The 72,089-nt window shown below is 41.7% G+C and overlaps 1 protein-coding gene across 2 annotated transcripts; it reads right to left on the bottom strand.

The window, feature by feature from the left end:
• Positions 1-13,629: 13,629 nt before the first annotated feature.
• LOC126237108 (glutathione S-transferase D5-like) lies at positions 13,630-63,792 on the bottom strand. Of its 2 annotated transcripts, XM_049946920.1 has the most exons (7): positions 63,721-63,772; positions 53,024-53,138; positions 24,181-24,333; positions 23,666-23,724; positions 22,543-22,681; positions 15,966-16,127; positions 13,630-13,879 (listed from the first exon to the last, which is right to left on the bottom strand). In XM_049946920.1, exons 3-7 carry the CDS (start codon positions 24,322-24,324, stop codon positions 13,715-13,717), a joined length of 669 nt encoding a protein of 222 aa, XP_049802877.1. In that variant the 5' UTR covers positions 24,325-24,333; positions 53,024-53,138; positions 63,721-63,772; the 3' UTR covers positions 13,630-13,714. The 2 variants fall into 2 exon arrangements, with proteins under 2 accessions (XP_049802877.1, XP_049802878.1); XM_049946921.1 differs by lacking the exon at positions 53,024-53,138 and having other exon boundaries at positions 63,721-63,792.
• Positions 63,793-72,089: the final 8,297 nt, after the last annotated feature.

The raw sequence follows: 72,089 nt of genomic DNA, 5'->3' as shown, positions 1-72,089 counted from the left end.
ACAGACAAAATCCTAGTGCAAACTTCAATTCATCATCCAATACAATCCGAAGACACAGTGTCCACACACAACCTCTGTGTAATCCATCTGACCCAAATTTTCTACTCATTATAAATTATAAGATACATTTTGGTTCCTTGTCCATCATTAAATAAAAGAAATGCATACATGACCTCTAACAGACTTAGTTCGAATAACTCTCAGTAATTAAGTACGATTACGGAGTGTGAATAATCATAATATTTCACAGTGTGTACAGCACTTCAAGAATTATGGCAAACAGAAGCAAACATGTGGATAATTTTTGTGTCAAGTGTCACTTCCTATTTCAAGTGCTCACGAAAAATGCAGTGTAATGACTGTCAACAGTCTATACCTAGTTTCGGTATGTCATGTCGTTAGCTTCCTTCCTAGTAACATAAATTTATACAGCTTCCATAAAACCTCCAGCTCATGTGACTTCTATGAAGTTTCTTGTACCAATGTCGTTCGTAGAATTATAGCAGTTCATTTTCTTATCTTAAAAATATAAGGCACTGAGCGTAAGCAAAACATGCAATAGCGAGTAAATATACCAGTAGAGAACAGAATGTCAACAAGTGGATGCAGCACAATCCCTATAACGAGGCTCTGCCAAGCGAACAATCTACAATTAATACCATAGTGTGACCTAAACTCTATGTTTGTACACAGTATATCAGCATTTCTATATACCAACTTATAGTTATGACAACAAAACAGAAGTGTGTAAATATGCAATCCATACGCACAGCAGTAAACATATATCTTACGTAATAAACAAGTCATTAGCATCATTCGGCATAAGCAAATAAATGTTCATATGTAATCTTAATAAGTAAACATGAAGGCGCAAGCAGATAAATCACAAAGTGTAACCTACATACCTAACTACAGTCAGCACAATTAATCAGGTGACAATTATAATTTAAATAAATAAGCACAGCAGGCACATAATAGAAAAATGTGACATCAGTGAAAAAGCAGTGCAGCCAAGCGATGCGTAATATATACAAATAACAAGCCTGTTCATTAATCAATCATCGTCAAAATCAGTTAATGTGCGTAAGCACGTCGCTTCACAAGTAAATTCATAGAACATGAAATTTAGCACAAAGTATGAGTCACGTAATCGCAAGCAGCAAATTACGTCTAAAGTACGTACCTAAGTGGAAATATGTTACCTGAAAAATAAACTCAATTAATCGTTACCTTTTTTGTTTATTACTTTCTTCTTCGAAATGACATTCTTCCTGAAATTTTCTCAATAGCAAGTCGTCTTAACGTCGGACACGCACAGAATTTACCTAAAGGTCTTAAATATTTTACACAACCGTATCCTGAAAAATACTGAACGTTAATAACATAATTTATAAAGTCACCATAGCTTTATACAGAATTTAGTCGGAAAAATTAGACTGTGTATTTGTTTACGGCTGTCAGTGCATTCACACTGTGCGCTCGATCAGCTGTAGGCGCGTGACGTATTAAGTAATTGTTTGCGGTCAACGACTGCCTTTTGCGGCGCGCAGACTTCACTGTTGCTTTGAGTATCTGCCGCCGCCGGAACACGGCGCGGTATCCTTGCATTCTCCACCTGTTTACGTATAACTGTTGGTTTCTCAAAAGTATGTCATTCCACAGAAATTTTTACGTTCGATATATGATGTATTCCCTTAGAGCGCCGAGATTTAAGAGTTTCTACTTCCACAGTATTATCATGTATAATTTTGCGAATCCTATATGGACCGTTATAAAGCAGAAAAAATTTGCGACACAAGCCTTTTCCTTTGTGAGACAAACGATGAGACTTAATTAACACCTTTTGGCCAACTGACAAGATTTTTTAAACGACCAGGATGTTTAGCTGATTTCTCTCTTCTAGCAGCCGCAGATGCAATATTTTGTAGAGCCAGGTTGACAACTTCAGAATGCCGCAGTTTCCGTGAAGGCGGAAAAGGAACGATTTCAGAAATGCGATTTGTTGGTACTTTATTTTTTAATATCAATAGAGGCGGTAATGAAGTTGAGTCATTAGGAAGTTCATTCAGAATGTTTTGAAAAATATGAAGATACTGATCCCACGTTCTGTGATTCTGATGACAATAAAGACGACACAGTTTATTGATTTCCTTCATCCATCTCTCTGAAGCATTAGATTAAGGGTGAAAAAGTGAAATAAAAATTGGTTTGATCTTACGACGCCGTAGAGTATGAAGCCAAATTTTAGAGTGAAACTGTGATCCATTATCTGATATAACCTTATCAACATGACCAACTTCTTTAAGAAAATGTTTGATGAAAGCATTAGATACTGAACGAGCTGTTGCTTTGCGTAAAGGTATAAAACACACATATTTTGATGTTAATTCCACTGCTACGAAAATGTACGCAAAACCATTAGTAGAACGAACCACTGGACCAAACAAATCGACTGCAGCCATGTCCTTTAATTTCGCTGGAATGATAGGAAACAACGGTGCTCTGTGAGAAACAGTTGGCGGCTTAGCCTGTTGACATAATTTGCATTTGGCAAGAACAGAACGAATACGTTTTTCCATATTACTGAAGTAGCAATTTTCTCGTAATTTATGAAAGCATTTTCTGGGACCAAAGTGTGCATAACTGAAATGTGTAAACGAGGTGTGGCCAAATCATCCAATCTAACAAAGCGTCTAAGAAAACTACAGACACCAAGGAAACTACAAATATCACGTTTTGTGGTAGGAACAGCACAATTACGAATAGCGTCTAGTTTCTCTGGATCAGGAAGAATACCTTCTGTAGAAATAATATGACCGAGAAATTTCACCTGAGAACGACCAAATTCAGATTTTTCCAAGTTCACTGTAATGCCAACTCTTGCAAAAATACGTAATAATGAATCCAAAATTTTGTTATGCTCACTCCAAGAACGTTTAGCAATAAGAATGTCGTCAACATATGAAGTAATATTGTCACGAAGATAAACAGGTAAAATTTCATTTAAGCTACGAATGAATGCTGCTGAAGATACAGTAAGTCCAAACGCTAATTTCCGAAATCACTTTTGGGTAAAATCGTCATATCCGGTTAATTTTTTACCTACTGTCTAGATAGATGGATAGTAGAAGAATTGTTTTTTATAGATGCAAAGAATAGTGAAAGAGTAGGCAGCGGTGCTGAAAACTAAAAGGGAAATAGCACCACTACAGCTCGGGGCCCTGTGAGCGCTACGGCACATATTCACTTAGTGTAGTGAATCCCCTGAGGACTTTAATAGCTGCACATAATTTCCAGTTTGTGACACTGTGGCAAATCTGGCGGAAGTGCGCACGTAAATCGATCCAACCATGAACATGGACGTATGTCATTCCTAGAATTGCAAAAGATCTTAAATTTCCGAACAATCAAGAAGTGTTTACAGTCAAAGCCTCCGCCTCGCGGCGACAAAGACCTACCGCGTCTGTCCCAGTCCCAATGTCGATTATTGTCAAGTTCCCGCGCCTGGTGCTCTCTTGTTACATCCCGTAAATGAAACAAATTACTTTCTTCAAAGCCCTCTGCTATCTGTGATACTAAATTTCGTCTGCTGTCTTTTCCTGCGATTTCGCTTTCAATATATTTGTCTTGCTTTTGTAATGCCTCAGATTCCCTTTTGACGCGTTCATTAACTTTTCCCTGATTTTCAACATGCTTATTTATGTTCTGGTACTCTTCGGTTTCTGCAAATGGCAATGGTGCTGTATCATCTGAGTCTCTGTCCCCATTTAAGTTAAGACTTGTCAATTTATCTGGAATCTCCTCAACTCTTTCCGATAAGTTTACGTCTTCCGTCAGTGTCGCAACTCGGGTTTCGGTATTGTCACATTTAGTAGTTGACTGTTCACACTGTTGCGTTAAGTCATTTGTTACGGATTCCTCGATTCTCTCAAATATTTCTTCCTTATCGTGTGCACGTTGTAAATTTAACTCTGAAAATTTTTGTACTATCACGCGATCTCTTTCTTCCTGTTCTCTATCCTGTTCCCTTTGTCTAACCTCTACTGCAATTAATCTATTATTGTGAGAATTCAAAATCGGTTGTACTTCTTCTCTGATTTCTTTCTTTAACTCATCTTTCATATTTTTGAAACATGTCCCTATTCGTGAGTCTAACCGTGTTTCCATTGTTTCCAACTCTGTTTCTAAACGTGTTGCCACTGTTTTTAATTCAGATCCTAACAGAGTTTCCATTGTTCCCATCCGTGTTTCCATTTGTGAGTCTAACCGTGTTGCCAAAGTTCCCATCTCTGTTTTTAATTCAGATCGTAACTGTGATCCCAAATTTAATATTGCACTCATCAACTGTTCCGTATGATCTGGTTCGAAATTCTTTTCGCCCCTAACATTTCTCGCAAAACCAGTTTCCTTCGTCATAGCTGTAAAGCTATCTGTGTTCGATACTATTACAGAATCTTCTGTCGTTAATCTCTTATTCTGTGAATTTTCTGACTGAGAAAAATTTTGAAATGGTTCCGGACTATTTTCCCGACTTATTACATTGTTTTCCACTTCATTATCCATCATACTGTTTTCCTCTGTTGGCGAGTTCGCCATGTTAACAATTTCGTCATTCTCACTATCCATCATTTTTGCCTTTTTCATTGATCGCGTGATCATTTACAAAATATACAAAACTCGTCACTATAAAAAAAATTACACACAATGACACTTTATCATCAACAATATCATACACACGAGATGTTTCCCTCAAACACGATCATCGAACAATTGAAATAATTGCACTAATTGTCAAACCCGTAGACAAGACAACAGAAATGAAATTTTGCAAAAAACAAAAAAAATACCATTAGAAGAATGACAATTACCAAATCTACACATGCAATATAGACTACAATTACTAAACTACAAATTACTACAACAATCCTACTGTCTACTATTTCTACAATCAGAAGATTCCAAGGGACGATCCTGGCAGGGTCGCCACGTGCATGGGGGCTTAATTAAATGAAATGAAAATAATTTTAATTTCTGCTTTAGTAGCTGTTTGTCCGATTACGAAGTCTCGTAAACGGTTGGCCCTGACTGTTATTATTACGCAATCTGACTGCTTAGAACAATAACAAAGAATGAAATGGAAATTTTCATTAACACAATTAATTAATTAAGTCCCCAGCAACTATGAAAACCTACGAAACCAAAGCACAAGTGTAACTGTTCTGTGTGTGGAAGTATGACTCAACGTACGCATCTGTCACGGTTCTTCTTCAATAACACAAGAAATTTTAAATATCATTTATACTGAATTAATTAAAGAAAATAAAAATACCATAATTACTCAAGAAAACCAGAATTACACTCTAATACAAGAACACAAGCCAGATGCTTTGTTGACTGAACCTGTAATGACGCATTATTTAAAACATGGAAATAATGAAAAATAAATCAAGTTTCGTTACCTTCATATATTGACCAAAATCACTCTAATCATTACAATATATCTCCACACCTACTCGCTATTACCACATCTCAACAAGAACTTTTCAGTATCACATCTCAGCAAGCACTCCCTACTAGCACATCTGAACACGAACTGACTACTACGAGTCCTCGACAAGCACTGCCCACTACGACATCTCAATAATCACTGCCAGTGGAGGCGGCGGAACAATGCTCTCTAGCGATCTCTGGCGCTGTGGCTCAGTGTAGCCACCTTTCAACCGTTACTGTGGTCTAAAGGGTCAGAAGGTAGTCTGCCTCTGTAATAAAAACAATGCGTGAAGTAATCAACGATGAACTTGAAAGGGTGTGAAGAATGGAAATAGGTGTGGTAGTGTCTTTGGCTGCTAGTCGAGACATCCTAGGACCCGGGTTCTAACCACACCACAGCTTAAATTTTGAATAAAAAAATCATCAGCAATGGAAGCCGAGGAACTCCGGTAAAATAAGTCACCCTCGTTCTACCAACGGCCTTATCTATGAGGGCGGAGGAGCGGACAGACGTTCAGTGCACTCTTTAGTCCTTGCGGTGAGAAACTGCCCATAAAAGGCCCAAGAATCAGCAAATGTCAATGGCATAAGGATCCAGAAAGCATGGGAAGTTACTGCATCAAAGAGGCATAAGGTGCATCTACTGGACATGCGGCTTGTAACTGATAAATTGTCATGATGGTCTCTGCATTGCCCCCATTCAGATCTCCGGGAAGGGAAGGGACTGGCAATAGGGAGGTGAAAATTAGAAACAGACTGAATAATCAACTAAATGGTGACGTTGTACGAGTCGCATGCAATGTCAGGTGTTTCAACTTGGCAGGAAAGATAGATAATCTGTAAAGGCAAATGCTGAGATTCAGTCTAGATATAGTGGGGGCCAGTGAAGTGAAACGGAAAGAAGATAAGGATCTCTGGTGAGAAGAATATAGGATAATATCAATAGCAGCAGCAAATGATATAACTAGAGGATGATTCTTTATGAATGGGAAAGTAGGGTAGAGAACGTGTTACTGTAAACTCTTCAACAATAGAGCTGTTCTCACAGGAATGACGGCAAACCAACACCGTCAACAGTAGTTCATGTGTTCACGCCGACATCGCAAGCAAACAAAGAGGAGATAGAGGAACTACTCGTAAATGAGCGTACTAGACGGGTAATTCAGTTTTAAAGGGAGATGGAAATCTGACAGTCATGGAGGATTGCAATGTTGTTCAGGAGGACAGAATAGCAGAAAGGACTTGCTGATGGGAGTGAGAGAGGAAAAAGGATAATTGAGTTCTGCAAATTATATTTCAAGTAATAATACCAAATACTCTGTTTAAGAATCACAAGAGGAGGGGGTATACGTGGTAAAGGCTGGGAGATACGGAAGATTCCAGTTAGATTACATCACACTGAGGCAGAGATGCCGAAACCAGATATTGCATTGTACGTCTTACCTACGAGAAGACATAAACTCACATCACGATTAAGCGATGATGAAGTGATGCTGAAGTTAAAAAGATTGAGACACTAGTCAAATGGTTCAGATGGCTCTGAGCACTATGGGACTTAACTTCTAAGGTCATCAGTCCCCTAGAACTTAGAACTACTTAAACCTAACTAACCTAATGACATCACACACATCCACCCCTGAGGCAGGATTCGAACCTGCGACCGTAGCGGTCACGTGGTTCCAGACTGTAGCGACTAGAACCGCTCGGCCACCCCGGCCGGCAGACACTAGTCAGTAAGAATCAATTCCATAGAAGTGGGATACAGAATTACTAAGGAATGAAGAGATACGATTGAAGCTCTGTGAGACTGTAGATACTTCGTTAACGAATCGAGAAAGAAATGAGTGTTGAAGGACCGAATTAGCATATAGAAAAGTCAAAACAACGTTCGGTGAAACTAAAAGCAAGTACGGTAACATTAAGAGTCTAATGGAAATTCAACTGTTAAATGCAGACGAGAAACAAGATACGTGAAACGCAAGGCCTCTACGAGGGGGAGGACTTCTCTGATGACGTGACAGAAGAAGAAACAGGAGGTAACAGGAAAAAGTTAGAGGATAAAATATTACAATCAGAAATTAAAAAAGCCCTGGAAGACTTAAGATAAGGCATAATGGATACATCAGGTTCCATTAGGATTCATAGAATCATTGGGGAAGTGTCAACAAATCGACTATTCACATTAGTGTGTGTAGAATAAATGACAGCGGCGATATACCATCATTCTTTCGGAAGACATCATTCTCACAATTCCTGAGAAAGCAAGAGCTGACTAGTGCGAGAATTATCCCGCAATAAGCTCAAAAGCTCACGCATCCAACTTGCTGGTAAGATAAACATAAGAAGATTGGAAAATAAAATTGATAATTTTGGAATTAGGAAAGGTAAGGCCACAAGAGAGGCAGTTCTGCCGTTGCAGTTGAAAATGGGAGTAAGTCTGAAGAAAAATCACGACATGTTCATATGATTTATCGACCTAGAAAAAGCGTTCGACAATGTCAAATGGCGCAAGAAGCTACAAATTCTGGAGAAAATAGGGTTAAGTTCTAGGAAAAGATGGGTATGCACAATATGTAGCACAACCAAGAGGGAACAAGAAGACTGGAAGACCAAGAACGGAGTGCTTGATTTAAAAATGGCGTAAAATACTTACGTAGTCTTTCGCCCCAACTGTTCAAGCTGTACATGGCGACATTGCTATCCTCAGTGAAAGTGAGGACGGTTTGTAGGCTATGTTGAACATAGTTAACAGTCTAATGAGAACAGAGTATGGATTGAAAGTAAACCTAAGAAAGACGGAATGAGAGGTAGCAGAAGAGGGAACAGCGAGAGACTTAACATCAGAGTTGGGGATCACGAAGTAGACGATTCTGTCACATATGAAGCAAAATAACCCACGAGGACGGAGCAAGGAAGATAATAAGAACAGACTAGCACTGGGAATTCCTGTCCAAAAAAAATCTACTAGTACGAAACATAAATCTTCACTTGAAATAGAAATTTGTGAGAATGTACGTTTTAGAACACAGCATTCTATGGCAGTGAAGCAAGGACTGTGGGGAACCGAAACAGACGAGAATCGAAGCTTTTCAGATGTGGTGCTATAGAAGAATGTTGAAAATGAGATGAGCAGAAAAGCAATGAGGAGTTTGAAACTTCCTGGCAGATTAAAACTGTGTGCCGGACCGACACTCGAACTCACGACCTTTACCTTTCGCGGGCAAATGCTCTGCTGAATGAGCTGCCCAAGCATGACTCACGGTCCGTCCTCACAGCTTTAATTCCGCCAGTACCTCGTCTCCTACCTTCAAACCTTCACAGAAGCCTTCCTGCGTACCTTTCAGAACTAGCACTCCTGGAAGAAAGGATAATGCGGTGACATGGCTCAGCCACAGCCCGGGGGATGATTCCAGAATGAGATTTCCACTACGCAGCGGAGTGTGCGCTGATATGAAACTTCCTGGCAGATTAAAACTGTGTGCCGGACCGAGACTCGAACTCGGGACCTTTGCCTTTTGCGGGCAAGTGCTCTACCAACTGAACTACCCAAGCATGACTCACGTCCCGTCCTCACAGCTTTAATTCCGCCAGTACCTCGTCTCCCGGTCCCGAGTTCGAGTATCGGTCCGGCACACAGTTTTAATCTGCCAGGAAATTTCATATCAGCGCACACTCCGCTGTAAAGTGAAAATATCATTCTGGAACAAGGAGGTTCTCCGCACAATCGGCGACAAAGGGAATACTTGGAAAGCACTGACAAGAAGGATAGAAATGATATTGGAATATCTGTTAAGGCATCAGGGAACAACTTCCATTGTAGTAGAGGGAGCTGTAGAGGAAAACAACTGTAGAGAAAAACAGAGATTGGAATACAACCAGCAAATAATGGAAGGCATAGTTTGGAATTGCTACTCTGAGATGAAAGGTCTGCAAAAGAGAGGAATTCGTGGATGGCCGCATCAAACCAGTTAGATGCCTGGTGACTCAAAAAAAAAAAAAGGGTCAGAAACTTCCACGTAACATTAACTCTGTACAAGATCTCCTCGTGGTACCAAACCTACGTAAAACTTTCTCAGTCACTCGAGTCCGTAGAAGATGGTATAGATTATGTACTGTATAGTATAACCGTTCAGACTGCGAGAGTGAGGAAACCCCTTCATTGATTATCTTACTGAATCGGTGCTTAGGAGTTACTGCTACTTGTTTCTGTGAATCTGTCGTTGATGTTGGCTCTCGAAGCAGTTCTTGCAACGCATGGGATTCTTCAGAAGATGAAGGCAGGCTACCGGTGATTGTAAGTGGATTTTTACGTAACTAATTTACTTGAAAGGCGTCCCGGGATGCCATTACGATGTATTTATGAGCGAACACTGTAAATCAGTTACAATTGAATAGTATGAAAGCGAATCATGTCAAAAAGTTAATGTCATGGTAACCCCGACTACTACGGACTCCCTCCTATCGCCGACTGTCAAACAGCCGAAATCTCTTGCATACGTCGTTAAACCACGTAGTTCTTTGTACATCTTTGGTAGTTTAACTAATTCAATTGTTTATTGATTTAACTGATTTACTGCATAGTAGTATTGTCATATTAAAGCTCTGAAGACTCACAGGCTCTTCGCAGGATTTACTATGCCAATAGTGGACTTTAATAACCATTATTTAATAAAGAATATTCTCAGCTTCAGGCCAGAATGACTGTACTTCCTTAGTCTGGATCGCCAAGAAAGATTCTGCGTGTTTCTCCCAGCTCCAATGATTCACTACATCACCATATGGTCCATCCGATACCGATGCCTGCGCATGGAACAGCACCTCTCTTGTTGCTGTTGTATTCTGCAGTGCAGTTAAAGGCAGCAAAGCGTCTTCATAAAATTTAAAATCTGAAAAATAAAATCCTGTCCAAAACGGGAGCAACCTCAAGTTTGGACTCAACAGTTAACATTTGATTAAATTCTCCAGCAAGTTTATCCACTGTTCTAGTATGTTTGAATGAATGACTGAGTTTATAAATGTACGTAGTCTACGCAGCGTAAAGAGAGGTTACTAAGACAGCAGCTTATTTGTGTGTAACAGTATACAAAAGAGAAGGCAGCCGTCTCAATAGTAGTAACAGCAGTGAATATTTAGCACAATACACACCACTTATACCTGTTATAGCAATGAGAATGGGTTTAAATGTCCAACGGAGAGTACACTTCTACATTTTATCTGCAAGTGCGGTTCAACGCACTGCTCATATCTCAACAGTATCAGTTGTTTTAGACCACTTTGACAGTCTTCGGATGTGAAATAGTGGCTGAAGTACAGTTTGTGATTATAAGACACAAGCTAAATTAGTAGAAAGCATGATGTCATTAGTAGAAGAGATAACAGAGGGTGTAAATAGGAGCAGTGCGGTTTATGAGGAAACGGGCGGAGGTGGTCAATCTGACAGTCAGACATAAGCGTCTGTAACAAATACAACAACAGAAGCAAGCCTAGCAGGACAGATGAACATTAATGTCGTGTTTAGTCAATTATTGAATGAAATGAAAAATGAAACGAAAATGGGCAAAGGAAAATAGGTCAGAGAAAGCTAGAAGACGAAACGGAAGCAGGTCGAAACAAAGTCGAGCATAAAACTGTAATCAATCAGAGCAGATTTTAGGCAGTAAATACAGAAGTGGAAGATGGATTAAAACATGAACTGAAAAATCTCAGGCAGGAAGCAGATATCAAAAGTCATGCCAGGAAAGAAGAAACGGAACAGCCTATCAGAAAAGGACTTCAGGTGTCATACATGAAGTGGAAGCCAAAATATCTGAGCGGTTTGAGGACACAAAAGATAAGATAAAGGAAGCTATTGAAAAAGAAAAGACTCCCGTTAAAGTAGAAGCGTACAGGAACGATCTACTGCTGTTGAAAGAGTGATCAGTGAGATGGAACAGGGAACTTCAAGGAATGTTCTTATGTGTGAGGTACCACATGAAAACTTTGAATAGCACTTGGAAAAGGCCAAATTTAGCGATCAGGAATGTAAAAGAGGAGGATCAGTGTACCCTATGGATTTTGTACAAGGGCTTCGAAGGAACAATGAAGTGACCTTAATAAAACAGAAGCAGCTTGCAGTTTAACGATGCAAAATAACCGCCAATGGCCACATAAAGTTCAAAATTAGTGTCGAGCCGTTGGTCAGTTTATACAGAAGTCCATTCAACAGTTTTGGTCCCATTAAATACAGGCAAATGTATAGAGAGAATTTATGCAGGGACCAGGCGATTGGGCAGCGTTTCGGCGTATTGTCAAAGAATGATAAACAACTTTCGCTACACAGAGTTCAAGATCTCTAAATTGAGGAGGAAACTGCCGAATGCTTTCAAGGATCAGTTGCAAGAAGACTAGGAAATAAGTTAGATTACCTGATCAAGTGAGTGAAATGGGCGGAAGCTGACTTCAGAAATAACAGAGTACCTGAATCAGATATGAATTATATGAATGATTCACAAAGAAACACTGGGCATAATGGACGTGGAGGACAAGACAGAGGAGGCCCTAGGAGACAAAACGATAGAGGAAACAACAGAAGAATGGAGGGGAGGACGATAGAAGAAGGAAAAATGAACATTATAATGCTAAATACAAAGGCGAGCGTCGGTGACGGTCTGCACATAAGCAGATCGAGTCAGGACTATTAAATTGGTAACTGCTAAGCAAGAAGATAGCAACAAAATAGGAAATTAGTTAGTATTATGAAGACTGTTTTAAGGAATTGTCGGAAGTAATCTTGCGAAGTTAAACCAGCAGTGGTCACGCATACAGGGGTGAAGTTATTATTAACAATGTGGAGCAACGGGAGAATATTCTAGAATATGATGGTCATACAAACCAGGGTGACATCAGGTGCACATTTGTGACATGAGTAGAGGTCTTCATACAAATCTGTCATGCAGACAGAACTGACGTCAAACGCAACAAAATTTCGCGAGAGATTGACTATATGGAACACGGCTGTTGTAGCAACTCACATATAAATCCTTTGGAGTGGGGAGGAGGGGAGGGATGATTCGCTGAGTGCCAGTGTTTAATTACAATCGTTTTAAACTGCTTGCAAACGCACTAGTTTACACGCATGTCAAAATAACGTAACATATCGTGTAATAAATAGAGTAACCCCTGCTGATTTTAATAACTGCTTCTTCACACTAGTGAACAAAAAAGTCTATCAGATTTTGGCCGATGACCTTGTAGCGTAGAACGGTATTCTATTATATTTCGGTACCCTTTAACGTAAAACGTCACCTTTCTTTGTTACCGGGCGAGGTGGCGCTTTGGTTAGCACACTGGACTCCCATTTGGGAGGACGACGGTTCAAACCTGCGTCCGGCCATCTTGATTTAGGTTTTCCGTGATTTCCATATATCGCTTCAGGCAAATGCCGGGATGGTTCCTTCGAAGGGGCACGTCTGACTTCCTTCCCCATGCTTCCCTAATCCGATGGGACCGATTACCTTGCTGTTTGGCCCCCTCCCCCAAATAAACCAACCTTCTTTGTTGTAATGTTTTGACTTTGTCCTTGGCGCCAAAAATGTGCCATGACTGTGAAATGTGACATCCGTGTACTCATAGTAGAAGTTTGTGAACCCAGGTGAACAGCCGGCCGCGGTGGTCTCGCGGTTCTAGGTGCGCAGTCCGGAACCGCGCGACTGCTACGGTCGCAGGTTCGAATCCTGCTTAGGGCATGGATGTGTGTGATGTCCTTAGGTTACTTAGGTTTGAGTAGTTCTAAGTTCTAGGGGACTGATGACGAAAGATGTTAAGTCCCATAGTGCTCAGAGCCATTTGAACCATTTTGAACCAGGTGTACACTGGTTGCCAACAGTTTTGGCAATACTTAACATGCATTAGTTACATAATATCATTGTACACTTGGATTTGCCTATGACTATGTGGAACTGTAACTTTATGTACAGTTTGAATTTAGCATAAGGACATTAAATGGTCTGATGATCATAAGACATCAAGAAATATGCAACACGTAGTCAATAACTGACGCTGTTATAGTGTGTTTGCACTAGTGTAATGTAATTTTTTAAGTAATTAATATGAGCAGGTACATCTCAGTAAGGGAAAAAGGCAGTCCAAAAGTCAACATAATTTTGTCAGTCAAAGGCACATTTATTATCAATTTCTATTTACACGTAGTGAAATGTAAGTTTTACTGCATACACTAATATTCATTTTATTTTTGCGACATTTGCTTCTTAAAATATTCTATGTACATTTTTATTGCCTCACGGAATACTTTCATGTTCTCTGTAACTTTGGCACTTGAGCCTTCAACACGAGAAATCCACTGAGCAATGTTTGCATGTTTAGCAGGGTTTATTCCACATTTTGTATTGAACTGAAAAGAAAAATGAAAAACATATTCTTAATACATTCTAGCCTGCATTCTATAGATAAAAGAAATTCTAGAGTCTATTTCTTATAGTGTTGAATTAAGGCATAAATTCATCGAGAATGCAAAGTTAGTAATTTCGTGTGAAGAAAAATTGTTTGCCTAAGCAGGTTGACCGGAATACAGAGTTGCTTTAACACTTCATTGTTTTCACAACGTCGTAAGTGAGTGAAGAAAATTGTGTAGGAAAATTTAGGAAAAATGTAGTATAAAAAGTGTAACAGCCATTGCTATAACATCTTTTTTGCTAAACATGGTAGGTGAAAACGAAGAAAAATTTTGTAGCACAATATTTCCAGTTACTTAAGAAACCCTCCTCAACCCCCCCCCCCTCCCACACACACACACACACAAACAAATAAAACACAGACAAAATTTATCACACCCTGTTGACATTGCAGTACATACATGGGTGATCACAGAGCCGGAATGTCATATGCCGATCTTACAGTGTTCCTCGACAGAAAGCGACCTTGAGGACTTTAGATCCAGTTCACACGGATACCTCACTGCTGAAGGTTCTTCTGCAGTTCATCCCCCCATCATTTCCTGCGTCTTCCAATTGGACGCGTTCCATCAGGTTTTCCCGCAAACACAGGTTTAATCCGGCATGTTTCTTTCCCCCAGCCGTGCGCCCTGCCCAGGCTTATTGTCTACACTTTCATTTTTTGTGCAGTTGTTTCATTAGGTCATTCGACTGCTGCTTCTTTCTACGTCTCCACACTGTTCTCTTCAGGCTGGTCCAAGATATTTTCCGTTCAAAGAACAGCAGGTTCTCTCCCCCTTTCTTTTGTGGTGGTTAATGGATCACATATAACGACAACGGTACTATCTCTGTATTATAGGCTTTAAGTTGGCCTCAACTAAAAGATGTTTTGATGGAATTATCCACTACAGACTGAAATAAGGTTTTACACCCATTAGCAATACATTGATGAATTGTTTTAGGTTCTTATACCTGCTGAACCAGGTGCGAGGTATTTCAAACTTTCCAATGGAATTATCCACTACTGGCTGAAATAAGTTTTTACACCCATTAGCAATACATTGATGAATTGTTTTAGGTTATTATGCCTGCTGAACCAGGTGCGAGGTATTTCAAACTTTCCACTCCTGCTGTATTCCATGCTCTAACCTGTAATGGGACATTATTATTATGGGCTTCTCGGGATATTTATTTCCCTTCAGTCTTCTCCATATTAATCCTCATACCAGTCTTACTGGTGTTCTTTGTTAAGTCCTCTGAGGTTTCTGCCATCTCTTCCTCCGCCTCCGCCATGGCTGCAGTGTCGTCTGCATATCCCAATAGCTGTATTCTTCCGTTCAGCTTACCTTCCTTTACCTTCTTTTTTTATTTCCCGAAATACTTTCTCCAGAACTAAAGTAAAAAGCAATGGTGAAATGTCATCTCCTTGTGTCACGTCTTTTCTGATGTTGAATTCCCTGGATCTCTCCCACTCGTATTTCACCTTGGTTTTTGCTTCTGCTGCACACACCTTCACCAAGTAATTAAATTAGTTGGTATGGCAAGCTTCCTCAGGATGTTGCACGTACTTAATCTGTGTATACTAACATACGCCTTCGAGAAATCTACAAATGTTTCCAGGAACCGATCGTTGAATTCGTGGCACTTCTCCCCTACTGTCGCATGGTGAAAATTTGGTCCATGTTTACGTTCCTACGCGAAGACCTGCATGGTACTCTCCAACAATATCGTCAGCAAAAGACTTCAGCTATTCAAGAATTATTAATGTTAATCCTTTGTGTGGTATACTTGGTAGAGAAATACTTCTCTAATTACTACAGTTCCTTTTATTGGTCTTTTTATGTAGTGGGGTAATGGTAGCTGATTTCCAGTCTTTCGGAATATCCTCCTTTCTCCATATTCCATTTATGAGATTGTAGATATTGAAATATAAATTATTAACGTGTGCGAAATGCTATTGAACTAGATGTCGACAGAGAATTTAGTTGTTCTACTAACAACGCTCACGTTAAAAGAAATAATAAAGTCTGCGTAAGATAATGTTACCTCAAGTGTCGCCAAGGACACAATCGTGGCATAATCCGCTACTGTAACGTTGTCCCCTGCGAGCCATTGTTTTCCCTCAAGCATTCTGTTCAGTATCTCCAGTCCATTGTTCACCTTGTCAACATCACTCTGGGATAATGGCTTTCCGGAGAAGGTTGGATCCTGTGGAAGACAGATCAATAGTATTCCAGTAACAGAAGTCGTCTATAATATGTACGTGTACCAAAATTAAATTAATAAGTAATACAAAAGTCTGTTGCTTAACAATTATCAAGCACTTCCCACACTGACACGCCAGAAATCTCTCGGCGACTATCGCGGCACACCTTGAGACACGTGACTTGTAATGGAGCTACGCACACTGACGCGGCTTACAGCAGCGTGGTGACGCAGCGGTTTTGCAGCGGTGGAGTATGGTTCCTGCCGTGCCGCCACGCAGCCGCGCCCTGCACTGTGCATGTATACCTGACGCTCACAGGGGAACTAAGTATCAAGCGATTCTGAGGAAGCTGCTCCATTAACATTTCTTTATGTACAGTCTCTCACCGGTACTTGACAGTAGATTAGGAATCTTTTCATTACTGCCCGTACACTCATCAACAAAGGTATCGCGTCATCACGATATTTGACCTTCCCTGTACCGACCAGAAAGCGTCTACTGATGTTGTTTGTAAAGATAGTTACCATGAGCAATGAGTAACGGTCTACGCCACACTCGAACGGACTCCAGTATTTCAGTTGAAAGTGACGTGCCACCTGGTACGCATTAGATACGTCTGCGTAGCAGTAAATGGAACATTTATTACGCAGCTGAGGACAATCGCGATTAATGATGGGGTCTGCATCATAAAGTTGTGCGGCGAAGGTTTGTCAGCCACAGACGTTGCCAGATGTATGCTTGGAGACAGATGTGATGGGGACATGGAATCACTTCCAGTTCAGAGGTGCACCACCCAGGCTGTCCACGTTGGACAGTGCACAGGATGTTCGATATGTACGATATTTTAATCAAAGGGCTGAGGGCTCCAGATCCTAATCCGGCGTTTGAAGAGACGACAGAACGTCTTGTATCTCATCAAGATCAGGACACGATTTCATGATGCGAATCTGGGTTCCCGACAACCATGGCGAGCACCACTTCGTGCACCACAAAACCATGGATCCAACACTTCAGATTAGAGCAACAGTATCAGGGACTACGGCCTTGGACCTAACAGCAGATCGTGAAACACGACGCGGGGGTGGTGTGGGTGCCTACGTTCGCTCTGATCTGACACCTACTATACTATGCACATCGGATGCAAAGGGCGAAGGAGAAGCAGAGTTCTTGTTTTTCGAAATAAATACATCAAATCAGAAACTGCTAATTGGAGTAATCTATAAACCTCCAAACGTCGGTGCTATGTCCTCCTTTCAGTCTGCCCTGTCCTCGCTCGTGACACTGTATGAACACATAATCATTAAGGGGGACACAAACATCGACTTACAGTTAAAATCTCCCTCTGCAGAAAAACTAAGGAGACTGTTCCACTCCAATGATATGAGTTTAACACCGCTGGACCCAACTCATCACACGCCACACAGCCATACATTCATAGATATAATAGCAACAAAGCGACCAGATAAAATAATTCGCGCCAATCAGACATCCGCTCCGGGACTCTCTGCTCATGACGTGATATTCTTAAATTACTCAGTGCATACTACCAAAGAAAAATCTCACCTGGTAACCTACAGAAACCTAAAAAATGTTAACCATGACGCTCTTCAAAAGGATTGCTCAGACATCCCTTGGCATGATATAAGCAATGAACCGACTTTAGACGGAAAAATTCGGGAATTATGTCGCAAAATTATTGCACTGTATGATAAACATGCTCCTCAACGCACTGTCAAGGTAAAGAGAGCTCCCGCTCCGTGGCTTACCACTGCATTACGCCTGTTAATGAATAAACGTGATGCTGCACATAGGGCCTTCAAGCGTAACCCAACTCCCGAGGCGTACGAAGCTTATAGGAAACTCCGAAATAGAACCAAGCAAAGCGTTAGGAATGCCAAAATCAGACATTCCCGCTCTGTCGTATGCGGCATATCAAATCCTGCTGCACTGTGGAAAAAGCTGCGCACTTTCGGTATAGGGAAGCGAAGAGCTGACGCTGTTTATCAAGCGACTGCAGAAGAATTAAACGTTTTCTTCTCAACAGCTGTAAACTGCCACGCAGCGACAAATTACCAGCCCCAAGATATCAATCTCTCGAGAGACAAGTTTTTCCTAAAACATGTCACTACCGGCACAGTACACAAGGCAATTATGAGAATCTCTTCCGAGGCAGTAGGAAATGATGGAGTGAGCATTGGCATGATTAAGAACGTCGTAGACACTATTACTCCAGTTATCACAGACATCTTCAACCTGTCTCTTGTCAGTAGTACATATCCTACTGAGTGGAAGGAAAGTTTAATTCAACCTATACCCAAGACTGACAACCCTAAGTCGCCAGGTGACTACAGGCCGATCAGCATACTACCTGCAATATCTAAAGCCCTAGAATACATCGTCCATGAACAGCTGACGGATTACCTCAAAACTCATAACATCCACGACAAATATCAGTCAGGCTTTCGAAAGCACCATAGTACAGCAACTGCATTAATCAAAGTAACTGATGACATTAAACATGCTATGGACAGACGTGAAGCTACCATCCTAACACTGCTTGACTTTAGCAAGGCTTTTGATACAGTTGACATTACTAATTAAAATGAAGCAGCTGAATTTCTCAAACAGCGCAATACACTGGTTCGACAGCTACCTCAAAAACAGAAGTCAACAAGTCATTTGTGGGTCGGAAAAGTCATCATGGAAAACCGTGCGCTCTGGAGTTCCCCAAGGCTCCGTCCTTGGTCCATTACTCTTCTCACTGTACATTAATGATATTTCTTCAGTGATTCACTCCTGCAACTACCATCTATATGCCGACGACATCCAACTGTACATAAGTGCAAGCCCCAAGAACATTGCTGACGCAGTAGCGAGTACGAACGCAGATCTTTGCTCTGTTTCTCGATGGGCACAGAACCTAGGTCTGAAACTAAACCCCAAGAAATCCCAGGTCATACTTATATCTCATCCAAAGTTAATCAGTCGGTACTTTCGCGAAACAGTCCCTCAAATACTCCTCAATGGTACCCAACTACCATACCAAAAAACAGTAAAAGATCTTGGAATAATCTTGTATGAACACCTAAACTGGGAAGAACAAACAGTCACAGCTTGCCGGAAATCGCTCTCCTCCCTACATGCAATTCAAAAATTTAGAAAAATATTTCCAACCCATGTTAAACAAAAATTAGTCCAAACACTAGTCTTGCCTAATCTTTACTACTGTGATGTAGTTCAACACGGCACAAATAGTGAAATTTCGAGATGCCTCGAGCTAGTGATGAATGCTTGCGTTAGATACGTATGCAATATACGGTTGTATGATCATATCAGTCCTTCACACTCCCAGCTAGGTTGGATACGCCCACATAAGGCACGCGATCTCCACACGATGTGCTTACTTCATCGATTTCTTAGCCAGTGGTGCCCCCAATACTTATCTTCTCACATTAAACACCTATCATCATTCCACAACCGCAATACCAGATCGGATACGTCTAGCATCTTGGCTGTACCTTTACATAACACAAAATCTTTCTCCGTGTCATTCTCCATCTCAGCCATACGACTATGGAACGCGCTCCCTTGTGATCTGCGTCTTATCCAGAACCACTCAACATTCAAGAGGGAACTCAAGACTTACATATTAGGGACGGTATAGCCACCATTGTTGTGCCCCTCTCATCTCTTTCTTTCTCCTCTCCATCATAGCTTCGATTTTACCAGTCTATTTCTCTTCCTCTAACCTATCTACCTCTTCTATATCTCTTTCACCCCATTCTATCGTATTATGTCTCTGCTTGATGAGAATAACTCGCAAGCTGCAAGAATATAACGAGAAAATTCCCAACTAGCAATAAGACTGACATTCATAAAAGAAAAATATGTTTACTTTCATATACATAGTCATTACTATTATTATTATTATTATTATTATTATTGGTTGTTATAATTATTTTTGATTGCTATAATTATCATTGTACTACGTTTATAATCTCTATTTTTTTCTTTAACATTAATACTGTATAACATGTTATAGGTCCTTAATGTTCTGTAGAAACTGAAATTTGTTGAATCTGAGTATGCCTGGTTAGGTGTAAGAGAGGGCCTGAAGGCCCTAATCTTGCCAGGTAAAATAAATGCATAAATAAATAAATATACTCTGCTGTATTTACCCAATACTCCTTCGGAAATATTGCCATCATGAAAGTTAACCTACATGAATAGGGCCCATAAGTACAGAACGGATGTTACAGCGTTTTAAAGTGTACAGCTGTGTGTACCACCCACAGGTCACAGTAACGAAAATTTCATCCTCAGTAACCATCTTAATCCGGGTCGTTGCTTATGTAGTTTCTGTCTCTCATCAGCAGAGACCTCTTCTCCCATCCAAACTTCCAGTTCACTACCACCCAACCCACTCGGTCTATAACAAGGTTTAGTGATGATATGCCTGAAGGGTGTAGGGAAGAAGGACAGACAATACAAGAAAATGTAAAAATGTGTAGTGATGTAGACTCTATAGTACTACTTTTTTTTCTTCCTTTCTTTTTTTTTTTTTTTTTTTTTTTTTTTTACGTCCACAGGTTCAGCAGTAGCGTGAAACTTATAGAGGGAAGAAGCTCTGTACCGTCAACCGCCATATTAGACATAGAAAGCAAGCGGGTAGCGTGCAGGCAAGCCGCTGCTAATATTTGGGACTGGGTGCTAAAATAATGCTGCCGTAGCATTGTGCAATGCAGCAGTCGGCCATAGAGTTTCCACATGCCGTGACACAACGCTGTGCTGCCATAGCCATCTACGTGACAATAGGGGGGGGGGGGGGCTCCTATCAAATTTAGCGGGCCATAGCTACTGCGAATTCTCACAGCTCAGCCATTAGCAGCACCTTATCCTGGACTTCCGACTGACCCCCTAACAGCCAGAGAACACCCACGCCAGCCGACGGTCCAGTGTGGGGTCGAGCGCTACTTCAACGTCGTCTAGCAGCATGGTTGTCGTGGGTCTCGGTGCCGCTGAGTGGAAGCCACTACCAGTGTGTCATCGTTCGAGACCCCAAGCGTCTCCAAGAGCCCTGTGTTCGGTGTAGAGCATCTGCGCGCCTAGACGACTCTTTGGCGCTGGCTGCAGTCCACCGCCCGCCAGTGTGGCCGAGCGGTTCTAGGCGCTTCAGGCTGGAACAGCGCTGCTGCTACGGTCGCAGGTTCGAATCCTGCCTCGGGCATGGATGTATGTGATGTCCTTAGGTTAGTTAGGTTTAAGTAGTTCTAAGTGCTAGGGGACTAGTGACCTCATGTGTTTAGTCCCATACTGCTCAGAGCCATTTGAACCATTTTTGCAGTCAACCGTTGAGTGTGAGAACAAAAGAAAGCCGGTAGTCTGCGTGCCGACTCGCCGCGCCGTACATCGCAGCTAAACGCGCCTACTGCTGCTCTGCTTATCCTTCTAGTCAAGATCCAGCAGTGCCATTACGTCCGTTCCGTTGGCTCGGTAGTAACTCTCACACGATTTTACATGAACTAAACGGATTTTCAGGTTACTTATAACTTTGTATGTCAGCTCCATGGTGAAGTGTCCAATATTTCAATAATGTCAATACTTAACGCGATATACGCATCTAAGTACGATATTGCGCGGCATTCGAAGACGTTTGTAAAAAAAAAATGGGTTGTTATGATTCTGCGTGTTGTAACCAAACAAATGAAAAATATCCTCGATTTAACGTTGTACTGTCTTTTGTCAGCTTCGTTTTCTGGTCGTAGTCACAGTGTTAGTAATTCACGTTATTTATTCCATTATTCGACTGTCCCCATTTTCCTCACGTTTACATCCGAGCCTAAGCTAATATTTTCCAGTAATCACCTGCTGAGTGCATCGAAGTTACCTCCGTTCCAGAGTTAGTACTTTCCGGGCGGAGGGTAGAAATCTATACTACCCTCACATTTTCAATGCAGTTGAAAGTCATTCACTGTTCAATATTGTATCTCATATTTATCAGACTGAACAGCTGAATCTGAGGGAAACCGACCTGCCGTTTCAGCCGCAGTCTGCTCTCTTTGAATGTTTACTTCGACGCTGATTGACGTATCACTCTATTTCTAATTTGAGTCTATCTGGTTATTAATGGCAAACTATTGTGTACTCCATAGCTCCTTCCTTATAAAATTTCTGAGTTATTGATAAACAATGAGAAGACGATATTGAAACATCCTATGACACTTTGGGTCGAGAACTCAGAAAAACTACAACATAAAATTCAGCAAATATTTTCACGTATTCTACAGGCTCACGAGCACTCCAAAATTTTATTATATACATCTAATTTTACACGAAAATCTCGATACACTAATGTCAGCTACTTTTGTAATTCTGAGGCTCATAAATAATGTAAATAATGTAGAATGTCATACTTACAATAACTTTCATAATTCCATTGTAGAAATCTTGATCAAAATACAGCCTCTGGTCTACGAGGACACGTTTCTCTAGATCTTTTGGATACAGAGAATCGTCCTTTGCATATTTTGATACGAGGTATGTTACAATCGCTCGGCTGAAAAAGAAATAAGAATAAATTTCACTGAAGGAAAGTCCATTATAAACAATATTCTTCCGACTTTTAAACGGAATGGGCTGCGCCTGATACCGATGCAATAAGAGAAAAAGTGTCACTATGCAGCTACTGAATATGTGTATTTTACAGGTAAGTTACGAAACATCACAGCTCCAACTACGTTGCAAACAACCCATTTGCATTTGGAACTGTACAAATAGTGAACAGATTATTGTACCGACAGTAATTACCAAAAAGATTCTATCGACCCACAAAACATGTCACATGATAAAAATGAAAGGATGAAATATTGATAATTAATTCCAAATTACTAGAGATAGACATTACAGGCGACGAGAAAATGCTTTGACCTGGCATTTGTTGATACAATCCCTAACGAACAGTTTGCAAAGAAAATTAAGCCACAATGCTCCGAATCTAATCCGCAAATCAAACATATTTAATAGCAGTATGATAAATTTTCTCGTTACATATTTAAATGACATTAACAGCTAGAAACGTTTAGATCAATTTCATATTTCACGATCTGTTGCAGAAGTTAGTTATAAGTTGGTACTTCGTCATTATTCTGTGAGAAAAGGAGGTTCACTAAGAGCCTACGAAGCCGAGACAAAGTACCTCTTTATTTTTCTTCCTCTAGGATTTTTTCTCAGGAGAAGTATGAACTACTGGTCTTTATTCTTCATCACATTGAACAGGATATGTGCTTTATCTAGGATGTATTTTAATTAATAACAAAATTGCTCTATGCTGAAGATATGGTGGGTTGCGAAATCTAAAATTTTGTGTTGTTCGGGAAATTTGAAAGGTTTGGAGTAGAACTGGAGCAAATTACCAGTTTGAATCGAGAGCCTGTGGTTCGAATCCCTGCCTGGAACATAGTTTCAACTTATCTCCAAGTTTCATTCAACTCTAACATGTCTCAGTTATTCGCTCTTGTCGTATTTGTCCACTCATACCAACCTTTCTGCAATATTCAAACCATTGTCGACAAGTGCTGGAATCGTTCGCTGTGGGTTTATCTGGAACAAAATATGGTTCGTTAGTGAAATACTGAGAATCGTGCAACTTTAGATTTTCCTTATATCAGTGAAACCAAGGTCTCATTATATCGAAATTTGACTGTATCCGTAAATTGCAATAACATTATCAGCTATCATTAACTTATTTAGTTTTCTGCATGACTGTCCTGTAACACCGTAAAACTATAAGTTCTTAAGAATTTATGTGAATTTTACACATTTTTAAATTTAAGCCTATCCGTAAACGAAGATTCAGTTGTGAAAAAAATTATGTTGTATTACAACGTCCTCTCGTTTTTTTTTTTTTTTGTTTTTTTTTTTTTGGGGGGGGGGGGGGTTGATGTTCAATAATAAGACTATCTATTTTACGTAAACAGAGTTTTATACTGATTGCTTGTTTTTTTGGGGCTTTCAGGGACATTCATATGAAGTGATAGCGGTCTGTAGTTAACATACCTGCAGCCTCTCTGGAGTGCCCATTTCCTTTTCTATATCGACCACAAGAACTTTCTCGAGGTCAACTCCAATCTCATCAGCGACGATGCGTACAAGGCAACACGGAGGGCTGGCATCATGGTTGTACAAAATCAGAGGTGCCATTGTTGTCTTCTGCAAAATATAACAGATACTTACGGAAACCTTTTACGAGGAGCCATCACTCATTTCACGTTTTGCATTTATTCTGTTTAGTTTCAAGGGAGAACATAAATTACTGTGAAGGTTTGTATGTAATTGTACTGCAATTGTTTGCATATCCGGCCTGGTCGTCTTGTGATACCAAGCGTGACTGAAAACCGAGTGGTCGCGGGATCGAATACCTGTAGAAAAACAGATATTTGCAGTCTGCCTTTACGCCAGCATCCGTCTCTCACTGATATGAAGGCAAGCCAAGAACGAAACGTGGTTCGGATTCCGTGTTGAACAGTGGGTTCTCCTTCCCCCGGTAGATTAAGCACGCACGAGTCACGAACTGGTGTCCAGTTGAAAGTGCTTGCAAATAGGCGATTGAACAGTCCTCACGAGGGCCTCCCAGCCAATCATGCCGTACAAATTTACTTTGCTTTACTATTTATATAGTGTCCCCTGAAGCGTGATATAAAGAAAACAAACATACAGGGTGTTACAAAAAGGTACGACCAAACTTTCAGGAAACATTCCTCACACACAAATAAAGAAAAGATGTTATGTGGACATGTGCCCGAAAACGCTTAATTTCCATGTTAGAGCTCATTTTAGTTTGTTCTTCCACCTACGCTCAATGGAGCACGTTATCATGATTTCATACGGAATACTCTACGTGTGCTGCTAGAACATATGCCTTTACAAGTACGACACAACATGTGGTACATGCACGATGGAGCTCCTGCACATTTCAGTCGAAGTGTTCGTACGCTTCTCAACAACAGATTCGGTGACCGATGGATTAGTAGAGGCGGACCAATTCCATGATCTCCACGCTCTCCTGACCTCAACCCTCTTGAGTTTCATCGTTGGGGGCATTTGGAAGCTCTTGTCTACGCAACCCCCGTACCAAATGTAGAGACTCTTCGTGCTCGTATTGTGGACGGCTGTGATACAATACGCCATTCTCCAGGTCTGCATCAGCGCATCAGGGATTCCATGCGACGGAGGGTGGATGCATGTATCCTCGCTAAGGGAGGACATTTTGAACATTTCCTGTAACAAAGTGTTTGAAGTCGCGCTGGTACGTTCTGTTGCTGTGTGTTTCCATTCCATGATTAATGTGATTTGAAGAGAAGTAATAAAATGAGCTCTAACATAGAAAGTAAGCGTTTCCGGACAAATGTCCACATAACAAATTTTCTTTCTTTGTGTGTGAGGAATGTTTCCTGAAAGTTGGGCCGTACCTTTTTCTAACACCCTGTATAACGATATTCTAATGGTGTCGATGTGCTACAGATCAAATTGGTGATACATTCAAACGGTTAATGGAACCGTATTTTGTTTTCACTGTTACCTACAATTCGCGAGTGAAGTCACGAGGTTATCATACTGGTACAGTATATGTATATGAATTGGTCAATTCATGCACCTGGTGGTTATAATTAAAGTGCTGCTACTCACAGAGGTACAGCGTGGGCTGTAATTATAGTATGGCAGCGAAACTGGGTTGACAGTCTAATGCATTAATGCGGAACCAATTCGAAAATTAGTTTCAGGTGCAAATCTGGCTCTATGAATGGAAAAAAGATGTACATAAATGTTTCCATATGTAATGGATTAGGAACGGGATTTGGGCACAAAAGTTCAAACAAATCAGAAAGGCATAATGTTGATCTTATTATTAACCGCCGCTGACACACTTTCTTTATTATAAGCACCGGAGACGATGAGAAGCTGCGTCTGTAAAATGACGTGCTCTACAGTAGCTCGCAGCATTTCTGGTGGACTCTGAGCACCCCGTTCTTGTATACTGGCCATCAGAGCAGGTGGTAACCGAAGAAACTATGGATAACAGCTGAAATACTTCAGCTGATCGATGAAGAAAGGAAGTACAGAAATATTAAAAGCAAGGGTGGAAGCATTTAGAGAACAATGGGAATTTCATAGTTAAATGCAGAGGAGAGAGCAGACAGGTGGAAAGAGTACACTGAAGGCCTCTTTGAGGGGGAACACTTCTCTGACAACATAACAGGAGAAAAAACAGGAGTCGATATAGAAGAGATAGGGGATCCAATATTAGAAACAGGAATTTAAAAGAGATAAGGAAGACATAAGATCAAGTACGGAAGAAGGGATAGATAATATTCAGTCGGAATATCTAAAATCATTGGGGGACGTTGCAAAACAACGGCTGTTAACGTTGGTGTGTAGAATATGTGAGATTAAGCGAACTACCATCAGGAAACGTTCTGCACATAATTCCGAAAATAGTAAAAGCTGCTAAATTCGAGAATTATCGCGTAATCAGCTTAACAGTTCATGCATCCATGTTGACAAGAATAATGTAAAGAAGAATGGAGGAGAAAATTGAGGATGTTTTAGATGACGATCAGATGGCTGTACAAAAGGTAAAGGCACCAGAAAGGCAGTTCTGACGTTGCGACTGATAATCGAAGCAATACTGAAGAAAAATCAAGAAAAGTTCATGGGTTTGTAGACCTCGAAAAAGCGCTTGACAATGTAAAATAGTGCAGGATATTCGAAATTTTAAGAAAAATAGTGGTAAGATATAGGAAATCAGGGCGATATAAAATATGCACTAGAACCAAGAGGGAACAAAGGAATGGAAGACGAAAAACAAGTGCTCGGATCAAAAAGTGTATAGGGGTTTGCACCCGTGGTCTAGGGATAGATTCATTGATTCATAATGAAAACGTTTTAGGTCCCGGGTTCGAATTCCGTTGCTGCTTAAATTTTGATTAATAATCGGCATTGGTGGCCGAAGACTTCCGGCATAATAAGTCACCCTCATTCTGCTAACGGCCTTGTCAAAGACGGCGGAGGAGCGGACGGATGTTCAGGGAACTCTCTTGTCCTAGGGGTGGGAAACTGCACCGAAAGGTGGAACAATCAGCAATGGTCAACGGTATGACGATTCAGAAGGCAATGGAAACCACTGCATTAAAGACACGTAACGTGTATCCACAGGACATGTGGCCTGTAATTTAAGGCCGGCTGGAGTGGCCGAGCGGTTCTAGGCGCCACAGTTTGGAACTGCGCGACCGCTACGGTCGCAGGTTCGGATCCTGCCTCGGGCATTGATGTGTGTAATGTCCTTTGGTTAGTTAGGTTTAAGTAGTTCTAAGCTCTAGGGGACTGATGACCTCGGAAGTTAAGTCCCATAGTGCTCAGAGCCATTTGAACCATTTTTGTAATTTAAGAAGTATCATGATAGTCTCTCCATTGAAAAAAAGATTCCGGAATAGGCCCCCATTCGGATCTCCAGGAGGGTACTGCCAAGGGGGAGGTTACCATGAGGAAAAGATTGAATAATCAATGAAATAATAACAATCTACGAGTCGTGGCGTGGAATGTCAGAAGTTGAACGTTGTAGGGAAATTAGAAAATCTGAAAAGTGCAATACAAAGACTCAATCTAGATATAGTAGGGGTCAGTGAAGTGAAGTGGACAGAAGACAAGGATTTCTGGTCAGATGAGTATAGGGTAATATCAACAGAAGCAGAAATTGATATAACGGGAGTAGGATTCGTTATGAATAGGAAGGTAGGGCAGAGAGAACGCAACTGTGAACAGTTCAGTGACAGGGTTGTTCTTATCAGAATCGACAGCAAACCAACACCGACAACAATAGTTCAGGTGTACACCGACGTCGGAAGCTGAAGATGTAGAGATCGAGAAAGTGTATGAGGATATTGCGAGGGTAATACAGTACGTAAAGGGAGATGAAAATCTAATGGTCATGGGGGACTGGAGTTCAGTTGTAGGGGAAGGAGTAGGAGAAAAGGTTACAGGAGAATATGGGCTTGGGACAAGGAATGAGAGATGAGAAAGACTAATTGAGTCCTGTAACAAGTTTCAGCTAGAAATAGCGAATACTCTGTTCAAGAAATGCAAGAGGTGGAAGTATACTTGGAAAAGGCCGTGTGATACTGGAAGATTTCAGTTAGATTACATCTTAGGCAGACAGAGAATCCGAAATCAGATACTGGATTGTAAGGTGTGCCCAGGAGCAGATACAGATTCAAATCACAATATAGTAATGATGAAGAGTAGGCTGAAGTTTACGACATTAGTCAAGAAGAATCAATACGCAAAGAATTGGGATACGGAAGTCCTAAGGGATGACGAGATACGCTTGAAGTTCTCTAAGGCGATAGATACAGCAGTAAGGAATAGCTCAGTAAGCAGTACAGTTGAAGAGGAATGGACATCTATAAAAAGGGCCATCACAGAAGTTGGGAAGGAAAACATAGGTACAAAGAATGTAACTGCGAAGAAACCATGGATAACAGAAGATATAATTCAACTGATCAATGAAAGAAGGAAGTACAAAAACGTTCCGGGAAACTGAGGAATACAGAAATGCAAGTCGATGAGGAATGAAATAAATAGGAAGTGCAGGGAAGCTAAGACGAAATGGCAGCAGGAAAAATATGATGACGTCGAAAAAGAAATGATTGTCGGAAAGACAGACTCAGCATATAGGAAAGTTAAAACAACCTTCAGTGACATTAAAAGCAAGTATGATAACATTAAGAGTGGAACGGGAATTCCACTGTTAAAGGCAGAGGAGACAGCGGATAGGTGGAAACAATATATTGAAAGCCTCTATGAGTGGGAAGATTTGTCTGATGTGATAGAAGAAGAAACAGGAGTCCATAGGGTATCCAGTATTAGAATCAGAATTTAAAAGAGCTGTGGAGGACTTAAGATCAAATAAGGCAGAAGGAATGGATAAAATTCCATCAGAATTTCTAAAATAATTGGGGGAGTGGTTACAAAACGACTATTCACGTTGATGTGTAGATTGTATGAGTCTGGCGACATACCATCTGAACTTCGGAAAAGCATCATCCACACAATTCCGACGACGGCAAGAGCTGACAATTGGGAGAACTCTCGCAGAATCAGCTTAACAGCTCATGCATCCAAGTTACTTCCAAGAATAATATACAGAAGAATGGAAAGTAAAATTGAGACCGCGCTAGATGACGATCAGTTTAGCTTTAGTAAAGGTAAAGGCACGAGAGAGGCAACTCTGACGTTGCAATTAATAATGGAAGCACGACTAAAGGAAAATCAAGACACGTTCATAGGATTTGTCGAACTGGATAAAGCGATCTACAATGTAAAATGTTGCAAGGTGTTCGAAATTCTGAGAAAAGTAGGGGTAAGCTAAAAGGAGAGACGGGTCACATACAATACGTACAACAGTCAAGAGGGAATAATAAGAGTGGACGAGCAAGAACGAAGTGCTCGCATTAAAAAGGGTGTACGACAAGGATGTAGACTTTCGCCCCTGCAGTTCAATCTGTACATCGAGAAAGCAATGGTGGATATAAAAGAAAGGTTCAGGAGAGGAATACAAATTCAAGGTGAAAGGATATCAATCAAACGATTCGCTGATGACATTGCTATACTGAGTGAAAGTGGAGAAGAATTACATGATCTGCTTAATGGAATGAACAGTCTAATGAGTACAGAGTATGAATTGAGAGTAAATCGAAGAAAGACGAAAGTAATGAGAAATAGTAGAAATGAGAGCACGAGAAGCTTAACGTCAGGATTGACGAAGTAGATGAAGGTAAGGAACTCTGCTACTTAGGCAGTGAAATACACAATGGCGGACGGAGAAAGGACTAGCAATGGCAAAAAGGGCATTCCTGGCCAAGACAAGTCTACTAATATCAAATATTGGCCTTAATTTGAGGAAGAAATTTCTGAGAATGTACTTCTGGAGAAACAGCATTGCATGGTAGTGAAACATGGGCTGTGGGAAACCCGGAACAGAAGAGAATCGAAGCATTTGAGATGTGGCGCTACAGACGAATGATGAAAGTTAGGTGGACTGATAAGGTAAGGAATGAGGAGGTTCTGCGCAGAATCGGAGAGGAAAGGAACATGTGGAAAAACTGATAAGCAGAAGGGACAGGATGATAGGACATCTGTTAAGATATGAGGGAATGACTTCTATGGTACTAGAGGGCAAAAACTGTAGAGGAAGACAGAGATTGGAATACATCCAGTAACAAATAATAGAGGACGTAGGTTGCAAGTGCTACTCTGAGATGAAGAGGTTAGCACAGGAGAGGAATTCGTGGCCAGTCAGAAGACTGTGGAAAAAAATAGGGATGTAGTCTTTTTCCCTACTGCTCAGTCCGTACATCGAAGAAGCAACGAAAGAAATAAAAGAAAGGCTCAGGTATGGGATGAAGAAAGGCTCAACAGTGTGATTAATTCAGGGTGAAAGGGTGACATTGCTATCCTCAGTGAAAGTGAAGAAGGATTTCAGGTTAAGTTGAACGGAATGAACAATCTGATGAGTACAGAATATGGACTGAGAGTAAGTCGATGGAAGACCAAAGTAATGAGAAGTAGCAGAATTGAGAACACCGAGACCCCAACATTACAACTGCGATCTCGAAGAAGACGAAGTTATGGAATTATGCTACCTAGGCCGCAAAGTAAAGTATAGCGGATGGAGCAAGGACATAAAAGCAGACTATCACTGGTAAATACGCATTCCTGGCCAAGAAAAGTCTGCTAGTACCAAAGGTAGGTCTTTACTTGCGGCAGAAATTTCTGAAAATTTATGTTTGGAGCACGGCATTGTATGGTTGTCAGACATAGACTGTGGGAAAATCAGAGCAGAATAGAATCGAAGTCTTTGATATGTTGTGGTGCAGAAGAATGTTGAAAATTATGTGGACTAATAAAATAAGGAATGAGAAGGCTCTGTGTAGAATCGGCGACGAAAGATACATATGGAAAACAATGACAAGAAGAAGGAACAAAACGATAGGACATCTGCTAAATATCCAGGAGATAACTTCCATAGTGCTAGAAGGAGCTTTCCAGAATAAAAACTGTAGAGGAAGACAGTGAGTGAATTATATCCACCAAATAATTGAGGAGGTAGGGTGGTATGTAGTGTACGATTACTACTCTGAGATACAAAGGTTAGCTCAGTAGAGCAATTTCTGGCGGGTCGCATCAAACCAGTCAGAAGACTGTTGATTCAAAAGAAAAAAAGGAATACAAAGGAAGAAAGAAAGAAAAATTGGCCACAGACCATTGTCTCACAGATGGTTCGCTGTAACATGGTACGTTATCATACCCCGAAATGTTGATCTAGTGGGAAGCTGTAAACAATGGTGTGAAACGTGATTATGTCCTTCCGCATTTACTGTTTTCCTAACCGCAAAAATGCACGAAAATCACCCTCACAACATACCAACACCTCCTCCGAGATTCAATGTTGGCACTAATCCTGACGGCTGTTAATGTTAACTGTTCCATCATACTGCCATAGGCTATAGCTTGATTCATCATTTGTCTCACTCGTTTCCAGTCATCGGCTGTCCAGTGGCACGCCAACTCAGGTGTCGCTTAGCATTTGCAGAAATTTGTGGTTTCTGAGGAGGTGGTTACAAAATGGTTCAAATGGCTCTGAGCACTATGGGACTTAACTTCTGAGGTCATCAGTCCTCTAGAACTTAGAAATACTTAAACCTAACTGACCTAAGGACATCACACACATCCATGCCCGAGACAGATTCGAACCTGCGACCGTAGCGGTCGCGCGGTTCAGGGCTGTAGCGCCTAGACCCGCCCGGCCACTCCGGCCGGCCTCTGAGAAGGTGCTTGACCGTCAGACCCCATTCTATTTAACTCGCTACGCAAAGTAATTGTGATACCCGGACTGTTGGTAGTTAGCTGTGGTTGTTCCTTCATGTTTTCACTTTGAAATAGCATCATCAATAACCGAATGGTTCAGATTTTGATGAATCTGTTGCTCAGCTGACATCCAGCGACTTGTCGACCTTCCAGGTCACTGAGCTCTCCAATTCATTCGGTCGTTACTGCTTCTCTGTTGACAACACAATGTCCTTCCGCCTCTCGCGACATCTAGTGGTCAATTCCACATTACATAAGCGTGGCTGAATACTTCTGATCAGATACCTCTGACACATTTTTCATATCAGCGAGGAAAAGGACCACCGTGCATGGCGAAGAGAACCCGTTCCAGCCAGGCGGTTGGTCTTACCTCCTGGGGTTTCTCGGCCAACAATGCTTTAACCCTTTACTTCTTTACCGAGAATACATCACAATACGTTTTGTTGAGATTCATTTGAGGTAAATATCTGAACTATCAATATTTATCCGGAAGAGATCACCTGAGGATACAGAATTTGGTACAAAGACTTATTACAAATAATACAGCAAGAATTAGTCCAACTTATACAATACCAGCTAGTATCAGGCTCGATTTACTGTGTATGAACGATGGTGTTATAGTGATGAGGCTCCAAGTGCAAGAGCAAGTGGGTTGGTTGGCAGCCGCTGGCCGTCCAATAGTGCAGCGGCAGAGATCACTCGTGATACCGAGATGCTGGAGGCGTGGCACACATCACTGGGTCCACAAGATCTCGCGAGACCGCTATCGGCGTCAGACGGAAAACTGCAGTTTCGTTACCAACTTCACAACGCACGCATGGGAGGCATCAATACACGATGCCACATACAGAGTTACCGCATTCCCTGATGATGCTATGTGGTGTCACAGTTCACCCAGATATTTTGGGGGACTCGTATACTGGTACGTAGTATTTCATCAACCCCCATAAGTAAATACTCATATCGTGAGATCTGAAGATATATTCTTTTCTAAAAGATCCTGACCCAGGTTTCAGAGCGTCGGGGGGAGTGCTGATCATAAATGCTAAATGTCCCCCCCCCCCCCCCCAAGTGGTAGGAAAAAACAGTTTCATTTTCCATTCCAATATGTACAGATACGCTATGAGCCGTGGCAAAGTCTTTGCCTTGTCTTGGTGGCTTCCTGAAGGACTGAATTTAATGTGATTACTGATTCAGCCCCTTTTTTATTTATTGGTATTTTTTATTAATTGTGTATTTGTGCCTTTCAGCGCCTCTCTAAGGGTCGTTTTCTGCGTTATTTATGGCATGTGCAATTTGGTCGCTTAGTCCAGTTACAGTGGCCGAAGGTAGTTATTTAACTAATGATATTTATCCTTCTGTTGTATTGGTGATTACTTTGAGGTCATCCTGTTTTATTTAAATGGTGAAGGCCAACTTTTTTTAAAAATAACAATGTTGTTAAATGAAGTTTAGTACGTCAGTATCCATTAAAAAATTTTATGCTGTAACAGGATCAAAGTTTTCTTACGGAGGGCTACGTGAAATTCTGATTGAACTGAATTGTTTAATTAGCCATATGAACACCTGAGTCTAAGGTCAATTAAATTTACTAGTTGTATTTTCTGCTGCTGGTTACTGTAGCAGTTTTCGTTTTAGCTTTTTATTTGTGAGGGAAAGAATTTAAACTTTGTATGTCTAATATACAAATTAAAACTGAAGAAACTGCAAAAAGGCAGAAACTTAAGGAAATGGGACCTCGATAAACTGAAGGATCCAGAAGTTGTAGAGACTGAGAGGAAGCGTTAGGTAACGACTGACAAGAATAGAGGAAAGGAGTACAGTAGAAGAAGAAGGCGTAGGTTTGAGAGATGAAATAGTGAAGACAGCAGATAATCAAGTAGGTAGAAGGATGGGGGCTAGTAGAAGTCCTTGGGTAACACCACAGATATGGAATTTAATTGATGAAAGGAGAAAATATACAAATACAATAAATGAAGAAGGCGAAAGAGAATACAAATGTCTAAAAAAATGGCATCAACAGGAAGTGCAAAATAGCTTAGCAGGAATAGCTAGAGGACAAATGTAAGGAAGAAGAACCATGTATCACTAGGGTAAGATAAATACTGCCTACAGGAAAATTGAAGAGACATTTGGAGAAAAGGGAACTACCTGTATGAATATCAAGAGCTCAGATGGAAAACGAGTCCTAAGAAAATAAGAGAAAGCCGAAAGGTGGAAGGAGTATGTACAGGGTCTATAAAAGGGCGATGTTTTTGAGTTCAGTATTATGCAAATGGAAGAGGGCGTAGATGAAGATGAAATGGGAGATATGATACTACGAAAAGAATTTGACAGAGCACTGAAAGACCTAAGTCGAAACAAGGCCCCGGGAGTAGACAGTTTTCCATTGGAACTACCGATTGTCTTGGGTGAACCAGTCAGGACAAAACTCTTCCATTTTGTGAGCAATATGTATGAGACAGGCGTAATACCCTCGGGCTTCAAGAAGAATATAATAATTATAATTCCAAAGAAATCAGGTGATGCCAGGTGTGAAATTACCAAACTATCAGTTTAATAAGTCACCTTTACGAAATACTGACAAGAATCCTTTACAGAAGAATGGAAAAACTGGTAGAACCTGACCTCGGGGTAAATAAGTTTCGATTCCGGAGAAATGTAGGAACACGCGAGGCAATACGGACCCCACGACTTATCTTAGAAGATAGATTAAGGAAAGGCAAACCTACGTCTGCAGCATTTGTAGACTTACAGAAAGCTTTTGACAATGTGGAATGAAATACTCTTTTTCAAATTCTAAAGGTGGCCGTGGTAAAATACAGGGAGCAAAAGGCTACTTACAATTTTAACAAAAACCAGAATGCAGTCGTAAGAATCGATGGGCACGAAAGGGAAGCAGTGGTTGAGAAGAGAGTGAGATAGGGTTGTCGCCTATACCCGACGTTATTCAGCCTGTACACCGAGAAAGTAGTAAAGCAAACAAAATAAAAATTTGGAGTAGGAAATGATGTCCAGGAAGAAGCAATAAAAACCTTGAGGTTTGTCGATGACGTAATTTTGTCAGAGACAGCAACGGACTTGGAACAGCTTGGAATGAACATGAACAAAAGCAAAAGGAGGATAATGGAATGTAATCGAATTAAACCAGGTGATGCTGAGGAAATGACATTATAAAACGAGACACTTAACTAGTTGACGAGTTTTGCTATTTGGGCAGCAAAATAACTGATAACGGCCGAAGTAGGGAGGATATAAACTGTATACTGGGAATGGCAAAAAAGCGTCTCTGAAGAAGAGAAATTTGTATAAATGTGTCAGGAATTTCTTTCTGAAAATATTTTTATGGGGTGTAGCCATGTATGGAAGTGAAACATGAACGATGAACAGTGAAGAAAAGACGAGAATAGAAGCTTCTGAAATGTGGTGCTACAGAATAATGCTGAAGATTAGACGTGTCGAACACATCACTAATTAGTAGACACTGAATAGAAATGAGGAGAAGAGAAACTTGTGGTACAACCCGACTAGAAGAAGGCCCAAAGGGATCACCAATCTAGTACTGGAAGGAAGCATACGGGGCGGGGAGGGGGGGGGGCAAAAATCATAGAGGGAGACCAAGTGAGGAATACAGTAAGCAGATTCAGAACGCTGTAGGTTGCAGTACTTGTTCAGAGATGAAGAGGCTTGCACAGGATAGAGCAGCGTGGAGAGCTGCATCAAACCAGTCTCAGGACTGAAAATCACAACAACACGTCTAATACAATGCGAGATGTTTTATAGATTTCCTTGCTTAAAGCGTTGCATAAGCAGCTAATGGGGGTGAGAATCTGTTTAGTTCCAGTTCTGTAAATGTAAGCTCGTTCCCTCTTGCCTTATTGTAATATACGCCAACAAACGGCTTGGTGGCCTGATATTTTTCGGTTGCATTTGTCGCTGAGCCTCTGATTATAGTTGTGACTATCCAGTTGATTAAAGGTTGAGGCTGCCTTTAATTCTTATGTTCTCTTTTCCTTGAATAGAGATCATTGTAACGAGAGCTAAAGATAAGTTGCTACTCTTTGGTATGTTCTTGTAAGGGCTCTATTTATAATTGTTAAACCGCGTTAAAAACACTAACTTGCCTGAACTTGCAGCCGTCTTCTCTACGCCTCATGGGCGCGGGCACCTGTTGATGTTACGGGCCACCTTGTTGTTTGTTAACGTGTCTCGTGCTGCGGGAAACTGGCGGAAGCACAGTAATTCAGGCCGTCTGTTGCAACGACAAACTTAAGGTCTCTTTTGTATTTTACGCTCTGCATTCTTCTTCAAAACTGTACCCTTTTCCTCACTAGATCTTCCTTTTTAGAGTTTTAATTTAAGTAACTGTATTGTACCAAATTTCTCTCAACGATTAGGGATTCATGGTTTATTTGAAGGTGTTTCTTTTACCTGGCTTTAGCCTCACCTGCCAATGTACTTCTTTCTCCGTGTATCCTCTAGAGGTACACTTCAGTGTTATTTACTTCAATTTTTTTTAGAAATAATAGGGAATATTCTGCTTTAACAGTATATTCGCTTCTTTTCGTGGTATAAGGAACTGTTAATGTTAGTATGAAATAACTTGTTGCCTTTTATGAAATCAGTGATTGTACTATAATTTGTAGCAGTTTCCTGTGATTAGCAGCATAGTTTGGTCGAGTGCAGACTCAATGTCGGAACAGGCTTCGAGGCATCGTTTTTACCATTTCCTTAATGTGAAATGCTACTGTTCTTTAGTGTGTGTTTATCTCTGCTATAAATTTTGACGTATTTTTCCTTTGGTTGTTGTTTGTTAAGAGAATGTCTGATCATTACTGTGTTTAATATTATTTTTTGTTATTTGGATAAATGTATTCAAACAACAAATGACATTACTACTCTCGGTTGCCCCCTCACGCTTTCTTATCCTTCCATCCTGTGTAAACGGCTTATCACGTTACTCCTTGTAGACTGTAAGTATTTTATGAGGAACCGTCACAAAATACTCAAAACCTCATTTTCGGCTACATTATGTGGCTGCTGTGTAACCCTTATTTCTGCATGGCGGTTCACTTTTTCACTTTAATGGATTGTATCCTCTGCAGTGAACGCTAAAGTTAAATTGTTTCCATTCAAATGCACGCAAAAAATCAGTTCACAAAAATATTAACATTTCTGTTTGTGGGTAAAAATCTCTCGGTGTACATGCCGCGTCAAATCAGGATAAAACTCCAAGCTTTCGACCACTACCTCCATGGTCGTCGTCAGGGCTAAAACTGACTGTCGTGAACTAGCGAGGTTCCCACTTTTATATGCAAAGTACGGCTTCTTATTGGCTGGAATACATCAGCGATATGGCGCGTAGTGAAGTAGTGCCCTCTACTTCCATAGATGTAGTTGTTATCCCGCGTTGCTTGCAGCGCCATCCCTTGAATCAGGAGGTAAAGTGCGAGAAGTTTTTCTCTGCGATTTTTCTTTATCCAGTGCACTCTTCCAAGTGTTGCTAAGTGCATAGCCGTTGTCTCTATTAAAGTTACTATCGCTAAGTCTAATTTCGACTGCTTCCCGGATCACAGAGTCCCAGTAATTCGATGTGTGGGCTATTACTCTGGTTTCTTCAAATAAAATCTTATGCTTGTTAAGCAGGCTATGTTCAGCCACCGCTGATTTTTCCAAATACCTGTATTTCAGGTGGCGTTGATGCTCGATGCAGCGGTCGGCAACGGTTCTTACAGACTGGCCCACGTAATTCTTGCCGCATTCGCAAGGAATAGTATAAATTCCCGGCACTCTTAAGCCGAGACTATCTTTGACTGGTCTCAACATTTCCTTAATTTTCCTAGGTGGTCGGAAAACTGGTTTTATTCCTTGCCTCTTCAGGACTCTGGCTATCTTGCTCGTTGTAGCACCGCAAAAAGGAAGCCGCGCTATGTGTTGGTCCTCTTCTTGTATGTGGCCGGCATCGTGTCTTACTTTCTTGGACAATACTGATTTAATTTCACCGGCAGAATAACCATTCCTCTTGAAAACAGTCGTCAAATGGTTAATCTCGGGACCGAGGTGGTCCTTGTCGGAAATAGTCCTGGCTCTGTGTACTAAAGTATTCAGCATAGCTCTCTTCTGAGACGGATGATGGAAGCTATGGCTATGCAGATATAAGTCTGTATGGGTTGGCTTCCTGTACACAGAATGGCCCAGTCGTCCATCCGGCTTTCGCTCTACCAACACATCTAAAAAGGTAACTTCCCTTCCTTCTCTACCTCCAATGTAAATTTTATGTTTGGATGTACACCATTCAGATGTTCGACGTTGAGACCGATTGTTAGCGCTATTGGCTCTCCTACGTACAAGCTTGCAAAGCACTTAACTAAATTGTTGGCGCCTATAGTTGGTCACTGCCCACATCATATTAAATATTCAAAAATGTTTGTTGATATCATAAAACAGATGAAGATAGGCCCAAGTGATATCATGGTCAGCCTCGACGTGGTTTCTCTGTTCACCAAAGTACCTGTGGATGACACATTACAACTGTTGGCTGCTCATTTCTCCTCAGAAATTTTGAAGTTGTTCCGGCATACCTTGACGACCACTTATTTTTTATACAGTGGAAATTATTATGAAATGACGGATGGAACAGCCATGGGTTCGCCACTGTCACCAGCAATAGCGAATTTTTTCATGGAGGACTTCGAAGAACGAGCCCCGAGCAGTGCTCACCTCCGCCCATCATGCTTCTACAGATACGTCGACGATACTTTTTTAATCTGGCCACACGGCAGCGACACACTGCAGCAGTTCGTCGAACATCTGAATGGTGTACATCCAAACATAAAATTTACATTGGAGGTAGAGAAGGAAGGGAAGTTACCTTTTTAGATGTGTTGGTAGAGCGAAAGCCGGATGGACGACTGGGCCATTCTGTGTACAGGAAGCCAACCCATACAGACTTATATCTGCATAGCCATAGCTTCCATCATCCGTCTCAGAAGAGAGCTATGCTGAATACTTTAGTACACAGAGCCAGGACTATTTCCGACAAGGACCACCTCGGTCCTGAGATTAACCATTTGACGACTGTTTTCAAGAGGAATGGTATTCTGCCGGTGAAATTAAATCAGTATTGTCCAAGAAAGTAAGACACGATGCCGGCCACATACAAGAAGAGGACCAACACATAGCGCGGCTTCCTTTTTGCGGTGCTACAACGAGCAATATAGCCAGAGTCCTGAAGAGGCAAGGAATAAAACCAGTTTTCCGACCACCTAGGAAAATTAAGGAAATGTTGAGACCAGTCAAAGATAGTCTCGGCTTAAGAGTGCCGGGAATTTATACTATTCCTTGCGAATGCGGCAAGAATTACGTGGGCCAGTCTGTAAGAACCGTTGCCGACCGCTGCATCGAGCATCAACGCCACCTGAAATACAGGTATTTGGAAAAATCAGCGGTAGCTGAACATAGCCTGCTTAACAAGCATAAGATTTTATTTGAAGAAACCAGAGTAATAGCCCACACATCGAATTACTGGGACTCTGTGATCCGGGAAGCAGTCGAAATTAGACTTAGCGATAGTAACTTTAATAGAGACAACGGCTATGCACTTAGCAACACTTGGAAGAGTGCACTGGATAAAGAAAAATCGCAGAGAAAAACTTCTCGCACTTTACCTCCTGATTCAAGGGATGGCGCTGCAAGCAACGCGGGATAACAACTACATCTATGGAAGTAGAGGGCACTACTTCACTACGCGCCATATCGCTGATGTATTCCAGCCAATAAGAAGCCGTCCTTTGCATATAAAAGTGGGAACCTCGCTAGTTCACGACAGTCAGTTTTAGCCCTGACGACGACCATGGAGGTAGTGGTCGAAAGCTTGGAGTTTTATCCTGATTTGACGCGGCATGTACACCGAGAGATTTTTACTCAAGAAATACGTCGCGAAAGACTTCGTAGCCATTTCTGTTTGTTACCATCATAAAATGCTTGTAGCACCGCATCTTGAATGGTATGAAACACAAACGTCAGACAGGCACAAGTGACTAACTCTTGACGGACACAACGTGTTGACTTCTGTAGGTTAAGAGCAAAATTCTATTGACCATGTTATATTTGTTGAATGAGCACACAGTCGCGAACTGAGGACTTCACCTTAAATATACAACCAGTGCCTTCGAACTGCTCGTGCCATCGAAGAATGCTTTGGGGGACCCGGTCGTGCGCGAATACTCTATGGTTGACCATACTAACGTTGGAACACTTCTCTATAAATCTACTCGTTCAAATCAAACCAAATTTGAAACATGCTTACCTCGTCATATTTGCTTCCAAGCGTATTAAATACATAGCAGTGGCGTTGTTACTAAAGTAGAAATTCCAAAAAGGATAGGTGACCCAAAATGCTGGAATTTATATTTGTCAAACATTTTATTTGACTGATATAATTCTAGTGCGTTTCAATGAAAGTGACATAATTAATCTTCGTCACAAGTTTCACTGACACATATGTACTAGTGTCTGAGAAAATTGTACCTAAAGTTAATACTTTAATACTTTCGGGAAAATGCATTTAAAGTTTTTGATACACTCAAAATTTCTTCAAACTACGGTCAAAGTCCAAACTCGCCAGGTAAGTTGCTGTCATAGGTGCATGTTTCAGTATGCTACAGCTTATGCTTGGAGGGATTCTTTTGAATTCCGGACTCTTTCGTGGTTTTTAGGGCACTCAGTGACGGTGAAAAAGATTTACAGGATCTGTTGAATGGAATGAACAGTCTGATGAGTGCAGAGTTTGCACTCAGAGTAAATCGAAGAAACACGAAGATAATGAGAAGTAGCAGAAATGATAACAGTGAAAATGTTAACTAATATCAGGATAGGTGATCCCAAAGGAATTCAGCTACGTAGGCAGCAAAATAACCCATGACCTAAAAAGCAGACTACCACTGACAAAAAGGGTATTCCTGGAGAAGAGGAGTCTACTCATATCAATCACAGGCCTTAATTTGGATAAGAAGTTCTCAGAATGTACGTTTGTAGCACAGCATCGTGTACTATGTGGTCACACGTATCCGGACACCTGGCTGAAAATGACTTACAAGTTTGTGACGCCCACCAACGGCAATGCTGGACTTCAGTATGGTGTTGGCTAAACCTTAGCCTTGATGACAGCTTCCATTCTCGGAGGCATACGTTGAATCAGGTGCTGGAAGGTTTCTTCGGGAATGGCACCCCATTCTTCACGGAGTGCTGCCTTGAGGAGAGGTATCGATGTCGGTCGGTGAGGCCTGGCACGGATTCAGATAAGGACTCTGTGCAGGCCAGTCCATTACAGGGATGTTACTGTCGTGTAACCACTCCGCCACAGGCCGTGCATTATGAACAGGTGCTCGGTCGTGTTGGAAGATGCAATCGCCATCCACGAATTGCTCTTCAACAATGGGAAGGAAGAATATGCTTAAAACATCAATGTAGGCCTGTGCTGTTAGAGTGCCACGCAAAACAATAGCGGGTGCAAGCCCCCTCCATAAAAAACACGACCACACCATAACACAACCACCTCCGAATTTTACTGTTGGCACTACACACACTGGCAGATGACGTTCACTGGGCATCGCCATACCCACACCCTGCCATCGGATCGCCTCATTGTGTACCGTGTTTCGTCACTCCACACAACGTTTTTCCACCATTCAATCGTCCAAAGTTTACGCTCCTTACACCAAGCGAGGCGTCGTTTGGCATTTACCAGAGTGATGAGGGGCTTATGAGGAGGCGCTCGTCCATGAAATCCAAGTTTTCTCACCTCCCGCCTAACTGTCGTAGTACTTGTAGTAGATCATGATGCAGTTTGGAATTCCTGTGTGATGGTCTGAACAGATTTCTGCCATTACACATTACGAACCTCTTCATCTGTCGGCGGTCTCTGTCAGTCAACAGACGAGGTCGGCCTGTACGCTTTTGTGCTGCACGTGTCCCTTCACGAAGTCCATGAGTTCTGGGGAGCGCCCCATTCTGCTCTCTCACAGTGTATAACGACTACTGAGGTCGCTGATATGGAGTACCTGGCAGTAGGTGGCAGCATATAGCACCTAATATGAGAAACGTATGTTTTTGGGGATGTCTGGATTATTTTGATCACATAGTGTACGCTAGTGAGACATGGACTGTGGAAGAACCGGAAAATTCAATACACATTCAAAGGATTTGTCGACCGGTAATTGCGCTCGAAACAGGAGCAAGATGTTCAAAATTCTGAAGAAACGTGGGGTAAGCTGTAGGGAAAGGCGGATAAGGCATAATATGTATAAGAATGAAGGGGGGACAATAGGACTGGAAGACCACGAACGAAGCGCTCAGTTTAAAAATGGCGTAAGGCAGAGGTGCAGTCCCTTCCTCCTACTGCTCAATGTATGTCCAAGGAACAATGACGGAAAAAGTAAAAGTTCAGAGTTGGATTAAAATTGAAGGTGAAAGGATGTCAGTGATATGGTTCGCTGTAGACATTGCTATTCTGAGTGAAAATGAAAAAGAACTGCAGGATGTACTGACTGGAATTAACAGTCTAAGCAGAATATCAGTTGTGAGGAAATCGAAGAAAAACGAAAATAACGACAAGTAGCAGAAATGAGAACTGCAAGAAACTTAACATCATAATTGGTGATCACGAAATAGGCGAATTTAAGGAAGTCAGCTATCTACGCAGCAAAATAACCCATGACGGACGGTACAAGGAGGACATAAATAGCAGAATAGCACTGAGCGTTCCTGGACAAGACAAATCTACTGGTATCAAACATAGGCCTTAATTTGAGGAAGGAATTTCTGTGAATGCACACTTGTAGCACAGCGTTGCATGGTAATGAGACATGGGCTGTAGGAGAACCGGAACAAAAGCGAGTGGAAGCATTTGAGATACAGGGCTGCAGATGAATGTTGAAAATTAGATGGATTAATAAGGTAAGGAATGTGGAGGTTCTCCGCAGAATCAGCGCGGATCGGAACATATGGAAAACACATATAAGTAGGAGGGACAGGATTATAGGAGACCTGTTAAGACATTGCGGAATAACTTCCATGGTACTATAGGGAGCGCCGCGCGGGATTAGCCGAGCGGTCAGGGCGCTGCAGTCATGGACAGTGCGGCTGATCCCGGCCCTCGGCCATGGGTGTGTGTGTGTTTGTCCTTAGGATAATTTAGGTTAAGTAGTATGTAAGCTTAAGGACTGATGACCTTGACAGTTAAGTCCCATAAGATTTCACACACATTTGAACATTTGAACTAGAGGGAGCTGTAGAGGGTAAAATCTGTAGCAAACAGTTTAGATTGTAGGCTATAACTGCTAGTCTGAGATACAAATGTTTGCACAGGAGAGGAGTTCGTAAACCAGTCAGAAGACTGATGACTGAAAAAAAGAAAAAAAAAATGAAATTACTGGTACACATTAGGTTATTTCTCAATCTCTTCCTTCTGAACACTGTACACTAACAGATCAAACGCACATACACACAGAACAACAGTTTACATGACAGACATCGTTTCTTTACTTAAAGTAATTTGAGAAAAGAGTATTTAACTAAAATATAAAGCATTGATAAGTGGGAGTTGTACGATTATCGATGAGACAAAAAAAATGGTTCAAATGGCTCTGAGCACTATGGGACTCAACTGCTGTGGTCATAAGTCCCCTAGAACTTAGAACTACTTAAACCTAACTAACCTAAGGACAGCACACAACACCCAGCCATCACGAGGCAGAGAAAATCCCTGACCCCGCCGGGAATCGAACCCGGGAACCCGGGCGTGGGAAGCGAGAACGCTACCGCACGACCACGAGATGCGGGCTATCGATGAGACAGATTGTGAAGAAAAATAACGATAATATTACATAAGATAAGATATTTTGTTTGCGCTAAGGACTGAACGCTTATTTGTGTTCGGAATACAGAAGTAATTCAGTTAATTTTGATGTTACGAACTGGAGTTGCAAAAGTCACACTTATAAGTCATTGACGTTATTAAACGTATCACCAGGTTTTAGTGAAAAGTGAGACGGTCTACCTACAGAGCAAACCGCTTCATTGGCATTCATCGTTTTTGTGAGAAGGAAATACCGAATTCTCCGTCAGGCATTCTATAACACGCTAATTTACCAAAAGAATCGGCGTGGGCTAGGAGAATAAGTAAAACATGACGTTAGTTGCCATGCTTGCTGTTCATGTTGTATACTAATGACCCAGCAAACTATATTAACGATAACTTCAGACTTTTCGCATATAATACAGTTATCTATAATGAAGTATTATCTGAAAACTTCTTTACAAATATTCAGTCGAATCTTGATAAAGTTTTGAAGTGGTGAAAAGATTGTTAACTGAATTTAACTGTTCAGAAACATCGTAGGACTCCGTGACCTTAATATCAAAGAGTCACAAATGGAATCAGTTAATTCGTACGAAATCTGTAGGAATATGAAACAGTACGATCAAATATTCTCGGTCGTAGGTAAAGCAGGGGGAAGACTGCGGTTCATTGGTAGAATAATAGGGAAATGCAATCATTTTACACTCTTCCGACCCACCCCAGAATATTGGTCAAGTGTGTGGGACTGTACCAGATAGGAGTAACAGACGATATTGAATGGATACAAAAAAGAGCAACACGAATGATCACGGTTTTGTTTGATTCATGGCAGAGTTATTAACAATATTCTGTCAAATTTAAATTGGTCCAACATATTAGTTATAATTTTTGGTTATAACGCGAAAATTTTATTACATGTTAAAAAATAAAAATATTAGTAGAATTTTTGAAAAATATAACCCCTTTATTGTGAAGTACAACTTTTTTAAAAGGTATGAGATTTTTTATTTTCATTATAATAAAAAATCTGAAGAATTCTGTTTTAACCTATCATTAAAAATAGGTCAAAATACAAAACTCTTCTGATTTTTTCGTTTTAGTCATTAGATTCGGTTAAATTTCACAGATAAATTAAATTGGGATGTCCCTCAGGTTGCTGGGTTGTTGGGAATCGGTATTAGTAGATGGACAATGCCAGTAGCCCCAGGCCTGGGGCAGGTCCTGCGATATACATCTACTTCCAGGTGTACAAATCCTATGAACATGTCTTGATGTCTCTTTAGTTTAGCTTCTGTTCTCAACTGAAACGTCAGAACAGACTTTCTGGTGCCTTTACCTTTTTTTAAAGTCAAACTAGTTGTCATCTAAAACACCCTCAGTTTTCTTTTCTATTCTTCTGTTTAACTGTTTAACTGTTAAGCTGATTGCGCGGTAATTCTCGCGGTTGTCGGCTTTTGCAGTCTTCGTAATAGTGTGAATGATGTTTCTTTGCGGAAGTCAAACGGTAGTTCCCCAATGTAATACATTCTACACACCAACGCGAATAATTAAGTCTTCCAGAGCTTTTTTAAATCCTTATTCTAATACGGATCTCCTATTTTTTCTATATCGATTCCTGTATCTTCTTCTATCACGTCATCAGACAAGTTTTCCACCTCGTAGAGGCTTTCAGTATAGTCGTGTACCCTTTACACCTATCCGATCTGTCCTTTGCATTTGATAGTAGAATTCCAATCGCGCTCTTAATGTTATCGCCCTTGCTTTTAATTTCACCGAATATTCTTTCATCTATATGCTGAGTCAGTCCTTCTGAAGATCATTTCTTTTTCGATTTCTTTGCATTTTTTGTGCAGCCATTTCGTCTTAGCTTCCCCGCACTTCTGTATGCTGAGTCAGGTCTCGAGAAAATCACTTTTTTCGGTTTCTTCACATTTTTCATGCAGCCATTTCGCCCTAGTTTCCCTGCTATTCCTAATCATTTCACTCCTGAATGACCTCTATTTCTGTATTTCTGAATTCCTGAATTTCCTTGATGATTCTTGCACCTCCTTCTTTCATAGAGAAATTAAACAATTTCTTCTGCTACCCACGGTTCCTTTGCAGTTATCTTCATTGTACCTATGTTTTTCTCTCCAAGTTTTGTAACTGTCCTTTTTGAAGATGTCTATTCCTCTTCAACCTAACTGCCTACTGTGCTACTCCTTATCGCAATATATGTAGCCTAAGATGACCTTCAAGCTCCGATCTGTTGCCGTGTCCCAAAAAGTCCCATTGATTCTTAATGACTGCTCTTTCAACCTTCAGCCTATTCTTCAACACTACTAAATTGTGATCTGAGTCAATATCTGCTCCTGGGTACCCCCCATAATCCATTATTTGATTCTGGAATCTCTTATCACGATGAAATCTACATGAAATCTTCCCGTGCCTCCTCGCCTTTTCCGCATATGCCTCCCGCTACTGTGATTCTCGAACAGAGTATTCGCTATTACTTGCTCAAAGATATTCGAGAACAAATTAGTCTCTCCCCTCTCTCATTCCCAGCACCACATCCACATTCTCCTGTAACCCTTTCTTTTATTCCTTTCCCTACAGCTGCGTTCCACTTCCCCATGACTACCAGATTTTCATCTCCCATTACGTACTAAATTACCCTTTCAGTATTCGCATATACTTTCTCATCTCTTCATCTTCGGCTTGGTACGATGGCATGCATACCTTTGTCAATTCTGACTAGAACAATTCTGTCACTGAACTGTTCGCGGGAATTCGCTGTCTGTGCTACCTTCCTATTCAAAAAGAATCCTACTCCAGTTACATCATTTTCTGCTACTGTTGATTTTACCCTAAACTTGCCTGACCAGAAATCCTTGCCTTCTTTACATTTCACTTCACTGACCCCCACTATATGTAGATTGAGACTTAGCATTTCCATTTTCAGATTTTCTGGCTTTCCTACTGCGTTCAAGTTACTTACATTTCACGCTCCGTATCGTAGAACGTTATCCTTTCGTTGGTTATTCAACCTTTTCCTCATGGTCACCTCCCTCTTGGCAGTCCCTCACGGCGATATGAATGGAGGCCTAGTCCCGGAATCTTTTGCCAAAGGAGAGATCATTATGACATTTTTAACTATAGGCCACAAGTCTTGTGGATGCACTTTGTCTTGACGCAGTGGTTTCCATGCCTTCTGCATCGTCATGCCGTTGGTCGTTGCTGATTATTCGTGCCCTGAAACTCTGTCCGCCCTTCCTCCCTCTTTGGCAAGCCTGTTGGCTGACAGGATGTCTGTTATGGTGACTTTTATTCAAATTTTAAGCGGTGGTGCGTTTCGAACGTGGGCCTGCGCTGTAAGTGGAGAAATAATAGACACGAAAATCAAATGTAGGTACCCTTAATTGCCACCGCCACTTTAAACCTACCATAAAACAATGGCGTTGCCCCTAACTATTCCCAAAAATTGTCCCAAGGCAGTAGGCTCCACGAGGCTATTAAATGCTATATTTAACTACATAATTATTAAATGTGTACAACTGAAAGTTATATAAAATAGAATGTTACAATAAAATGTGATTCAAAGCAAAAACTAAAATAGCTTTGTATATTGCTTGCGCTACTTCAGCTAAACAATCTTTCTTCAAGAAATGGTGCAACAGGGGCTTTCTTGTCCACTGCCACTGGCGTTTTCTATTTGCAAACATTTTAGTGCAATAGAAAACCCCTTAGACCACGGGAATAGTCCGTACTGTAAAAGGAAGGTTGGAATATACCCAACAAATAATACAGAGTACTTGGAGCAAGTGCTGCTCTGAGTTGAAGCCTTAGCCCAGGATAGCAGGGTTGCATCAAACCAATCAGATAACTGATGACGCAAAACAAGTTAGTTTCTATGAACACACAAATAGAGAGGGGGGAGGGGGGGGCGCAACACAAAAAGGTTAGTCCCGAACTTGGCAGTAACTGGACACTCACAAAACTAACAAACGTTTCGTTCGTACTCACCGTAATTGGCAAAGATTAATAGGAAAGTGACATTTCGTCAAATAAGATTTGTTGCACCCCTCCTCCCTTGTGAGGGTTTTCTCTTTACTTTAGCACCTCATTAATGTGTTTACAATCAAAAGCGCTATCACTCGTATCAAATGGTAAACTAAGTGACATTTATCTCTGTGTTCTGTTGTAATCAAGTGCACGATTCTATGCATTACTAAGTGCATACCCTGTGTCTCTATCGAAGTTTTTATCACTTAGTCTATTTTTCACTCCTTCTCAAATCACCAAGTCCCACTAGTTCGAAGCATGGCCAAGAATTATCATATATTCAAACATAGTGTTGTACTTATTTAGTAGACTGTGCTTACCCATCACTAATCTTTTAAAATTGCTGTGCTTCAGCTAACTCGGATGCTCCACATACGGTCGGCATCAGTTCACATGGTTTAGCTTACGTAACCGCTGCAACACCGACGAGGAATATTGTAAATCCCTGGCATTCCAAGGCGAGCGTATCTTAAACACGAAGTAACATTTCATTAATTTTCCTGGATGGGTGGAGTACCAGTATGATTCCTTGTCTGTTTCGGACTCTGTGTTGTTGCACTGCAGAATGAAAGCGGCTCTATGTGTTCACCGATAACTTTTTATCGAACTGAGAACTTTTTGACCGTAGCGAAAGACTTTGTAGTCACAACAGGAATATTACTCAGAATTGCTGGGAGAAAATCCGCGACAAAAAAGCTACCGAAATCAAGAACCATTTTTAAGATAAGAAACAGTAAACTGTTACAGTCCATTGGGATCATAGATCACAATGGATGTAAGATGAAAACCGAACACACGAGACAACGAGACCATGGAATGGCTTCAGTCAAAAGTAAGGCCTACTAGCGTTAAGACATTTATCCCGCTGGGATACGAGACAATCAGTTTCTGTTTCGTAAAACGCGGTCGCCCGCTACGTGTCCACAACCGCTTCCACTCCTCCACTTCCTCTTCCAACTGAAACTGGCATTCACGTACGTCTTTCCTCAGGTCGCCAACGATGTGAAGAGTACACGGTGAAAGATCCTGGTTGTGCGGAGGATGATGCAGCTGTAAGTAGGCTGTTTAGGTGTTTATGTTGGTGACGCCACCTAGCGCTCAGTATGAAAATCACTGGCTGTGCTGTGTGCAGTCTGTGGCTGGTTGGCATTGTTGAAATTTTCGCCATTGTAGTATTGGGCAGTTGGATGTTAACAACGCGTAGCGTTGCGCAGTTGGAGGTGAGCCGCCAGCAGTGGTGGATGTGGGGAGTGAGATGGCGGAGTTTTGAGAGTGGATGATCTGGACGTGTGTCCACCAGAGAGAGTAAATATGTAAGATTGGATGTCATGATCTGATATATATATTATGACTTTTGAACACTATTAAGGTAAATACATTGTTTGTTCTCTATCAGTAGTTAGTGCCTTCAGTAGTCTTTTATTTAGCTGGCAATAGTGGCGCTCGCTGTATTGCAGTTGTTTGAGTAACGAAGATTTTTGTGAGGTAAGTGATTCATGAAACGTATAGCTTATTGTTAGTCAGGGCCATTCTTTTGTAGGGATTATTGAAAGTCAGACTGCGTTGCGCTAAAACTATTGTGTGTCAGTTTAGTGTTGATCAGAATAAGTAAAGAGAGTAATGTCTGAGTACGTTCAGTTTTGCTCAGCTATTTGAAAAGCAAGTAATGTAAGAGCTTTTCCAGCACAGTAATTCATTAATTTTTCTAAGGGGACGTTTCACAGTGTTTCCCCACCAAATCGCTGAAGCGAAACATTCCAAAAAAAATTGTTCAAATGGCTCTGAGCACTATGGGACTTAACTGCTGTGGTAATCAGTCCCCTAGAACTTATAACTACTTAAACCTAACTAACCTAAGGACATCACACACATTCATGCCCGAGGCATGATTCGAAACTGCGACCGTAGCGGTCGCGCGGTTCCAGACTGTAGCGCCTAGAACCGCTCGGCCACTTCGGCCGGCGCGAATCCTTCGCCCGATTGGCAGTGTGGGGCGGTTGTTATTGTGCAACAGGATGATTCCGTCCGACACCATTTCTGGGCGTTTCGACTTCGTGGTACGTCGCAGTTTCTGCAAAGTGTCTTTTTAGCGCTGTGCATTGATTGTGGTTCCACAATCGACTGATCCCTGCAGTCGAACAAGGAAGGTATTGGAGTGCCTTCATTGCAGCTTCCGACTGGAATAGACCACGTTACAGTCCTCTGAACTGCGTCTTCAATCCAAAAACCGTTACTTGTTGACACAGCAGCATCAAATATGCGAACTCTCAGAAGTAATGTATGATTTGATTGCAAATTTTTAGAAAATTTACTCTTGTATTTATCTGACTAGTAAATGCACTCTCAAACGTGATAATCCACTCTCGAAAGTCTTATTGAGAGAATGATGGGCTTAGAAGATCAGGTGCGATTATAACAATTTTCAAAAAAAGTTTCTAAGGACTTACTGTGCTATCGATGTTAATAAATTCTAACTGGGATTCAGTTACGTAAAAGTCAACTAGATACTTCGTGACGACCGCAACCTATAGAGGATTATAACAAATTTTTAGAGTTAAGTGTGATTACGTGGAGCATCTTTCCGTACTGCAGGGGCTATGCATCACATGAGGCGGGTAGTGAAAGGCTCTTACTACTTAAAAAATGTTTGTGTTCCGTGATGAATTTGAATTATGACTATACGAAAAAAACGTAATTTGTAATATGTGTATTTTCCTAGCCAGTGTGTACATCGAGACATACACTATGTGAACAAATGTATCCGGAACCTGGCTGAAAATGACTTACTAGTTCGTGGCACCCTCCATCGGTAATGCTTGAGTTCAGTATGATGACAGCTTCCACACTCGCCGGCGTACGTTCAGTCAGGTGCTGGAAGGTTTCTTGGTGAATGGCAGCCTATTCTTCACGGAGTGCTGCACCGAGGAGAGGTATCGATGTCGGTCAGTGAAGCCTGGCATGAAGTCGGCGTTCCAAAACATCCCAAAGGTGTTCTATAGCATTCAGGCCAGGACTCTGTGCAGGCCACTCCATTACAGGGATGTTATTGTCGTGTAATCACTCCACTATAGGCCGTGCATTATGAACAGGTGCTCGATCGTGATGAAAGATGCAGTCGCCATCCCCGAATTGCTCTTCAACAGTGATAAGCAAGAAGGTGCTTAAAACTTCAATGTAGGCCTCGTCCAATGTTTACGCTCCTTACACCATACGAGGCATCGTTTGGCATTTAATGGCGTGATGTGTGGCTTATGAGCAGCCGCTCGACCATGAAATCTCCTCCCGCTTAACTGTCATAGTTTTTGCAGTCGATCCTGAAAATCTCATTCTGGAAACATCCCCCAGGCTGTGGCTAAGCCAAGTCTCCGCAATATCCTTTCTTTCAGGAGTACTAGTCCTGCAAGGTTCGCAGGAGAGCTTCTGTAAAGTTTGGAAGGTAGGAGACGAGATACTGGCAGAAGTAAAACTGTGAGGACGGGGCGTGAGTCGTGCTTGTGTAGCTCAGTTGGTAGAGCACTTGCCCGCGAAAGGCAAAGGTCCTGAGTTCGAGTCTCGGTCCGGCACACAGTTTTAGTCTGTCAGGAAGTTTCATATCAGCGCCCACTCCGCTGCAGAGTGAAAATCTCATTCTGGAAACATCTCCCAGGCTGTGGCTAAGCCAAGTCTCCGCAATATCCTTTGTTTCAGGAGTATTAGTCCTGCAAGGTTCGCAGGAGAGCTTCTGTAAAGTTTGGAAAGTAGGAGACGAGATACTGGCATAAGTAAAGCTATGAGGACGGGGCGTGAGTCGTGCTTGGGTAGCTCAGTTGATAGAGCACTTGCCCGCGAAAGGCAAAGGTCCCGACTTCGAGTCTCGGTCCGGCACATAGTTTTAATCTGCCAGGAAGTTTCATATCAGCGCACACTCCGCTGCAGAGTAAAAATCTCATTCTGAATCCTGATGCAGTTTGGAATTCCTGTGTGATGGTCTGGATAGATGTCTGCCTATTACACATTACGACCCTCCTCAACTGTCGGTGGTCTCTGTCAGTCAACAGACGGTCGGCCTGCACGCTTTTGTGCTGTACGAATCCCTTCACGTTTCCACTCGAAAACAGTGGACTTAGGGATGTTTAGGAGTGGAAATCTGACGTACAGGCGTATGAGACATGTGACACAAAATCACCTGACCACGTTCGAAGTCCGTGAGTTCCGCGGAGCGCCCCATTCTGCTCTAAGGTCGCTGATATTGAGTACCTGGCTGCAGGTGGCAGCACAATGCACCTAATATGGAAAAGTATGTTTTTTGAAGTATCCGGATACGTTTGATCACATATTGTAGTTCTCTGCCCTTATCCAGTCAAACCACCGTATACGGATTGCGATAGTCTGTCTAATGTTTTACGTATTAACATGTTCATTGTGATATCTTTCAAGTGCATCATTCATGGTACCTGTGTACTGTATCTATGCTCTTGAATTCATTTATTCTAATTAATCTTCCTGAGGGGGCTGGCTTGTTAGTCTGGCAATATTAATGGTAGAAGGGTCGGATGCTCTTCCTGTCACCACTCCTCCCCCTGCTCCCCTGCCCCACCAGCAGGACGGGATTGTGTACCCCTTCTGTCTGTCTCTAGTGTTATCCTATCTGATTGTGTGAGACCGTTTCGTAATTTTTGCGAAGTTGTAATTGCAGTGTGATGTGGGAACCAGCTCAGAATTCACCTAGTCTAATGTGGAAACAACCTAAAAACCACATCCAGTCTGGTTGGCACATCGTCCCTTGTCTACAGCTGGCAGCGCGGATTGAGTTCGGGCCTGGCGTTGTAAGGCACTTGTCTAGCTCGACGGGTCCAACTAGGAATCAATGAAAAAGCACTTGTCTAGCTGGTCGGGTCCAACTAGAAATCAATGAAATCATAAAAATCATCAACTTTTGGAATTAACAGTTTAATAATAATAACAGGCTATTTTTACCAGAATTGACCTGAGAGACGAGTTCCTTAACCTGTAGGGATACACATGGGGTAAAGTAAACATCGCTGCAGCTTTGATATGTTGGCAGTACTGTCAGGCAAACTGTGATCTTCCACATGCCTTCCAACAATGTGTAAGTTCTCCAGTTTCACGCACTGACTTTTTGAGTAAAGATGTGTCTTCTAGTCCGTGGATAAAAAATATCCAGCGCGTGTGCTGACGTAGCCACTGAGCTCTGGGAACAGATTGCAGATTCGAACATGATAAAGACAAAGCATCCTGTGCAGGACATTGTGCAAACGAGTATGAGATAAATCATGAATCTGAGAGCGAAAATGATCACATTTATGGGAATGATGGTAATACGGATACTGAACAAGAGGTAGACAGAGATCATTCGGAGGATATGGCTGCAATATCTCAAGGAAGCTAGGAAGGAAATGGTGGCACTTCCTGAAAAAACTTTGCACCACCAAGAAACACTTTCCATCACTTATCAAATCTCCTGTGAGGTCCATCACTGGTGTGGAGGAGCTAAGACAGAAGGAAGCTAGATTGTTTTCTGAGAGATGATAGACGCGTCCCCGGAAAAATGACGGGAAAATCAAAACTGTGTGCAAGATTTGCTGCACTTGAATATGCAAGGTACATACATTTTAAATTTGCGAAGAATGTGTCGGAAATAATGCTAGTTAGATATAAAAGAAAATGCGCTACAATACACTGTCTTTTATTTAATTTTTTTAATTATAAGAAGTTAGTGTTTACATCTTAAAAATCATTAAGTACATTGTTAAAGTACTATAGTTTTGTGATGTATACATGTGTATTGGGATTTTCTGAATAGTTTCAGGAGAATATATTTTGTAAAAAATACTCCAACCGTGTACTAACGTCGCAAAAATCGGCGTGTGTGCTTAGGAGTTAAGACAGATTCTTGATATTGATGTAAAAACGAAGATTTCATCAACACTTTTTACTTAGTCTATAAACTGAAAGTTTTAAATTATCCGGCAGGAAGATGCATCAAGTCCATGGAGAGCTATAACAAGTTATTTACAATAACCGATAATTAGAAGCAGTACATGCTTCACATTGTACCCGAATACCGTCGCAAATTCCTACTTCATCAAAGAATAAGGATTTGTAGAGAAGTATTTGATTTTCTCATTACATTTGCCTCAAAACCTTTGTTCTTAGTGCTGTTATAGACTGAATTATTAAAGTTAATACAACAAATTTGATAACTGAATCGAAATTTTAACCCTCTAACTCAGTGAAATTTTTTTGAGATCATAAGTAAATGAAATTTTTATATCATTTTCCTCTAGGGCACGGTTCCCTCTTTTCCTTAGCAGCCCAAATTTCACGTAACTCATTTTCTCGTGCGATGAAAGCAAATTACGAGGAAGCAAAAAGAAAAATATGGACCTTGAGACATAAGAGCCACACTTGTGTCCCATACAAACATTTGCAGAAGAATACCTCGACGAATATACATCAAAAGACGAAAATGTTTCATATACAACTTGTTGGAGGCGAAATCTATATCCACGGTGGGGTGCAGTCAATGAGAACGAGACTAAATTATTTTTTATGCGAGCCCTACTTTTTATTGCATATTACATACTGTGATAAAAATTAAGCACCGTGTTGAAATAAATTAACTCTACTCGATGCACACACAGGATGTTTTGTCAGCATACAAGAGGGTTCGTCAGTACACAAAGAAATACGTAGCTGTTCAGTATAACCTCTATTCCGTGGCCAACCAGGGTATTTTCAGCCGGAACGGTGTTCCGGCACTTCCCAGCGAATTTTTTGTGAACTCACTGAACAAGCCGTCACTGGGGACTTAAATTAGTACACGTGTACTAAATCACAACGTAACATTAGCTTCCGCCGCACTGGCCTCAGTGAAGCTGACACAGATGTCCACAAAGGAAGAGGAAACGGGGGTCAATGGGCACTTGCCATCCCCCTCCTGTAATCCGGAATAAAGAGTTTTTATTCATTACAGAATTCTCGCACTCTTCTGCAAGTGATTACCTTTGGTTCTGCAAAACCTCTCGTTTAGCCAACACTGTGTGGCTAATCGCACCGAGAAAATACTACTGCAATTACCGTCTTCCCTTTGAAGGTGTAGTACCAGACATTCCACTATAGAGCGCAGGCTTCATTCATTTGTCAGTCGTTATCCTTTCCATAATAATGAGCAAGCTGCTGTACAGCAGATAAAATGAAGGCAGAAAAAGGCCGCTCTTGTTAGTCGTATCGACTTCCTTGAAGGCTGGTCCTTCTGGGCCGCCCACTCCCGGAAAGAAGGCCCTCCACGTCCATCCTTCCTCAATTTTGCCGATTATGCTAAGTTTATTTATTGTGTGTGGGCCGATATGCAGATACAGTAACTGAGCACGTTGTGGAACTCTCTTCTTTCTACCTCTTTTTTTTGCCTTCTGTTTCGTGGCCACTTGGTACATGCGAGGCACGCACACGCACACAGCTGAGGGGGTGCGAGTCGAGGAGGTTCTTGTTGTTGTGTACGACTTCATAAACAAAGGTAATGAGAAGTCGGTTACAGACTAGTGTGACAACTGTTGTAGAAAAGCTGGACAGGAGCAGAAATAAATAGCAAACAAGTTAACAGAGTGAAGAGAAGGGCTGGAAGTGTGAGTGGGCCGTGAGGCTGCCACCGACCGTCCTACATCGTGGAGCATAGGACACTCGCGGTACGGAGCTGCCGGAGGCATGGCTCAGCGGCCTTGCACCATTGGGTCCGTCAGAGACCGCGCGATCGCTATCGGCATCTGAAGAAAACTTGTAATTCCGTTGTCAACTTTGACGCACATGGGATGATATCGATATGTGGTACCACACGTGGAAGAGCGAGAGGAATTGACCTTAGTGGGGCACTGGGCTCTGATGTAACCGTGTCCGGTGCAGTCAATATTGTACGCTGGCTTGGGGCTCGTGGCTTCCTTTCGGGTTCTGTCCACCTTGCTGCCCTGGCGCATTCTGATGGATGTATGCTGCATGTGTGCAAAATGATGAGGGGTCTCCTGCAGAGCCAGCATGGGTTGTTGACCTTCCGAGAACTGTGTGTCCAGCATCGCAACCCTCTGACCCCATAAATAGCTCACCGTCTTTGCATATTGTGAGTGCATGTTTCCATGGTTATGGCTTCCTGCGTGTAAAATCTGTGTGGCTTAGCCATGACGCCAGCTCACGATTGAAAGCGCCGTTTACTCTGGCGGGAAGCTATTTCATTAGACGATGTTCAAATAATGTGTGGTGGTAATTGAGCATACTAATTTCGGAGGTGTAATTGGCGCTAAATTTGCCCCTCAGCCCAGAATGGCACTTACAGACTTCTGTCGGACCCAGCGCAATGGGTTTTGGGTGGTTGCCGTGTGGAAGGGAGGCAGTTCTCTTCTGGACTGCTGAACGCAAAATTTAGAAATTTCGTGGTTGTGCTTCTTTTGTGGTATTCGCTCCAGGGTCCTTTGGTCGATCTGGCATACAGCCGCCCTGACTGCAGCATCGGCCTCCACCCAATGCAGCCATCGTCCACACTAAGAACGACAACAATAAAGCTAATGTATGCAGCTCTGGCACTTAGGAAATAAATAGGCTGTTAAAATACCCCCTCTGAAGTAAACTCAACTCTACCGAGGTTGCAAAATGAATAAATTTGGCAAGCTCCATAGTAGACTCTCTGGAGTGATCAATCAATGGTGCATTGTATGATAATTCACATCTGATTTTATTGGCCACCGGTACACACTAAGTTGTACAGTATCTCACAGAGAGCAGTTAGCGCTTGTGGTCAATCTTGCAATCATTCAAGCTTGATTTCAGTTGTACTTGATGCTTATTATTGATGTTTTCCAATGCATAATCAGTGTTCACACGAACATGTTTGATTTAAATAAATCTCTTTTTGATGTCAATATTGAATGTACTTGCAGTAGAAGAAGTGGTGGTAATATGGACCCCCAGTTTCTTTTTCACTACAATATTGAACACTAAAACAATAATAGAATAATAGTACCTTAATTGATATAGTTATACTCTACTGACAGTTAACTAAGGCTTTATATTGATTACATTCCTTAAAAAGGTCAGAATACATTTTTTTATTATTTTATTTCCCAAAGATGATAAATTTGACTGCGAACAAGATGTGCAGTTCATATGGCCTCCATGGCGTTTGTAATATGCACCCCCAGCATATTTTAAGATTTTTTTGCTGTAAGAGAAACGAAGAATTGCTTTTTAATTAAAATACGTATTTATTATGAGAGATAAAACCATAAAAGTACGAAGTAGCACAGTACTAGCGACAGAAGTCACAAACAGAGTCCTCTTTCTCCGCCCCCGCACATTCGTTGTGAGCCCATAAAGAGCACATTAGGCACTGCATCCATAATTCGCCACGAACATAATATGAAAACTTCCAGTCACATAATAGGCAAGGAGCATCGTCTTTATCTGGTTGGAGGAAGGTCACATGGAGAATCACCAGAACCAGTTGAGATCCCCATGACGTCATCGTCACCACAATCTGAGTCAACACTGTCCATTTCTTCTTGCTTAATCAAAGTTTTTTTAACTGACGACTACTCTTACTAACACCTCTTCCGCGACCAGTTGCACCATCCCATCTACTACGAGTTTGGGTTTGGGTTCCAGAAAAGATGGCTGTGATATAAGTCAAGTTTCTTTTGATAGCTGTTAATTTCCCTCGTCTACGTCCACGGTCACAAAGATATATGGAGATCCTGTCACAAGACTAGCAACACACGGTTTTCGACCACGAGACGATGCTTTCATCTTCTCAGGTATGGGATGGATATCCCTTGGAGACCCACTAAATGCAATTTCAATAGCATCAAGGTCCTCTTCTGTCTGAACTCTCTTTTAGGGTTTCTGTTGTTTTGCTTGGTCAGCAGACGCAAGAATCGGGACTTCTTCCCCAGCGATGAATTCATCATCTTGAAATATATTTCTTTCTAGGGGATAAATTCCTTTTACCCTGTGTGCCGGACCGAGGCTCGAACTCGGGACCTTTTCCTTTCGCGGGCAAGTGCTGATATGAAACTTCCTGGCAGATTAAAACTATGTGCCGGACCGAGAGCACTTGCCCGTGAATGGCAAAGGTCCCGAGTTCGAGTCTCGGTCCGGCACACAGTTTTAATCTGCCAGGAAGTTTCACATCAGCGCACACTCCGCTGTAGAGTGAAAATTTCATTCTAGAAACATCCCCCAGGCTGTGGCTAAGCCATGTCTCCGCAATATCCTTTCTTTCAGGAGTGCTAGTTCTGCAAGCTCCGCAGGAGAGCTTCCGTAAAGTTTGGAAGGTAGGAGACGAGGTACTGGCAGAAGTAAAGCTGTGAGGACGGGGCGTGAGTCGTGCTTGGGTAGCTCAGTTGGTAGAGCACTTGCCCGCGAAAGGCAAAGGTCCCGAGTTCGAGTCTTGGTCCGGCACACAGTTTTAATCTGTCAGGAAGTTTCACTTTCTAGGTTGTATACATGGTGCTTACATCTAAGTATTAACCAATAATGGTACATTAATAAAGTGAAATTCACATACCTCTCAAAGTTTTGAACAGGAGCTTGGAAAAATATAACCTCACTGTCACTCAACCACTGTACTGACCTGCTTCCAGCGCTACTACAGGCCAGTAAGGATACTAGTAGACTAGTTCCAGCTATAACCACTAGAGTTCAGCTAAATGTTATTAAGATATTAAAGGGGGCCATATTTGTTGCAGGGTCCATATTACCACCACTTCCTCTAATTAAATGTATTTTCCATACCCTCTCTTTGGTTACAGATTTTGGTGGGAATCAATTAATTTTTCTAATAATTATTTACGTAAAGTTGATGCAACTCAAGTGGCGTAGCACCAGGATCAACAACTAAATTCCCATATTCAAATTCTTGAGTAACACCTCTACGTGCAGTCGTTTGAAGGTGGCTGGTATTAATGATCTCGGCTCTGATACTGGTTTATTCAAACGAGACAGTCTCAAGCTGTCCCCCCTTGGGAACCCCATCCATCCCGTATCGGTATATCGCAGTGTTGTTGTCAAGTTGGCTACGAGGCGTGTTCTAATTGTAGCGGAATCAAATTCCCGTTGCAGCCTTCTTAACGCAATCAACAATAGTTAAAAGTAGTGCTTTGTGGGGTGATTGTTCGGTTTCAGAGAGCGTCACTTGCGCTATGCCTTAACGATCGATTTCACAGCAGGCTTGTCGTCTTCATCGCGAAATGACATCCAAGAATACGTTACAGAATGTCATAGTGCTGGAAAGAGGTGCAGCCTGGGTAAGGAAGTTTGGTGAGTTCGTTCAGAGTACAATAGTTATTTAACAACGAGTGAACGCTTCTGCTAGGTCCAGAAAATGAGGCTAATTCTGAGGACTCTAGTACGCTAAAGCTGGAAACAACGATAATTCGAATTTGGCTGGTAAGGCCTGGCGGCAGTCAGCTACTGATGTTTCATCGTAAGACGTCAGGTAAACCAACCTGTAACACAGATCAGTCCTTTCTCTTTCCAACACACATCTTCCAATATTCTCGATTCGGTTTCAGGTGACGAAGGCTATATAGATGACACCAACAAAGTAAGAGGCCAACGGCCTTGTCACAGTGGTAACACCGGTTCCCATCAGACCAAGTTTTGCGCTATCGGGCTGGGCTAGCACTTAGGTTGGTGACCATCCAGTGTGCCAAGCTCTGTTAGTAAGCGGGCTGCTCTCAGCCGTTGTGAGCCGAACTGAGGAGCTACTTGACTGAGAAGTAGCGGCTCCGGTCTCGGAAACTAACATACGGCTGGGAGAGCGGTGTGCTGACCACATGCCCTACCATACCCGCATCCTGTGACGCCATTGGGAGGAGGATGACACGGGGGCCGGTCGGTACCGTTGTATTTTAAGCATTTTCTCAAATCACAATGCTCATTAGATTCGCTCTGCAATTTTCTACATCTAGCTGAGGTCTGAATGTGCACCAAACTGCTACTAATATTTCTCTTTTCGAAACTACTCACAAGAAATTCAGTATACTGAGATACATGTACCTCACAACTTACAGGTCGGCGAAGATAAGTGGCCCCTGAGATACAGTGGCTCAGGAATAGTATAATATTGATAATATCTGAAGCAACACTATGGGATGATTTTTGGCCAGTGAGAGCACAAACGATTATAAATCCATCGATCACTGATACTATTGATAAACATGCAGAATTTTTACCTGCTTTGATAAAAAGTTCTACGCCTTGCTGTTCCTTTGCCTGCAACTACACGCGCTATTGAACCATCCTTCAGTACCCAACGAAGAGTGAAATTATTGCTGTGTTCTACGACGACTGAAACCAGATTATGTGGACTTCACATGCTACTTGTTGACAGGAGAAGAGTAATTGGTTCAAATGGCTCTGAGCACTATGCGATTTAACTTCTGAGGTCATCAGTCGCCTAGAACTCAGAACTAATTAAACCTAACTAACCTAAGGACATCACACACATCCATGCCCGAGGCAGGATTCGAACCTGCGACCGTAGGGGTCGTTCGGTTCCAGACTGTAGCGCCTAGAACCGCACGGCCACTCTGGCCGGCGAAGAGTAATTGACAAACCTGATTTTACTAACTTAGTCATTGACAAATTCAGGCAAAAATCTCGGCCATTGTTATTCACCGTCAAAAAGGATCAGGTGTAATGTTAAAATTTGTTTAGTCTCATATCACATCTGGTTGTTCATGGGTAGTCTTTTCTTCATCAGCTCTTGTTAGAAATGCAATTAATTATTTTATTGTTTTGAGCCGTAACTTGTAACATTTCATTTGGTTTGACTGAAACTTCATTTTTTGTGAATGCGAATAGATGAATTTTTTGTAAGCAAAGTTACATATAACAGCGTATAAGCATTTTTATTGTCTATTCTCTTCGTTTTCACTGTAGACGAACATTATTCAAAGGCTCTTCGTGACTGGTTACTTTCGTTTATAGTCATCAGTATTCTCATTTCTGATTTTTTTATTACTCCAGAATCTTCACACCCATTATAAGATTTACGTTAGTGGTACATGAATACATTTGTTAAAAATATTTTACTGCTTCCGTTTTTATTGATTATTTTATTGGATATATGTAAAATTTAACATGAAAGATACAATTTTAGAGTGACTTGAAAAATGTGTCACATCAATAATCATTTCAATAATACAGATAGTTTGCTTTGAAGTTAATCATAAAATCACGCTTATTTTTAGATTATAAAGATAATCTACGCCTGACAAATACTGATTTCTCTAATTTTAGAGTTTTGCCTCCCCCCCCCCCCCCGTAAAAATTTGTGCTTTCGCCCATTATGTGTGACCAATGTGTTGTGATGGGTCGAGGCGTGAAGCGAGATACTGTATATGTGTGTGTGTGTGTGTGTGTGAGAGAGAGAGAGAGAGAGAGAGAGAGAGAGAGTGATAGACAGCTAGTGTATCCAAGATAAGTTGAACTTCGTTCTGAAGTTGTTATCGGTACATATTTGTAGCCTTCGTAGCGACTATCTATTATTTACGACTGCCAGCAACCTCAATAGAACCAGGGAGCAAAGTGACACTGCTGTAGGGACGAACTGTAGAACTTCTTGTTTATACTACATTCTGTGATTTTATTGACTCCCTGCCTCCGTAGCCGAGAGCCAACGCAGGCTGGTGCAGTGTTACTCGACTCGGAAGTAAACTGGTTCGAATCCTGGTGGTGGATGAAATTTTCATGACTTGTACTTGGCCATCAAGGGGTGGAGAGGAGGTTGCGCAGTAATTCATGATCATCACTCTTGGTACCAGTGTCCAGAATTCAATTCCGTGGCGACTCTTGAAGCGAGCGCATGTGACACTTGATGATGATCCGTCCATCGAATTGGGACGTTTAGCTCGACGGCTGCCTTGGTGTTATTTGTGAAGAAGAGGCTATGTGCCGGTACCATGCTTTGCCCTTTCCCTTCCTTTCATCCATAACAACACACTGCATGGTCCAGAACACTCATCATAGTCACTGTAAGTTAAATAAGGAAAGATCACTCAAACAGCCAATGAAATTATTAAATTAAAAACAGAAGAAAAATAATAAGCAGATAACTCTTCCTATCACGTCGGTGGAAGGCAACGGCAGACTATCTCCAGAAGGACTTTGCCATGAATGGGATCTATCATGGGACTTTGCATTTGCGTTGTATTGATTATAGGAAATTATGTTCTAAAAATCTGAATTTCAGAACAGTATTTTGTAAAAAACGATTTCTCATTGTAAGTTTTATCTCAAGATTTCAACAGTTGAGTCTTTGAATTTTTGGCTCGGAATGGGGGAGGGCAGCGTATTACGGTTGAAGACGTGCGCAGTGCGGACGACAAAGTGTATTCTTTCCATGGAGATTCATCACCGTTGTCTGCGGCACAGTAGGAGCTACTGCACCGCATGCTCACCTTAATATGCTCTGATTTCTAAACAGATCAAATCACAATTAGTAGCTTGTAATGCATACGTGTATTCCCTTTACGTGTTTAAGCCAAGTATTACGCACATTTATGCGATTGGGAATGCTCAGTAGCAGCCAGGCTACATGTACATATGACAATGAAGCGTCAGCAAGGAGCATTAGTGATGAAATCATAGGAGGCAATGTTGTGCAACCTTAGCAGGGACAAGATACGACATTTCGGGAGTAGGATCTTACAATCTGAGACAGTGTTCTGAGACAAACTTCCGTCATAATGTCCACAAACGTGACGTATTTTCTTTATTAAAACGAGTATAGTACAAACGTTGTTAACAATTATCAACTGGCAACCCTAAACACTCCATTTCAGCAGGATCGCAACCTACATGGAACCTGGCGCCTGAGCGTTACTACTGTGCGACGAGGGACTATCGAAGCAGTAAGACACCAAGTTAGTGATACAGAAACCAGAGAAGTAAGGCAGAGTCGCTTCCTTCTCGCTACAATGCCACAGAGGGCATCGTAAGCTATCGCTTGGGGCGCCAAGCTGAGAGGGGCGTGTCCATGTGCAAGCTTTGTATACACTGCGTTTCAAGATTACTAGCGGAAACTGTCATGGATGAAAGTGTACGAGATAAAAGAGGAGAGGCGAGGTGCCTAATAATAAGTCACTTGTATGGAAAAAATGTTCTCCGACCGGCCCTGTAGTTATTATACATGGGCTAAGTTCTTGGAAACAAAAACTATCAGTTTCAAGAAAAGCATACGGGAAACGTGGGAATCTGCGGTAATAATTAGATGCTGTACCTCAACTTCCAACGTGACAACATTGCGAAGCGTTTGAGACATTTGGAAGGAAAAACAGATGTGAAAACTATTTGATTTTACGGCAAAGTATAAATGTTAATGTCTTATGTCTACAGTCAGTGTTTGGCAAAATGAAAAACAATGTTTAATATTTGAGTACGATTACAACAAAACGCTATTTAAATAAGAGTTGAAACGCGTCTGTTTTTAAAAATACCCAACATACCATCACACTATATAACAGCTACGGTCGCAGGTTCGAATCCTGCCTCGGGCTTGGGTGTGTGCGTGATGTTCTTAGGTTAGTTCGGTTTAAGTATTTCTAAGTTCTAGGGGACTGATGACCTCAGAACTGAAGTCCCATAGTGCTGAGAGCCACTAAGTAACAGTTTCGTTTGATATAAACAAGCATACAAATAGTAATAGTACCTCCACTAACTTTATCACCTATTATGTTACGTGATATTACAGATAAAAGAGCTAACAATATGGCGGTGAACTGTACCTGTGTGCAGACGCTACGCACCGTGCTGTCGCCTGCAACGCCGCGCACTCTCTGACTGTAAGTCCTACGCTTGTCTCGTTACTCGCGGCCAAGGTCAGGAGCACGTGCGCAGCTGCCGAGTTGTGGGTTGCGCAACGCCCTGCAATGAAGAACGTAATAAAGCGAAAAAATCAATGGGGTCTCTCAGGAGGTTTTCTTCGTCAGAACGTCTGTTCATTTGTTGGTCGAACTTTCTCGTGTGGCAAAATACCATCAGATTCTAATCGCCAATAGCTACTTAACTATTTATGCGTAAACACTGGATGAGCCCATAACGGGCCGGCCGTTGTGGCCGAACGGTTCTAGGAGCATCAGTCCGGAACCGCGCTGCTGCTACGGTCGCAGGTTCGAATCCTGCCTCGGGCATGGATGTGTGTGATGTCGTTAGGTTTAAGTAGTTCTAAGTTCTAGGGGACTGATGACCACAGATGTTGAGTCCCATAGTGCTCAGAGCCATTTGAACCATTGTACGTGTTTGTCGCGCAGTGTCCGTTTTCACTGTGGCGTCCTCGTACCAGCGTAGGCGCATCCGCGATTTAGTTTACGAATTAGTTTCGTGTAAAGAGCCCCACTCGACGGTCAATAATACGGCACACTATCCCTGTGCAATATTATTGACGTTAGCCGAAGAATGCTCAATAATATTGTCAGTAATAATGTGCGGTAATTCTCTGGTTCGGAATGTTGGACGGTGGAAATGCTGCTGCTGTTATAATTTCTGCAAGCAGAAAACAAATTGTCTCACGGAGTGTGAAGGATCACTCACGAAATTTGTTGAAAGAACTGAGGGATGATTATCGTAACTTTTTGGATGTTGATGGTTCAAGATGTGATACACTAATGGAAATGTTTCCCTCCATACATTGACAAAATTCTGCTGACGGCTATATTCCACTATCATCAAAAAACAACATAATACGAGATACGCAGTTCCATCACGTCACTGCTATCTGTTATACTGCGATACCTTGCTACTTGATGTTCTTTCCAGGACTCGATATTTACAAAATACGTGCACTGGTAAATAATGCATACACAGAGAAATATTAATAGATGTTTTCATTAATGACTTTTCGTTAATTATTAAAAATAAAGATTTTCTGAGCAACAAATCATTGGATTCAGCATTCTCAATCCTCTATTTGTATTCATGCGCTCTAATGTCCCACAGTGCCGGCAATAGCTGTATTTTTACACTTCGATGCACAGCGTTAATAACGATATATCGTTCTAAACCCATTATCCACTCAACAGACCTAACCTAACCTCCTTGGTCTGTGTAGCACATGAAAGACCGTCGGGAATATTGGCAATTCTACCCATAGAAGGCACAATATTTTCTGGCAGTGCAATCTATTTTCAAAGTTCATGATGTTCTCAATATTACTGTGCAAAATCTCTACGTCACTCCTAGACGGTGAATATAATTATGTATCCGGCAAATATTGTCACTACTATTCATCGCCTTAAGGCCGCCTAGAGCTATAAGCTTTGTAACGCGGAGGAGCGTTTAACTAGGACATTGATTCTGGTGTCATTCGCAAGAGCCTGAGGAGCGCTACTAGGACAAGAAGTCAGACACCAAAAAAATTCGCTGGAATGTAAGTGAAATTCGGTATTCAATTCAAAATTACAAAATAAGTGAAACATGTCGTCTCATATGCTCTTAAAAAGGCTCAGAGTTGTAGGAAACGCATATCAGAGGAAAACTCCCGTTGAAAGGAATCCAGAAAACCTAAATGGTCAATTTCCGAACGAATGCGAGAGCTACAGCAACGTCAAAAAGGAAACTGAAAAAAAGTCGCAAAGCGATAACGTAGCTGGTCCATTGGGCATACAGTTCGGACTTGTAATTTATCTGTTCTGTAATAATTATACTAGTCTGAGTAATCATTTTTTAAAGAGATCGACAATTAAATTACATATTAATACCAAATATTTCTTCCGATTTTATCTCGATGTTTTTACGAAAAATCTCATGCACGGACCCGAACTGCGCACACATATCTTGTTTATTTTGTACTTTATTGGTTTATGCCAACGCCAGTTGATGAGATACAATGTCTTGAAAAGGGCGGTTGTGCAACTTCACGGCAGATTATAATTTTCCTGTGGAGGGTAAAGCCTATTATCTTATTACTTTCCTTCCAGTCAAGTGTTGTTACTGTTATCATCACTTGCTATCAATTTCTATACAACTACGGCTTCATCCAAAGGCAGTTCAGCACCGTGATGGATGCGACGTACCAGCCCAAATATACTATGATAAGGTACCGTGGTATCCTCTACTGTGGAAACCATGCCACTCTGGTCATGTAGTTGTTATCCGATTGAGAGTGCATAAATTTTATTCGGATAATAGTGACTGCTGTATCTCTATCTAAGAAATAGCAAATATGGACGAACTTCCAGGATATTTCGGTTGAAGCATATGAAACTCGTCAATATATTAATTTCATAATTAAAGGCAGTACCGTATACAACATTCCTTGATTCACTGAGGAACACAAAAACATCATCAAAGAACAGAAGCAAAGAAATAGCGACATTGAATGTAGATATTAAAAAGTAACTCAGTTGCCAACAATGTCCCAAGTGTCGAATCAAAAACTGCCATTCGCAGGGTCTGACAGTCTATTTCCCGAACTGATATTACATATTCAGCAAGCAAATGCACATTAAACACGTTATTCTTTAACTGAGTACTCTTCCTTGGCAGAATGGTTTTATAATGCAATGTACAGAGAAAGGACAACGCAGTACATTAGTTACCGAATTTGCTGCGACTCTCATTTGTCAGCAACCACAGCAGCTTAGAACGACAGAAAAAGATCTAGGTGTTTTTAGTTTTTGTAATTGCTGCCGTTACGAAAATAGGCAACTCATCTCATCCTCTTATACCATTGCCAGTTAGTTGTAATTTCAAATGTTCTTAAAAATTCCAAAAAAATATTAGGGATCTCTGTCTTTACCACAGAATATGATGGAGCACTTTTCAAAAGAAAATTCCGGCCAGTTTCTATGGAAAAAAATTGAAACTGACATTACAAGAAGTTTAGAATAAAATTAATTTTCTACTGACCTATTTGGAGAGAAAAAAATTATTTGAACTCTGAAAGTTTACAGATGCATGTGACACATAATTTATAGCGCAAACATAAAAGTACTCCGAGATAAAAAATTAAATACCGTAAGAGATGTGAATCTATTCCATATGTGTTATGAAAACAGTCGTCGCTGACGAATTCGCGTTCTGTTGGACCTTGCAGAAACTTCCACCGACATAGTTGTTAACAAAACTATGAAACTGATTTTGGTAACGTTTGAGACATCATTATTGTATCGTGGCAGATATCAACGCATTTTATTTGCGAGGGGCTCCGTGCGCTGCAACGCGCGTTCTTGTTTCGCTGCCAGGACATTTGTTCTGACGCCTCGCCTTAATATGGCCGAAAATATTCCCTACTTCCAGAAAAATTATGTTTGCAGTTCTAACTGACGCTTAGACTCTACATACATCATCCAAATCGCCGATATACTCTCTACAAAAATATCTTAAACATTTTCAGAACAGTAAATCTGTTGAAGCCTAAGGAACTACACACCGAAGAGCCAAAGAAATTGGTACACTTGCCTAATATCGCGTAGGGCCCCCGCGAGCACGTAGAACTGCCGCGACACGACGTAGCATGGACTCGACTAATGTCTGAAGTAGGGGTGGAGGGAACAGACACCATGAATCCTGCAGGGCTGTCCATAAATCCGTAGGAGTACGAGGGGGTGGAGACCTCTTCTTAATACCACGTTACAAGGCATACCAGATATGCTCAATAATGTTCATGTCTGGGCACTTTGGTGACCAGCGAAAGTGTTTAAACTGAGAAGAGTGTCCATGGAGCCACTCTTTAGCAATTCTGGACGTGTTGGTTGTCGCGTTGTTCTGCTGGAATTGCCCAATGGCAGTAGGTGATCAGACAGGATGCTTACGTACGTGTCACCTGACAGAGTCGTACCTACACGTATCAGGCGTCCCATATCACTCCAACTGCACACGCCCCATACCATTACAGAGCCTCCACCAGCTTGAACAGTCCCCTGCTGACATGCAGGTTCCATGTATTCGTGAGGCTGTCTCCATACCCGAACACATCCATCCGCTCGATACAATTTGAAACTAGACTCGTCCTACAGGCAACATGTTTCCAGTCATCAACAGTACAGTGTCGGCGTTGACGGGCCCAGGCGAGGCGTAAAGCTTCATGTCGTGCAGTCATCAAGGGTACACGAGTGGACCTTCGGCTCAGAAAGCCAATTTCGATTATGTTTGGTTGAATGGTTCGCACGCTCACACTTGTTGACTGCCCAGCATTGAAATCTGCAGTAATTTGCGGGAGCGTTGCACTTCTGTCACGTTGAACGATTCTCTTCAGTTGTCGTTCTTGCAGGATCTTATTCTGGCCGCACCGATGTCGGAGATTTGATGTTTTGCCGGATTCCAGATATTCACGGTAGACTTGTGAAATGGTCGTACGGGAAAATCCCCACTTCATCGCTATCACGGATGTGCTGTGTCCCAACGCTCGTTCGCCGACTATAAAACCACGTTCCTACTCGCTTAAATCTGGATAACTGACATTGTAGCAGCAGTAACCGACCTAACAACTGCGTCAGACACTTGTCTTATACAGGGTGTTACAAAAAGGTACGGCCAAACTTTCAGGAAACATTCCTCACACACAAAGAAAGAAAATATGTTATGTGGACATGTGTCCCGAAACGCTTACTTTCCATGTTAGAGCTCATTTTATTACTTCCCTTCAAATCACATTAATCATGGAATGGAAACACACAGCAACAGAACGTACCAGCGTGACTTCAAACACTTCGTTACAGGAAATGTTCAAAATGTCCTCCGTTAGCGAGGATACATGCATCCACCCTCCGTCGCATGGAATCCCTGATGCGCTGATGCAGCCCTGGAGAATGGCGTATTGTATCACAGCCGTCCACAATACGAGCACGAAGAGTCTCTACATTTGGTACTGGGGTTGCGTAGAAAAGAGCTTTCAAATGCCCCCATAAATGAAAGTCAAGAGGGTTGACGTCAGGAGAGCGTGGAGGCCATGGAATTGGTCCGCCTCTACCAATCCATCGGTCAGCGAATCTGTTGTTGAGAAGCGTGCGCACACTTCGACTGAAATGTGCAGGAGCTCCATCGTGCATGAACCACATGTTATGTCGTACTTGTAAAGGCACATGTTCTAGCAGCACAGGTAGAGTATCCCGTATGAAATCATGATAACGTGCTCCTTTGAGCGTAGGTGGAAGAATATGGGGCCCAATCAAGACATCACCAACAATGCCTGCCCAAACGTTCACAGAAAATCTGTGTTGATGACGTGATTGCACAATTGCGTGCGGATTCTCGTCAGCCCACACATGTTGATTGTGAAAATTTACAATTTGATCACGTTGGAATGAAGCCTCATCCGTAAAGAGAACATTTGCACTGAAATGAGGATTGACACATTTTTGGATGAACCATTCGCAGAAGTGTACCCGTGGAGGCCAATCAGCTGCTGATAGTGCTAGCACACGCTGTACATGGTTAGGAAACAACTGGTTATCCTGTATCACTCTCCATACAGTGACGTAGTCAACGTTACCTTGTACAGCAGCAACTTCTCTGACGCTGACATTAGGGTTATTGCCAACTGCACGAAGAATTGCCTCGTCCATTGCAGTTGTCCTCATCGTTCTAGGTCTTCCCCAGTCGCGAGTCATAGGCTGGAATGTTCCGTGCTCCATAAGACGCGGATCAATTGCTTCGAACGTCTTCCTGTCGGGACACCTTCGTTCTGGAAATCTGTCTTGATACAAACGTACCGCGCCACGACTATTGCCCCGTGCTAACCCATACATCAAATGGGCATCTGCCGACTCCGCATTTGTAAACATTGCACTGACTGAAAAACCACGTTCGTGATGAACACTAACCTGATGATGCTACGTACTGATGTGCTTGATGCTAGTACTGTAGAGCAATGAGTCGCAAGTCAACACAAGCACCAAAGTCAACATTACCTTTCTTCAATTGGGCCAACTGGAGGTGAATCGAGGCTGAAGAAGAAAATTAATTTTATTCTAAACTTCTTGTAATGTCAGTTTCTATTTTTTTCCGTAGAGACTGGCCGGAATTTTCTTTTGAAAAGTGCTCCATCATATTCTGTGGTAAAGACAGAGATCCCTAATTTTTTTTAATTTTTAAGAACATTTGAAATTACTCTAATGCCGCTGTCATTTCCATCAACCAGATCGTTTATGTAAACCGTAAAAAGCAGCGGACCTATTACGCTGCCCTGTGGCACACCTGAAGCTACACTTGTTTCTGTTGAAGTTACCCAATTCATGACGACACACTGCTCCCTGTACATACTGACGAAACTAAAATGAGCTCTAACATGGAATGTAAGCGTTTCCGGACACATGTCCACATAACATCTTTTCTTTATTTGTGTGTGAGGAATGTTTCCTGAAAGTTTGGCCGTACCTTTTTGTAACACCCTGTATAAGCTTTGCCGACCGCAGTGCCGTACTCTGCCCGTTTACATATTTCTGTATTTCAATACGCATACCTCTACCAGTTTCTTTGGTGCTTCATTGCATTTCTGCATATGGTTTTGCGAAATCCAAGTTTTATCGTACTACAAGACCATTGACCTCAGCATGCAAGTAGTTCATTCTAACTTCATTGTTACTGCTTTAATGTCTCTGCAGTCTATTACAACTTTTCGTCCATCATTCAGTCTCTGAATAAAAAGCAAAGTGAGTCAAGACGACGAAGGATGGAAGTCTCTGAGCGAGAATAATTAATGTATCCACCTAGATCAACCTGTATTTTTCTAGCCGTCGGATTTTCTCATCTACCGTGGTTATAAGTATTAACTTTTGGTCAAAATTTTCGAATTCCGTAGATTTCCGTTATCATTTATCCCACTCTCTTGGACAATCAAAACACCTGCTCCCATTTAGACATTCTGCCGATGTCACTGCACTGTTAATATGGAAATCAGTCGAGTCGGAAATGCCAAAGGTTTCATCGTCATTTTATGAACTTGGCACAAATGTTGTATTATTCCTAGACTCCTCAATGTTAGCCAGCTCAGTGAAAAAAATGTCGGTAATTCGATCTGATAATTTTAGATTGTTTTCGAATGTCTTTTTGCCCTAAGCGCACATCGACGGGAGTTATGCGACTCGTAAGCCCTTGAATCTGCATTTAGCTCACTTCTCAACACACGTCAATGCATCTCCGCTAGCCACCAAGCGGTGGGTGGCGGAGAGCACTATTCGCGCCAAAGTCATATTTCCCCTCCCCCCCCCCCGCCCCCTCTGTTTCACACGCGGATCGCGCGAGGGATAATGCACTGTCTGAAACGCCTCAGTACGAACTCTATTTCCATTATCTTTGAATGGTGATCACTGAGCGATTTGAAAGTTGTTGGTAATAATATATGCTCTACATCCTCAGCAAAGATCGGATTTCGGATTTAGTGAGCAGCCCCTTCCGTTTAGCGCGTCGTCTGTCTGCAAGTGTTTTCCATTTCAAACTTTCAATGAAATTTGTAACGCTCTCGCGATGGCTAAATGTACTAGTCACGAATCTTGCCACTCTTCTTTGGACCTTTTCAATCTCTTGAATCAGACCCAACTGTTAAGGGTCCATATAGACCAACAATACTCTAATACTGGACGAACTAACGTAAGCAATTTCCTTTGTTGAAGGACTGTATCGCTTCAGGATTTTACCAATAAACTTCAATCTAGAGTTCGCCTTGCCCGTTACTTGTGTAATCTGATCGTTCCATTTGAGATCATTTCGAATAGTCACACCCAGATACTTGACGGATGTTACCGCTTCCAAAGACTGGGCATTTATTTTGTACTCGTGCATCAGTGGGGATTTTGGCCTTGTTATATGCAGTAGGTTACACTTACTAATATTGAGAGATAACTACCAGTCACTACACCATGCATTTATTTTCTGCAAATCCTCATTGATTTGTTCACAACTTTCGTGTGATACTACTTTCCTGTAAACTACAGCGTCATCGGCAAACACTCTAATGCCGCTGTCATTTCCATCAACCAGATCGTTTATGTAAACCGTAAAAAGCAGCGGACCTATTACGCTGCCCTGTGGCACACCTGAAGCTACACTTGTTTCTGTTGAAGTTACCCAATTCATGACGACACACTGCTCCCTGTCTGTTAGAAAACTTTCTATCCAACTGCATATGTGATCGGATGGACCGTAAGCGGGCACTTTT

This window comes from Schistocerca nitens, chromosome 2 (genome assembly GCF_023898315.1).
Source record: "Schistocerca nitens isolate TAMUIC-IGC-003100 chromosome 2, iqSchNite1.1, whole genome shotgun sequence".
In the NCBI taxonomy this organism is placed as follows: Eukaryota; Metazoa; Arthropoda; class Insecta; order Orthoptera; family Acrididae; genus Schistocerca; species Schistocerca nitens.
Note: the sequence above shows the minus strand (reverse complement) of the source record. Positions and strands in the feature narration are given on the sequence as shown.

What these genes read in the sequence shown, in the direction of transcription:
- LOC126237108 (XM_049946921.1), bottom strand. Translation starts at nt 24,324, where the DNA reads ATGGCACCTCTGATTTTGTACAACCATGATGCCAGCCCTCCGTGTTGC. An exon ending in GGTTTGAATATTGCAGAAAG is followed by an intron (nt 22,682 to 23,665) that starts GTTGGTATGAGT and finishes TTTCTTTTTCAG; the next exon opens with CCGAGCGATTGTAACATACC. An exon ending in ATGGAATTATGAAAGTTATT is followed by an intron (nt 16,128 to 22,542) that starts GTAAGTATGACA and finishes TGTCTTCCACAG; the next exon opens with GATCCAACCTTCTCCGGAAA.